At 42.2% G+C, this 72,089-nt stretch overlaps 1 long non-coding RNA gene and 1 pseudogene across 1 annotated transcript; one reads left to right on the top strand and one right to left on the bottom strand.

Annotated features, from left to right (window-relative positions):
- Positions 1 to 19,591: 19,591 nt before the first annotated feature.
- LOC148893892 (uncharacterized) lies at positions 19,592 to 32,840 on the bottom strand (annotated as a pseudogene).
- A 32,486-nt stretch (positions 32,841 to 65,326) lies between these two features.
- On the top strand, positions 65,327 to 67,789 carry LOC148893893 (uncharacterized). The gene is made up of 3 exons (XR_016116103.1): positions 65,327 to 65,638; positions 66,909 to 66,996; positions 67,506 to 67,789. It is a non-coding gene; the product is annotated as an uncharacterized LOC148893893 (long non-coding RNA).
- Positions 67,790 to 72,089: the final 4,300 nt, after the last annotated feature.

Consider the following 72,089-nt stretch of genomic DNA (forward strand, 5'->3'; position numbering starts at 1 on the left):
CCCAGCACTTTTCATCTAGAGACAGGTAAGTTTCCCGTTTAAAGTTTATGCTTTATCAAAAGCGTACCATTTAGGACATTTCATGGAAAACACATTCATGCATATCTCGATCCGCTTTATTCTCACAAGGGTCACGCACAAAGCTGTATGCGCACAAATGCTATTCATTTGAAATTAAAATAAGCGCTGAGGCGTATCTTCAATGAATGGCCTATTTTCAAAATAATTTCATACATAGGGCGCACAGCATAATCAGGTACATAGAATAGAAGCTACAATAGTGGTTGCATTATAAATCCACTATATGGCATTATGCTAAAGGCAATACAACACAATACTATAAACTACCGACTTACTTGATTTATGAAGCTATAACTGATGATTATATGATTTATATTACTTGATTACAAACGCACTTTACAGAATAATTAAAATTCTACAACCAATAATTCAGAAAAGTGATCGATATACAGTGAGACCTCAACTTACAAACACCTTATCTTACAAACTTTTCGTCTTAAAAACGTCAAATTTATGAAAATTAAATAATAAGCACTATTTTCATAATACACACCCACCACGGCTGGCGGAGTGATCTTCGGCGGAAGCACACGACCAAACAGCGCTCCAGCCGGCGCTACCTTCCAGACCCCCTCTCATTGAATGCACACGTCGATAACTTGGAGCTTTTTGCTGATTATTTTACTATGATGGGACCGAAAAAAAAAACCCACCACAGACTCGTGTTCAGCCCAAGAAGACACAAAATAAAATCACCGTCGCGAAGAAGAAGGAGATAATTGAAAAACACGAACGAGGCGTGCGTTTGTGTGATTTAGTGACCGAGCACGGCTATGCTAAGTCAACCATTGCTCCCATTCTACGTAACAGAGAAGCCATCAAAGGTGCGTCTGTTGCAAAAGGTGTCAAAGTGACGGTCTCGGGCAATCAAAGAAGTTGAAAAACTTCTGTTAATTTGGATTCACGAAAAGCAGCTATCCGGCGACAACGTGAGTAAAGCTATTTTATGCAAGAAAGCACGGCTAATTCACACCGATATCGCCATGCGCCAACCTGAAAGTTCGGCGCTTATTGAGGATTTTAAAGCCAGCGGATGGTTCGAGAACATCTGAGGGCGAGGAGGAGAAGGCAATGTTGGCAAAGTGGAATGATGTGCAGGCTTTTACCGAACAGTTCCATCCAGAAAAGACTTGCTATGACAATCATCAACATGATGAATGATAATGTGATGCCTCAGCTTCGTAAGACCTTACAAGTCAGAAAGCAACAGGTGTCAATTAAAAAGTTTTTAATCAGCAAAAATGATGAGGAGAGTCTCCAAAGAAAAAAGAACAGAAGCCACACCAGAGGTTAAGTTACCAAAAGTCCTTATGGAAGGTGACTCTACTTCCATAAGCCATCAACGACCATCAAAAAGGTAAATAAAACTTTATTTTACAGCACAGTTTATTTCTTTAATTACAGTCCTCATGTAATGTGCCTCTCTTCGTGACTTTATGATACAATGCAGTGTATTTCTTTCATTACAATACAATAGCACATTTATCATACATAGAATAAGGCATGTTGCGCGTAGTTTTAAAGCTTATTTAGTTAAAAACTATATTTTATGGAAACCCGTGAACGGATTATTCCCATTTTAATGGTTTCCTATGGGAATTTTTTTTAAGATACACACTTTTCGCCTTACACACTCTGTCTGGGAACAAATTAAGTTCCCAAGTTGAAGTCTCACTGTATATGGATTATTAAGCGCACTGTTTTTCGGTACTCCTGATAGTGCGCAAAATATGGAATTTCAAAAAGTAAATCAAATTGAAAAATGCAATTAGTGTTGTATTATTATTTTTTATTTTTTGCAATGTGTTCTTAGGTTAACTTTCACCTTCAAATTTAATACACACTCTTTGTATTCCCATTCTATGTATTTCAGGTGTTGCTGAGTTTAATTGCATAGCCAGCAAAAATCTTGTCTGGGACTTCGATGAAGCTGTTCACCAGCACACCCCATGTTTCATTGATCTGTTCAATGCCCAAAATAATTATGGCAAAAAACCTACACACTCGATGCAACTCATCAAGTGGTCAGGACTCTATTGCGTTTTTTTTCTGGGTAATGCACCTCAGGCCTGTTTCACACACCTTGCATATTACTCAAATCTCATGACCAAAAAAAAACTATCTTCGAATATCTGTAGAATACAATGTATCTTCTCAAAATGCTACAAAATTCTCTGTGATTTCAGTCACTCAATGTGATAGCTCTTCCGACAGTTGTTCTTTAAAACTGACCGGTTCTCCTGCCTGAGGACTCTACTGAAGTTTACAGTTCCTTGACAAAACGTCAACCAATGGAGCATATGTCTTTAAAATGAGCTAAAATGTTAGAATGTTCATCCAATTCCCTCTTTTCCTCCAAATGGAGACCAAATTAATGAAGCAGTCCTTTTCACAGCGAAAGAAGCACTTGACTCAGTCACAGTTGGGATGCGGAATGTGATTAAAGATGCTCAAAACACATTCAAATTCATTCAGGCAATCGTGCTTAAACTGTGAAATAAGCACCCGCTTCTCTAAAACTGATCCATCTGTGGAACAAGCCAATGACCTAGGCCCCTTTAAATTGCTTATAAGACATGCAAGTTTTGTGGGGAAAACAAACAAGACAAACAAAAATTAACAATGTAAATAAAAACAAGGTTACTGTTCCAGATAAATGTGAAATATTCACGTGTGACTGACAATATCTGTAAAATAATGAGTGATTTTATGATGAGTGGCTGGTGCCATTTGTGAGAAAGCTATTTACTTTATTTTAGTGTTATCATTGTTGTGCATGAAACAACAAGAATACATTTATTATTAGTTATATTCATGATATTTGTTTCTAGTAATGTATGCTGTCAGGTTTCTGACACATGTACAGTATACTGTATCTGGTTTGATTGCCATGAACATGTCTGATGTTGCTCACCCAAGAAAATAATTCACAAAGACTTTGTGTGAATCCACAGCTGCACGGAAATTTTGAGGAAAGGTTTGTGGGTTTGATGTTGAATTTCGTATTGAAAAGGAGTTAGTGACAGGTCTCAAAGCTCAAGGTGAACCTGGTCGGTCTTTTCTCCACACAGCTTCAGGACCAGTATATATGTCATGATCTGGTTGGCGACCAACGGGGGGCGCTGTCGGCCCCGCCTACACCTGCACAGGTGCTGGTCGTCCCGATCAGATTGGCGACCAGCGGGTAGCGACGTCAGCCCTGCCTGCAGCCTCGCAGGTGTTGGTCGTTTAATCATTGACACTTAAAAGGACACCCGGCACGATCATCCGGTGCCGGTTCATTGTTTGTTTGCTGCTTGTTTGCTGCATGCATTGTGTATGTGTTTGTTTAACCTTGGCGGACTTTTACTTTTGGTCTTCTTTTGCTACTTTGTATTTTTTCCATTCAGATGATTTTGATGTTTTACATTTTGTTCCTGCTGACCTTTATTTTAATACAATTTGTCAAACAACCTCCTACTCACTCCTGCCTGCTTCTTGGGATCCACACCCGCCATCACCACCTCACAAACCGTGACAATATCACAGGCTAAACAATAAGGGCTTATCACAGTCACTGAATGATGGCTGATTTACATGATTTTAGCATAAATACAATTTTGTGGCTTATGTACAAGCATAAGCAGACAACCCTTGAGATTGTTATTCTACTAGTGGGAGCTCAGATTGTTTAAATCCTGTTTTTTTTTGCGTGTGTGTTTGTACGTCCTTGTGTGGATATCCCTTGGACGAAATACGATTGTTCCTTTCTGCCTCAAGACAACTTGAGCATGCAAGCACTGCTATGTCATAAATCAAGAAGAAAGGCACAAAGACAGAATGAAATATTGAGTGTAAGAGAATGGAAGCTCACTGAAGAAAGGCGATAAGAAAAAGAAGAGCAATGACAGAATGGCATAAATACGTGGAAAAAAATGTTGCTTACACGTGTTAATTTACACTGTGTAACAATGCTGTCTGCAAAACAGGGCAGCACATAACTTTTAAGTTTCCATGCGTAAACAGGCTAGTCAAAGGAAAATACAATTTGAAGAAAATCAAATTTCTTAAACTTAAACTCTTATGACTTAAACTCAATTATAATCGCATATAAATATGTACATTTCTTCACTGCGAGACTAATAAAGGCAAATCCAATCCAATTCAATATAACCATGCAGTAGTCGCAGTAATTTTACATTCTATATTTTCAGTGACATTTCCCAACTGCAGATAATAGTGGGAATCAAGGAACTACTGCATCTATTTATCGATCGATCATTGGTTCGGTCAGTCTTTTGGTCGGTCGGTTGGTCTGTCTGTCTGTCATTTAACAGAGGGATCACAGAAGGGTGCTGGAGCATATCCCAGCCATCTACGGGCAGTAGGCCGGGGACACCTTGAACTGATTTGCCAGCCAATAACAGGGCACATACAGATGAGATGAAATTAAAAACATCTGCACTCACACCTCAGCACAATTTGCCTGTCGTGCATGTTTTTGGAATGTGGAGGAAACCAAAGAAAGCCCATACAAACATACAAACGAACACACAAACTCCACGCAGGGTGGCCGGTGCTTCCATTGAACTCCGATAATAGAATATTAATATCAACAGCAAAGCCAAACACATTTTCAATAAAATGGAAATGACAGCTTTAGTGACACTTTAAATCTGCCGTTGTATTATTTCCAAAGCTTCGGGGACGGTGGCAACTGTATGGCACAGACTGCCAGATTGTGGAAATAATCCAAACAATTTTAGTCCTATGTAGCAGTAAGTGTCTGACAAGCATGAAATAAAGCTGTCCTCACAAAACAACAAAAATGCACTGTAAATGGTGTATTTGTATATATATTTTTTAACTTTACCATTCTGATTCAAACACATACAAAATGGATGGAAGACGATAATCAGCACATCCTTTCCTGGACAGCTTTGTATTTGTGAGTTTGAGGAGAGGAGACAGAATTATTTCATACATAGAGGCAGACACAAGTTCTTTGGAATTCTTGACTGGACATAAATAGAGTTCATTTATTTCATTTATCTGCTCTCTGTGATCGCGTCAGGAAGAATCAGTAGTGGGAAAATACCAATACCACCGAATCCTTTGACAAGAGTGCATATACTGCTTGTCCCAAGTTTTAGATAACAAGTTATTTGAGGTCACGGTTAAAAAAAATATGTGAGATACATGAAAACACATCTTACAATAAAATAAAAAAGAGTCATTGTGCATTTCTTCAATTTGATTGGCCAGTTTTTTGTTGAAACATGTCATGACATGCTTTCTTCATGGTACCCGAGGATAAAGAATTAATAATAATAATAATAATAATAATAATAATAATAATAATAATAATACATTATATTTTAAGCACCTTTCAAAGCTCGCAAGGACACTTTACAGTCACAGACAGGCATAAGTACTATAATAAATAAAATACAATCACAAATAGAATGCAATAAATAAAATGCAATTATAAATAGAAACAAGAGAGAGAGAAAAGTCAAAGTCAAAGTCAGCTTTATTGTCAAATATGCTAATATGCATGACATACAGCACAGATGAAATTACTGTCCTCTCGAACCCAGCATGCAAGGTACTTATAATTACTTAACAAACATAAACATGAAAACGCCAATTTGCCGGGAGAGGGGAGCCGCTGCGTGTTCACGCGCCGCCATCTTGGGGAAAAAAAAAATTGAAAAAATAACAAATATGACAACACAAAGACACAGAGTCATTCATTCTTCAGGACTTGCTGTACCCTCTTTGCGATGACATGAAGCAGTTCTAGTTGAAAGAGGAGAGGATCAAAGCATCCATGTCAGCAGTGGATTAGGGACGTCATGGTGGAATTTGTACGTCTACTACAAGCTAAATGTTGAAAGCTGTAGCATCCATTGACGAAAAGACATTGTCTCACATCTCCTGTCCCACATAAATCCGCTTCAATTCCAAGCCGCGGCAGTTCCACATACGTATCGGTGCTCTGCGCTGACGCTGCTTTCTTCTTATCGCGGGCTCCTCAAGCCATGCATCCATCCAACCGCAGACTGTCCAACAGCACTGACCTTTCCACTGAACAAAGCGGGGCTGTGAAGATGCTGCCCATTACAGGCGCAAAAAAGCACAATGGCCCCAGAGCTGTCCATCGATGGTAGTCAAATGGCTCCGACATTCCTCCCATTCAAAAACAGTACTGGCATATTCATGCTGCCGAAAGGCGCAACCGCTCAGCACAGTCTCCTCCTTGATGATTGTCGTGGCCAAAAATGCTGAAAAACAATCTGTATCCATTCCACGTGACGCACAACAACATAAAGTGACAAAAGAAAACACAATAACAAGACAAAAACAACAAAAAAGCAAGGCTCGTTAGAGCACTTGCTGATGGCAACCGACTCAGGCGCCATCTTGGAAAAAAAAAAAAAAAGAGAGAGAGAGCTACACAGAAAATACAATTTTAAATAGGTGGGTTTTGAGGTGGGACTTGAAGGTGAGAAGAGAATCGATGTTACGAATGTTGGGAAGAAGTGAGTTCACCCATCGTGCTGAGAGAGGCAGGGGGGGGGGGGGGGGGAACCACAGAGGCGGAGGGAGGAAGTGTCACGGTTTGCGAGGTGGTGATGGCGGGTTCGGATCCCAAAAAGCAGGCAGGAGGGAGCAGGAGGTTGTTTGACAAATTGTATTAAAATAAAGTCAGCAGGAACAAAATGTAAAACATCAAAATGATCTGAATGGAAAAAATACAAAGTAGCAAAAGAAGACCAAAAGTAAAAGTCCGCCAAGGTTAAACAAACACGTACACAATGCATGCTGCAACCAAGCAGCAAACAAACAATGAATCGGCACCGGATGATCGTGCCAGATGTCCTTTTAAGTGTTATTGATTATAACGACCAGCACCTGCGAGGCTGCCGGCAGGGCTGACGTCGCTACCCACTGGTCGCCAATCTGATCGGGACGACCAGCACCTGTGCAGGTGTAGGCGGGGCCGACAGCGCCCCCCGTTGGTCGCCAACCAGATCATGACAGTACCCCCCCTTCAAGGGGCTGCTTCCAGAAGTCCCAACAGTCTCCCAAAAGGTCCACTCGCCAGGGAACGGTCGGTGGAGAGCGCAACCGCTGCCTCTCCAGCATACGACGGGCGGCGGCCTGATGGGAACGGGACTCGGCCTGGGGTGGACGAACTCGCGGCACGGATCGTCGTGGGCGTGAGTGCGATCCCTCTCGCACGTTCACGCGACGGCGCATGGCTCTGCGTGGACGTCGAACTGCCAGGCGCAGAATGGCACCCCGTACGGCCGTATGGGACCAGGTCTCGGCCGGACGCCGACGTGGGCGTGAACTGCACATTTATCATACATAGAATAAGGCATGTTGCGCGTAGTTTTAAAGCTTATTTAGTTAAAAACTATATTTTATGGAAACCCGTGAACGGATTATTCCCATTTTAATGGTTTCCTATGGGAATTTTTTTTAAGATACACACTTTTCGCCTTACACACTCTGTCTGGGAACAAATTAAGTTCCCAAGTTGAAGTCTCACTGTATATGGATTATTAAGCGCACTGTTTTTCGGTACTCCTGATAGTGCGCAAAATATGGAATTTCAAAAAGTAAATCAAATTGAAAAATGCAATTAGTGTTGTATTATTATTTTTTATTTTTTGCAATGTGTTCTTAGGTTAACTTTCACCTTCAAATTTAATACACACTCTTTGTATTCCCATTCTATGTATTTCAGGTGTTGCTGAGTTTAATTGCATAGCCAGCAAAAATCTTGTCTGGGACTTCGATGAAGCTGTTCACCAGCACACCCCATGTTTCATTGATCTGTTCAAGGCCCAAAATAATTATGGCAAAAAACCTACACACTCGATGCAACTCATCAAGTGGTCAGGACTCTATTGCGTTTTTTTTCTGGGTAATGCACCTCAGGCCTGTTTCACACACCTTGCATATTACTCAAATCTCATGACCAAAAAAAAACTACCTTCGAATATCTGTAGAATACAATGTATCTTCTCAAAATGCTACAAAATTCTCTGTGATTTCAGTCACTCAATGTGATAGCTCTTCCGACAGTTGTTCTTTAAAACTGACCGGTTCTCCTGCCTGAGGACTCTACTGAAGTTTACAGTTCCTTGACAAAACGTCAACCAATGGAGCATATGTCTTTAAAATGAGCTAAAATGTTAGAATGTTCATCCAATTCCCTCTTTTCCTCCAAATGGAGACCAAATTAATGAAGCAGTCCTTTTCACAGCGAAAGAAGCACTTGACTCAGTCACAGTTGGGATGCGGAATGTGATTAAAGATGCTCAAAACACATTCAAATTCATTCAGGCAATCGTGCTTAAACTGTGAAATAAGCACCCGCTTCTCTAAAACTGATCCATCTGTGGAACAAGCCAATGACCTAGGCCCCTTTAAATTGCTTATAAGACATGCAAGTTTTGTGGGGAAAACAAACAAGACAAACAAAAATTAACAATGTAAATAAAAACAAGGTTACTGTTCCAGATAAATGTGAAATATTCACGTGTGACTGACAATATCTGTAAAATAATGAGTGATTTTATGATGAGTGGCTGGTGCCATTTGTGAGAAAGCTATTTACTTTATTTTAGTGTTATCATTGTTGTGCATGAAACAACAAGAATACATTTATTATTAGTTATATTCATGATATTTGTTTCTAGTAATGTATGCTGTCAGGTTTCTGACACATGTACAGTATACTGTATCTGGTTTGATTGCCATGAACATGTCTGATGTTGCTCACCCAAGAAAATAATTCACAAAGACTTTGTGTGAATCCACAGCTGCACGGAAATTTTGAGGAAAGGTTTGTGGGTTTGATGTTGAATTTCGTATTGAAAAGGAGTTAGTGACAGGTCTCAAAGCTCAAGGTGAACCTGGTCGGTCTTTTCTCCACACAGCTTCAGGACCAGTATATATGTCATGATCTGGTTGGCGACCAACGGGGGGCGCTGTCGGCCCCGCCTACACCTGCACAGGTGCTGGTCGTCCCGATCCGATTGGCGACCAGCGGGTAGCGACGTCAGCCCTGCCTGCAGCCTCGCAGGTGTTGGTCGTTTAATCATTGACACTTAAAAGGACACCCGGCACGATCATCCGGTGCCGGTTCATTGTTTGTTTGCTGCTTGTTTGCTGCATGCATTGTGTATGTGTTTGTTTAACCTTGGCGGACTTTTACTTTTGGTCTTCTTTTGCTACTTTGTATTTTTTCCATTCAGATGATTTTGATGTTTTACATTTTGTTCCTGCTGACCTTTATTTTAATACAATTTGTCAAACAACCTCCTACTCACTCCTGCCTGCTTCTTGGGATCCACACCCGCCATCACCACCTCACAAACTGTGACAGAATGAACCGGCCAACCATCGGATCCCGCAGGTACATCAGACCCGTCTCATTTCCACCCTGTGCCTGGCAATGCTACGTCCACGTTAGCGCAAGCCTCGTCGAGTTTGAATTGCGTCACTCGACGAGCCGCAACGTCCACGTAAACGTCCGGCCGAGACCTCCTTCCAGGTGGCCGTCCAGGGTGACACTAGGTGACTGGCATTGCACGCCCACGTCCAGCCACGCTGTCGTCGTGCATGACGAATTGATTCTCATCCACGACGAGCCGTGCAACGTCCGCGTCAACGTCAGTCCGAGACCCCACTCACCGCTGGATCCCGGAGCGGCTCTGGACTGGTCTCGTTCCCCCGGAGCCGAGCAGTTCACGCCCACGTCGGCGTCCGGCCGAGACCTGGTCCCATACGGCCGTACGGGGTGCCATTTTGCGCCTGGCAGTTCGACGTCCACGCAGAGCCATGCGCCGTCGCGTGAACATGCGAGAGGGATCGCACTCACGCCCACGACGATCCATGCCGCGTCTTCGTCCACCCCAGGCCGAGTCCCGTTCCCATCAGGCCGCCGCCCGTCGTATGCTGGAGAGGCAGCGGTTGCCCTCTCCACCGACCGTTCCCTGGCGAGTGGACCTTTTGGGAGACTGTTGGGACTTCTGGAAGCAGCCCCTTGAAGGGGGGGTACTGTCATGATCTGGTTGGCGACCAACGGGGGGCGCTGTCGGCCCCGCCTACACCTGCACAGGTGCTGGTCGTCCCGATCAGATTGGCGACCAGCGGGTAGCGACGTCAGCCCTGCCTGCAGCCTCACAGGTGTTGGTCGTTTAATCATTGACACTTAAAAGGACACCCGGAACGATCATCCGGTGCCGGTTCATTGTTTGTTTGCTGCTTGTTTGCTGCATGCATTGTGTATGTGTTTGTTTAACCTTGGCGGACTTTTACTTTTGGTCTTCTTTTGCTACTTTGTATTTTTTCCATTCAGATGATTTTGATGTTTTACATTTTGTTCCTGCTGACCTTTATTTTAATACAATTTGTCAAACAACCTCCTACTCACTCCTGCCTGCTTCTTGGGATCCACACCCGCCATCACCACCTCACAAACCGTGACAATATCACAGGCTAAACAATAAGGGCTTATCACAGTCACTGAATGATGGCTGATTTACATGATTTTAGCATAAATACAATTTTGTGGCTTATGTACAAGCATAAGCAGACAACCCTTGAGATTGTTATTCTACTAGTGGGAGCTCAGATTGTTTAAATCCTGTTTTTTTTGCGTGTGTGTTTGTACGTCCTTGTGTGGATATCCCTTGGACGAAATACGATTGTTCCTTTCTGCCTCAAGACAACTTGAGCATGCAAGCACTGCTATGTCATAAATCAAGAAGAAAGGCACAAAGACAGAATGAAATATTGAGTGTGAGAGAATGGAAGCTCACTGAAGAAAGGCGATAAGAAAAAGAAGAGCAATGACAGAATGGCATAAATACGTGGAAAAAAATGTTGCTTACACGTGTTAATTTACACTGTGTAACAATGCTGTCTGCAAAACAGGGCAGCACATAACTTTTAAGTTTCCATGCGTAAACAGGCTAGTCAAAGGAAAATACAATTTGAAGAAAATCAAATTTCTTAAACTTAAACTCTTATGACTTAAACTCAATTATAATCGCATATAAATATGTACATTTCTTCACTGCGAGACAAATAAAGGCAAATCCAATCCAATTCAATATAACCATGCAGTAGTCGCAGTAATTTTACATTCTATATTTTCAGTGACATTTCCCAACTGCAGATAATAGTGGGAATCAAGGAACTACTGCATCTATTTATCGATCGATCATTGGTTCGGTCAGTCTTTTGGTCGGTCGGTTGGTCTGTCTGTCTGTCATTTAACAGAGGGATCACAGAAGGGTGCTGGAGCATATCCCAGCCATCTACGGGCAGTAGGCCGGGGACACCTTGAACTGATTTGCCAGCCAATAACAGGGCACATACAGATGAGATGAAATTAAAAACATCTGCACTCACACCTCAGCACAATTTGCCTGTCGTGCATGTTTTTGGAATGTGGAGGAAACCAAAGAAAGCCCATACAAACATACAAACGAACACACAAACTCCACGCAGGGTGGCCGGTGCTTCCATTGAACTCCGATAATAGAATATTAATATCAACAGCAAAGCCAAACACATTTTCAATAAAATGGAAATGACAGCTTTAGTGACACTTTAAATCTGCCGTTGTATTATTTCCAAAGCTTCGGGGACGGTGGCAACTGTATGGCACAGACTGCCAGATTGTGGAAATAATCCAAACAATTTTAGTCCTATGTAGCAGTAAGTGTCTGACAAGCATGAAATAAAGCTGTCCTCACAAAACAACAAAAATGCACTGTAAATGGTGTATTTGTATATATATTTTTTAACTTTACCATTCTGATTCAAACACATACAAAATGGATGGAAGACGATAATCAGCACATCCTTTCCTGGACAGCTTTGTATTTGTGAGTTTGAGGAGAGGAGACAGAATTATTTCATACATAGAGGCAGACACAAGTTCTTTGGAATTCTTGACTGGACATAAATAGAGTTCATTTATTTCATTTATCTGCTCTCTGTGATCGCGTCAGGAAGAATCAGTAGTGGGAAAATACCAATACCACCGAATCCTTTGACAAGAGTGCATATACTGCTTGTCCCAAGTTTTAGATAACAAGTTATTTGAGGTCACGGTTAAAAAAAATATGTGAGATACATGAAAACACATCTTACAATAAAATAAAAAAGAGTCATTGTGCATTTCTTCAATTTGATTGGCCAGTTTTTTGTTGAAACATGTCATGACATGCTTTCTTCATGGTACCCGAGGATAAAGAATTAATAATAATAATAATAATAATAATAATAATAATAATAATAATAATACATTATATTTTAAGCACCTTTCAAAGCTCGCAAGGACACTTTACAGTCACAGACAGGCATAAGTACTATAATAAATAAAATACAATCACAAATAGAATGCAATAAATAAAATGCAATTATAAATAGAAACAAGAGAGAGAGAAAAGTCAAAGTCAAAGTCAGCTTTATTGTCAAATATGCTAATATGCATGACATACAGCACAGATGAAATTACTGTCCTCTCGAACCCAGCATGCAAGGTACTTATAATTACTTAACAAACATAAACATGAAAACGCCAATTTGCCGGGAGAGGGGAGCCGCTGCGTGTTCACGCGCCGCCATCTTGGGGAAAAAAAAAATTGAAAAAATAACAAATATGACAACACAAAGACACAGAGTCATTCATTCTTCAGGACTTGCTGTACCCTCTTTGCGATGACATGAAGCAGTTCTAGTTGAAAGAGGAGAGGATCAAAGCATCCATGTCAGCAGTGGATTAGGGACGTCATGGTGGAATTTGTACGTCTACTACAAGCTAAATGTTGAAAGCTGTAGCATCCATTGACGAAAAGACATTGTCTCACATCTCCTGTCCCACATAAATCCGCTTCAATTCCAAGCCGCGGCAGTTCCACATACGTATCGGTGCTCTGCGCTGACGCTGCTTTCTTCTTATCGCGGGCTCCTCAAGCCATGCATCCATCCAACCGCAGACTGTCCAACAGCACTGACCTTTCCACTGAACAAAGCGGGGCTGTGAAGATGCTGCCCATTACAGGCGCAAAAAAGCACAATGGCCCCAGAGCTGTCCATCGATGGTAGTCAAATGGCTCCGACATTCCTCCCATTCAAAAACAGTACTGGCATATTCATGCTGCCGAAAGGCGCAACCGCTCAGCACAGTCTCCTCCTTGATGATTGTCGTGGCCAAAAATGCTGAAAAACAATCTGTATCCATTCCACGTGACGCACAACAACATAAAGTGACAAAAGAAAACACAATAACAAGACAAAAACAACAAAAAAGCAAGGCTCGTTAGAGCACTTGCTGATGGCAACCGACTCAGGCGCCATCTTGGAAAAAAAAAAAAAAAGAGAGAGAGAGCTACACAGAAAATACAATTTTAAATAGGTGGGTTTTGAGGTGGGACTTGAAGGTGAGAAGAGAATCGATGTTACGAATGTTGGGAAGAAGTGAGTTCACCCATCGTGCTGAGAGAGGCAGGGGGGGGGGGGGGGGAACCACAGAGGCGGAGGGAGGAAGTGTCACGGTTTGCGAGGTGGTGATGGCGGGTTCGGATCCCAAAAAGCAGGCAGGAGGGAGCAGGAGGTTGTTTGACAAATTGTATTAAAATAAAGTCAGCAGGAACAAAATGTAAAACATCAAAATGATCTGAATGGAAAAAATACAAAGTAGCAAAAGAAGACCAAAAGTAAAAGTCCGCCAAGGTTAAACAAACACGTACACAATGCATGCTGCAACCAAGCAGCAAACAAACAATGAATCGGCACCGGATGATCGTGCCAGATGTCCTTTTAAGTGTTATTGATTATAACGACCAGCACCTGCGAGGCTGCCGGCAGGGCTGACGTCGCTACCCACTGGTCGCCAATCTGATCGGGACGACCAGCACCTGTGCAGGTGTAGGCGGGGCCGACAGCGCCCCCCGTTGGTCGCCAACCAGATCATGACAGTACCCCCCCTTCAAGGGGCTGCTTCCAGAAGTCCCAACAGTCTCCCAAAAGGTCCACTCGCCAGGGAACGGTCGGTGGAGAGCGCAACCGCTGCCTCTCCAGCATACGACGGGCGGCGGCCTGATGGGAACGGGACTCGGCCTGGGGTGGACGAACTCGCGGCACGGATCGTCGTGGGCGTGAGTGCGATCCCTCTCGCACGTTCACGCGACGGCGCATGGCTCTGCGTGGACGTCGAACTGCCAGGCGCAGAATGGCACCCCGTACGGCCGTATGGGACCAGGTCTCGGCCGGACGCCGACGTGGGCGTGAACTGCCCGGCTCCGGGGGAACGAGACCAGTCCAGAGCCGCTCCGGGATCCAGCGGTGAGAGGGGTCTCGGACTGACGTTGACGCGGACGTTGCACGGCTCGTCGTGGATGAGACTCAATTCGTCATGCACGACGACAGCGTGGCTGGACGTGGGCGTGCAATGCCAGTCACCCAGTTTCACCCTGGACGGCCACCTGGAAGGAGGTCTCGGCCGGACGTTTACGTGGACGTTGCGGCTCGTCGAGTGACGCAATTCAAACTCGACGAGGCTTGCGCTAACGTGGACGTAGCATTGCCAGGCACAGGGTGGAAATGAGACGGGTCCGATGTACCTGCGGGATCCGATGGTAGGCCGATTCATTCTGTCACGTTTTGCGAGGTGGTGATGGCGGGTTCGGATCCCAAAAAGCAGGCAGGAGGGAGCAGGAGGTTGTTTGACAAATTGTATTAAAATAAAGTCAGCAGGAACAAAATGTAAAACATCAAAATGATCTGAATGGAAAAAATACAAAGTAGCAACAGAAAACCAAGTGTAAAAGTCCGCCAAGGTTAAACAAACACGTACACAATGCATGCTGCAACCAAGCAGCAAACAAACAATGAATCGGCACCGGATGATCGTGCCCGTTGTCCTTTTAAGTGTCATTGATTATAACGACCAGCACCTGCGAGGCTGCCGGCAGGGCTGACGTCGCTACCCGCTGGTCGCCAATCTGATCGGGACGACCAGCATCTGTGCAGGTGCAGGCGGGGCCGACAGCGCCCCCCGTTGGTCGCCAACCAGATCATGACAGTACCCCCCCCTTCAAGGGGCTGCTTCCAGAAGTCCCAACAGTCTCCCAAAAGGTCCACTCGCCAGGGAACGGTCGGTGGAGAGGGCAACCGCGGCCTCTCCAGCATACGACGGGCGGCGGCCTGATGGGAACGGGACTCGGCCTGGGGTGGACGAAGACGCGGCACGGATCGTCGTGGGCGTGAGTGCGATCCCTCTCGCACGTTCACGCGACGGCGCATGGCTCTGCGTGGACGTCGAACTGCCAGGCGCAGAATGGCACCCCGTACGGCCGTATGGGACCAGGTCTCGGCCGGACGCCGACGTGGGCGTGAACTGCCCGGCTCCGGGGGAACGAGACCAGTCCAGAGCCGCTCCGGGATCCAGCGGTGAGTGGGGTCTCGGACTGACGTTGACGCGGACGTTGCACGGCTCGTCGTGGATGAGACTCCATTCGTCATGCACGACGACAGCGTGGCTGGACGTGGGCGTGCAATGCCAGTCACCCAGTGTCACCCTGGACGGCCACCTGGAAGGAGGTCTCGGCCGGACGTTTACGTGGACGTTGCGGCTCGTCAAGTGACGCAATTCAAACTCGACGAGTCTCGCGCTAACGTGGACGTAGCATTGCCAGGCACAGGGTGGAAATGAGACGGGTCCGATGTACCTGCGGGATCCGATGGTTGGCCGATTCATTCTGTCACGGTTTGCGAGGTGGTGATGGCGGGTTCGGATCCCAAAAAGCAGGCAGGAGGGAGCAGGAGGTTGTTTGACAAATTGTATTAAAATAAAGTCAGCAGGAACAAAATGTAAAACATCAAAATGATCTGAATGGAAAAAATACAAAGTAGCAAAAGAAGACCAAAAGTAAAAGTCCGCCAAGGTTAAACAAACACGTACACAATGCATGCTGCAACCAAGCAGCAAACAAACAATGAATCGGCACCGGATGATCGTGCCAGATGTCCTTTTAAGTGTTATTGATTATAACGACCAGCACCTGCGAGGCTGCCGGCAGGGCTGACGTCGCTACCCACTGGTCGCCAATCTGATCGGGACGACCAGCACCTGTGCAGGTGTAGGCGGGGCCGACAGCGCCCCCCGTTGGTCGCCAACCAGATCATGACAGGAAGAGGATCTGAGGGAACGAGAGGGAATAGAAATTTGAAGAAGGTCAGATAGGTATGGGGGGCAAGGTTATGTCTAGCTTTAAATGGATATATAAGATATTATTATTATAAGAATTTTAACTTTAAATTTTAATTTTGACCGGGAGCCAGTGGAGCTCTTCGAGGACGGGGGTGATGTCAAATCAATGACAATAACCATTTCTTTGACCAATTTCAATATGGCTTCCGAACAAAACACACCGAAATTGAAAGAAAAATCACAAATGACATCCTCATCTCCTCTGACTCTAGCCTACTCTGCATCCAGAGTAATTCCCGCCGTCTTCGACACTATCAACCAATCCATCCTACTCACTCGCTTGCAATCTCTCAACATCACAGACAGAGTCCTCACCGATGTTAACTCATTTCTCACAGCCAGGAAACAAACAATCCATCTGCATCGTCATGTGCTCTTCCTCCACTGTCCCATGGTGTCAGGGGTCGGTCCTTTTCTCTTCGTCCTCTTCATTCTCCCCCCTCGGCTAACTCACACAGGCATGGGGTGAACACGTGAACTTCACAAAGGGGTCTGGAGCCCGAATTGAACCTATGACCTCTGCATTGTGAAGTCGACGTGGTCACTGAGCCACCCCGGATATATTTCAGTAAGGCAAAAATTATGATGTCACAATTCCTTTGGAAAAGGCCAAAATTTTGATGTCAGACTATTCAGCTTGCATTCTCTTGTCTTTTAAGGCAATAAGTAATTTACATTTGTCTTGCTGCTCTTACTCTTGCAGGTGCCTTTGCCTCTATCTGCGCATGTTGAATCCTTGTTCTGTCCAGATTCTTTCCTGATACAGGACAGGAGCAATGAGCGTGTCTCCACATCGTTCCATCGTAAACCACATGGAACAAACATAATTCATTGAACAACAATCTAAACCATGAGCGATTAATAAATTAATAAATACTGATTAATAATGAATAAATATAAATAAATAAAGATTAATAAAGGTGTGCTTCACAACCAACCTGTGCCATTCACAAATTTATTCGGAAATTGAAAATATGACGTAGAGAGCCATTCTGGATTTTTTTCGGGTTTAGTTTTTTTTCTTGTTGGGTGCCGATAAAGCGTTGGCCATGGCCTCTGGCAATGTGTTTTCCCTTCCACAAGGAGGCAGCATTTCCCCCTTTTCAATGTTAGCGCTTTGTTCCAGGTTGAGCTGTTGTTAAAGCACTGTATTTTCCAATATTGTTGTATTGCATTGTATTTTGGACAGCCACCCTCACTTCAAGCTCATATAACTACAACTTTTCTGATGAAAGAAGAGAGTTTAAGGGTTTTTACGCTTTATTGAATGTTCATGTAGTCCTAAAACTCAATATTCTGTGGGTCCTGGAATTCGAGTGACAATGACAAAAACCCTGGAACGAGAGTGGACACATTTTTGCACGTCTGGCAGTGAATGAGTTAAGTTACACTGTACATTAGAGCCATGCATAGACGCATGTACGCACACAATTATTGATAGATAAACAACACTTGCCACCATCCCATCCAGCACCATGCATTTAATATACCCCATGAAGGCATTTAATATACCCCATGAAGGAATGAGGTCTGTTGAAGGGTCTGTCAAACAGTCCTTTTTAATTAAAACTTATTGCATGTTCCACAGCAGTGAAGTCAACTTGCATCAAACAGGCGGCATTTAAAACAGGCAGCATTCAAAATAGGCGTGTGGGTATTAATTCTCTATCATCATATCTTACACCCTTGAAGATCAACTTCCGGTGGGTAAAAGTTCATATGCATCTACTTTGACAGATGCAGGGACGTTTTTTCACCTTGGCTAGATGATTTAAAATGGACTTCAATCTCAAATCAACACCAACTATTTTCACCTTTATTATGTGCATGTTTGAGTTGAGAAGTTTTTGACAGAAATAAACCTTTGTTGTATCAGATTTATGGGAAAAAAACAAACAAACAAACAAAAAAGACAAATACCCCAAAAATGTTTTGTGGTTATGTATGAATTTTTATGAGTAAACTGTTCTAAATGGCTCTTTTGGTGTTCAGTGTGGCCAATGCCAGGAATAAACCCTTCCACTATGCACAATATATGTTAATTATAACCTCATAATTCTCTGAAGTCAGTCATTAATTATACGACTACTACACTGGATGTGTTCTGAGTTTGTTTCAGAATCTGAATCAGAATCATCTTTATTGCCAAGTATGTAGAACACAAAAGGAATTTGTCTCCGGTGGAACACACTGCACTAGTATCACCATAAAAAAATTGCAAAGAGGCACTATGCAGTTATGTTTGGGTTATTATTTACAGCGTTAATGGCTTGGGGGAAGAAGCTGTTTAAATGTCTGCTAGATTTGGTGCGCATGGATCAGTAGCGCCTGCATGAGGGGAATAGCTGGAAAAGGTGGTGGGCAGGGTGCGGAGTGTCCAGGAGGATTTTCCTTGCCCTTGTTTTGATTCTTGCAGTGTGCAAGTCCTTGAGAGTGGGTAGAGCAGTGACAATGATTTTTTCCCGCCGTTCTAACTGTTCATTCAAGTCGGATTTTGTCTATTTTTGTAGCGGCCCTGAACCAAACCGGGATGTAAGAAGACAGAATCGATTCGATGACATCCATGTAGAAATGTCAAAGCACCTCCTGTGGCAGGCCATGTTTCTTCAGTAGCCTCCGGAAGCATATCCTCTGTTGGGCCTTTCTCAGGATGGAGTTGGTGTTGACCTCCCACTTCATGTCCTGAGGGACTGTGATTCCCAGGAACTTAGGGGTTATGACGGCTGCACCAGAGCTCCAGCTGCTCCACTTGTTGTCGGTACGCAGACGTCGTCGTCTTTGATAAGACCGACTTTATGAATTTGACAGCTGTTGAGGTGCAGTCGTTTGTGTAGAGAGAAAAGAGCAGCAGAGAAAGGACGCATCCTTGTGTGGATCCAGTGCTAGTGGTACGTGTTGAGTATGATATTTTTCTTAGTCTCGCTTGTGTCCATCCCGTCTGGAAGCCGAGGATCCACTGGCAGATCGTATGTGACACACCTGTCTGGAGAAGTTTAGGGGCGAGGAGTTCCGGGATTATCGTGTTGAACGCAGAGCTTCCACAAACACAAAAGTCCACAAACAGGATCCTTGCGAAGGTCCGGTGATGTTTCTGAGCATGAAGCGTTCAAAGGATGTAATAACCACAGAGGTCAGAGCAACAGGTCTATTGTCGTTCAATCCCAATGTTGTCGGTTTCTTTGGAACTGGGATGACGGTACACTGTTTCAAGCAGTCTGGGACTTAAAACTGCTCCAGGGAGCAGTGTGAAGCGCTGTGGAGCACTGGAGCCAGCTGGTCAGCGCAGACTTTCAGGTCGGAGGGGGAAATTCTGTCAGGTCCTGCAGCGTTCGTTGTCTTCTGCTGCTTGAAGAGTTGTCTCATGTCCAGTTCGTGAATCTGCAGGGCAGAGGGCAGAGATACTGTAGTTTCTGGTAATGGTGGGGAGACGTGCAAAATGGGGGTGTCTTTTTCAAATCGACAAATCGCTCGGCTCCAAAACTCTGGAACTCACTTCCACCCAACATCTGTAACATTGACTCCCTTCCTACTTCCAAATCTGACCTCAAAACCCACCTGTCTAAACTTGCTTTCAATGTCTAGTTTTATCTGCTGTTTTATTATTTGTTGTTTTATTCATCATTTTATTGTTTTATGTATTGTTTTTATTGTAAAGTGTCCTTGGGTGCTCAGACAGGCGCTTGTAAATTAAATGTATTAACTATTATTCTACAAAAGAATGTTTAGCTCATCAGCCAGACCCTTGTTGTTCACTGCTTGGGGGGATGGTAAACAATAATTTGTTATTGCTTTCAGCCCATTCCACACCGATGCAGTCGTTAGCAGAGAGCTGTTTGTTAAGCCTCTCCGCATAACTTTTCTTTGCGATGTTCCTTTGTCAGTCGGTTTAGTGCGTGTTTGGAAAGTGCTAGATCACTGTTTATAAATGCAGTCTCTTTCTCTTTCCTAAACTGCCTGAGTTTGGGAGTGAACCATGGCTTGTTGTTGTTGAAGGAGCGGAAGGACTTCATTGTATTTGCAATTGCAGTCAGTGTATCCTGTGTAGGTGTTGATTAAAAAGTCGGATTCAAGGGCAAATTAAGTGGCTGAAAGTATTCATGTCGATACGTCCGCCGCCGTTGGTAAGCGGCCCTTGAGGGTTGCGTAAAGACAAGAGGAACTGAAAGACAAACTGCCTCTAAATTCCCAAATACTGGAAATGAATCCCAAAAAATCCATAAAGGCAATAATCAACAAATCAGAAACCTTGCAAAATCAAGTCTAAACTGAACAAAGCATCTAATTTAACAGTCACAGTTGATGCAAGATGGACAATATATGTAACATATGTCACACTGGACACAACAATATTGAAGTAAAAAAATGCTTGCGATTTTTTTTGCAACCTTTGAAAACCCAAACTCTTTACGCTCGTAAACCATCATAAACCATTGTCGGTCAGTGACATACCGTGTTAATGTGAAAAAAAAGTGATATTTTGAATCAAACTTTATATTTGAATTCTAAATTTGCTGACTTTCCATATTGGCATTATGCTCAAAACCTTTCAAGAATGAGTCACAGGAGTGATATAGAATGCATTCAGTCAAAGAGTCAAACAGCCTGTAAAAGTAACAAGGACTAAATGGGGACCTGTGCTTGTTCCAAGCCACTTAGATTATGTTGGCACTGGAAGTGATCACAGGTAGTTGAACCCTTCAGAGGAGGGAAGTAGCACAGGGGGAGTTGTTGGCACGCAAGCTGATAAGTTTTGATTCTATTTATGGGAGAGGAGCAAAAAAAACACGTTTGACTGTTTCTCTACACTCCAGAGTGAGGCGAGAACCCCACTTTGTGCTCTTAAAAGTGAAGCGCCACTACAGGGGACGCAGCGGTGGGTGACTCAGAAAGATTCAATCTAGGTCACAGCCTGACAATTACTTCCCAATGGTAGAGAGGAAGCACACCACTTAACTAGAAATTGATAGTTCAATAGCATAGTGACATTACAAGGATCCTTCGTCATTTTAAAATCCATGTCATTGCTGCTTTTACTGTTATTACTTCACTTGTAACAGTGGTGCACTCACAACTTCTCAAGCTGCTGTGAAACCTCCCTGATTGTTTTTGTATGAAGGATGACATTTGGAAAATTTGAAATAAGAAGAATTAAACCAGTGCCTGAAAAAAGGGACATCTTCAAAGTGGGAGGTTTTTAGATGACACTGCAGGGGGCCTTTTTTAAAGGACAGATATTCTGATTGTCATCAAACTAAGAGTTTATATTTGGAATCTCATGGAGACCAGCACTCTTCACACTTTGCCAGTTTTCACGTTATTTTGTGTTTTATTGTATTATAATGGGTGTAGATGAACATGTATTTGGAAAATAAAAATCACTGTAATCATAGCCCAATGATGGAAGGTGGTACCTCTACTTTCAAAACTATTACTAAACTAAAGACATTTTAGGAGTTAGTAGTAGTTTACTAGTAAAGTAGAGGTGTTATAAACAAATTCAACTGTTTGCACATTTATTTTATTTCACTTCTGAAAATCATTCATTTATTCAGTAATTCTCTGGGCATTCTGGTTTCCTCCCACATTCCAAAAACATGCATTGCAGGCTGATTGAACACTCCAAATTGACCCTTGGTATGAGTGTCAGAGCAAATGGTTGTTCATTTCTGTGTGCCCTGCAATTGGTTGTCAACCAATTCAGGGTGTCCCCAGGGTGACGCCTCCAGCCCGAAGACAGCTGGGAGATGTTTCAGCACCCCCATAACCCTAGTGAGGAATAAGTGGTTCGGAAGATAAATGAATTATATATGTATGTATATACAGTGATACCTGTAATAAATGAATAAATACATAAAAAATAAATACACAATACACATATATACACACATATACACACACACACATGCACACACACACACATGCACACACACACACACACACACACGTACGTCCATCCATCTATCCATCCATCATCCATCCATCCATCCATCCATCCATCCATCCATCCATCCATCCATCCATCCATCCATCCATCCATCCATCCATCCATACATACATACATACCTACATACACACATACATACATACATACATACATACATACATACATACATACATACATACATACATACCTACATACACACATACATACATACATACATACATACATACATACATACATACATACATACATACATACATACATATAGTGAGACCTCAACTTATAAACTTAATTGGTTCCCAGACAGAGTGTGTAAGGCGAAAAGTGTGTATCTCAAAAAATAAATTCCCATGGGAAGCCATTAAAATGGGAATAATCAGTTCCCGGGTTTCCATAAAAGATACTTTTCAACTAAATAAGCCTTAAAACTACACACAACCTACCTTATCCTATGTATAATAAATGTGCTATTGTATTGTAATGAAAGAAATACACTGCATTGTATCATAAAGTCACTTTATTTACATTTGTGATGGTCATTTATGGCTTGATGGAATGGCGTTGGAGGCCGAAGGTCAAAGGGAATTGCTGTTTGGAAGGAGAGGCGCATTACATGAGGACTGTAATATAATATAGTAATAATAATAAAGATAATAAAGAAATAAACTGTGCTGTAAAATGAAGTTTTATTTACCTTTTTGATGGTCGTAGATGGCTCATGGAAGGCGAGTCACCTTCGATAAGGACTGTTGGTAACTTAACCTCTGGTGCTGTTCGGTCGTGTGCTTCCGCCGAAGATCACTCCGCCAGCCGTGGTGGGTGTGTATTATGAAAATAGTGCTTATTATAAGGTTTAATTTTCATAAATTTGACATTTTTCAACATCAACATCAAACCTATCGGACAAACATTCAGCTGCTGGAATGAGGAGCTAACCGGAGTTAGTGATGGATAACCGCTATCATTCATACATAAGTTCGTAACTCTTCATCTTGAAAGTTTAAACAGTGTTTTGCACATACAACCATTAAACAATCAGCATTGATGTTGACATCTTGTAGCTTATTTATTTGTTATTCATGTCCTTATACGTCACATATCACCGAAGTTGCTATGCTATATTGCTTATTCACGGAGCTTCATATATGCTTCATATGATGTGTCCTTCACCAGTTTCCTCGCTTTGCTTACACGCCTCGAATTGATATGCAAAGACTTCTTTAATCGATCGCAAACACTTATGCTTTCCAGTTTACAACAGATCCTTTTATTACAGACAGTAGCTTTGTTAGGTGTTCAATTACCTTCGGAACTGACGAAACATGCAAGGTAATTGAAGACCTAAAAAGCTACTGTCTGTAAGAAAAGAATCTGTTGTAAAGTAGAAAACAAGTAGACCGGATGAACTTAAAAATACCTATGCGTTCCTCTTCAGAACTATTTGAATCATATTCATAACTGGATGAGTAACAAGAAATGATCTTTTTCTTAATCTGAACTCTCTGAAGCCATTGTTTTGATTCTGGAGCAAGGCAGTTTGTGAAGGAGTATCCTGACAAGACGTCACGCACTCGGGGTGGGACTTTCTGAATCTCTCCAGTTTTGAGCTCATTAGTGGCAGTTTTGGGCAACTTTAAGTCATTTTTATTGTTGTTTTGCGTTTGACTAAAATATCAGCCTGCTTGTTTTGTGTATTTTAGATGCTATAAAACGTTTTTCTGGTGTCAGTTTGGAAACAAAAAAATGGTGTCTGTTGTCCTTTAATTGTGGTATTAAATGAACTATGCATCATAAATATGCCACGCATGGGACAAAGTTTATCAGGAATATGACTCACTCAGCTTCAGAAATACAGCAATGTTCCTTTCAATCTATTACACACCAAAATAATCAGTCTTTTTTCCGCCCATTACACACATGAACACACCATTACGCAGCCAGGCCTCATCTAGCAGTTCAAAGCATTTTCAGTTTTATTGACAGTCAGATTGATTAGCAAAAGAGCTGCTCAGCTCACATCCATCATACTGCGAGCTCAACCGAGACACAAAGAAGAGAGAGAGCGAGAGAGAAAGATAGAACGAGAGTGATACAAATGAGTTACAGAGCTAGAAAATGACACCAGCAAGGCCAGCTTCATCAATCATCGTAAAAATAAGGTGTGACAGAGAGAGAGAGAGAGCGAGAGAGAGAGAGAGCGAGAGAGAGAGAGATAGAGAGAGAGAGAGAGAGAGAGAGAGAGAGAGAGAGAGAGAGAGAGAGAGAGAGAGAGAGAGAGAGAGAGAGAGAGAGAGAGAGAGAGAGAGAAAAACATGTGTTTCAGAATGGAAATGTAGATAATGGGAGAACATATTACTGGACTACATTCATCAAGGCAGCACTGGCACGGTCATGCAAGGGATTTCCCCAACGTCATCAAATTATTTTTTGTTTTGTTTCAGCTTGAGTAAACTCATGGATGAGGACATCTGATTTTAATGAAACTTTAAGATGCTGAACTGATTATGAATAGTGAAAAGTATTGACCAGAGGATAATTGCATTACACAAATATGGTCATAAACATACTGACCCATTGCACCTACGACATCCGATCACGTCCCGATGGACAGCAGAATGAAACAACTGTTGAATAAAAATGTATTGGGGGAGGAAACATGTATCCTGTTAAAGCCGACAAAGTGCTTTCTGAGGAGGCGTCTGGGATTGTTTTTTTCTTTTTCAAATCCGGCCAAGAAACACTTTAATACAAACAAAAAATCCTATAAAGGAAAATCTAAGGAGGGAAAACTCTAGCTGCCATTGGAAGATTCCAAAACGATCTGGAATCAGCCGCTCCAGCTGCATCACTAAAGAGGGGGTCTCTTAAGCATCTTACTGGAGTCCTGGAAGTAGTTTACACCCAAGATGATGGTTTTAAAACTTCCACAGCCCCTTACTGAGTTATACAGCCCTCATAACTGTGCGCTACCTGCCTCTGATCTCATGATGAAATATGATGTATTCATGAACATGTAAATCACTCGAGAGCAGATAAATGAATGTCAATTTAAGAAGAGAGCAAAAAAATAGCAAAGTGAACATTACACGATTGTCACAACTCAACTCTATTTATAGTGCACTTCAAAAGAACAATCGCTCGATCCAAAGTGGGGTACATGGAGTATATATCATATATAAAACAATAGACATTCATTGATTCATCTTCTGTACCTCTTTATCCTCACAAGGGTGCGGGACAACAATAAACAATAAGTTTCTCCTTCACTATTGTCAATTCAACCGAATCCCCCTCCTTTCAGGTTAAGGGCCTGGGTGTCATCCTCGATATCTTTTGACTCCCATATAAATAACATAACCCAATCCGATGCAAGGTCAATAGTTTCTGGCCAATCTCTCACCCCTTACACCACTGCTATCCTTCTCCACAGTCTCGTCACCTCCCGTATTGAGTATTGCAATTCACTTCTCCTTGGTGTCCCTCCCAAAGTTCTCCACAAACTACAACTAGTCCAGAATTGACAGCTCGGATCATCACAAGAAGCCCCTCCTTTCATCGCTTCACCCCCATCCTCCAACAACTCCACTGACTCCCGGTCAAACTTAGAATTGACTACAAAATAATTTTTTATACATTTACAGCTATCCATAACCTTGCCCCACATACCTATCTGACCTTCTCAAATTTCTGTCCCCTCTCATTCACTCAGATCCTTGTCCTCCCTCAACCTTTATGTGCCCCCTTCCCATCTCAGCACTTATCCGTAATATTGTCTACTCACCTTAAAATCCCATCTCAAAACCCACTTATTTAAAATCACATTCTCTGTATAGTATTATTTCTTGCTCTTATTTATAATTTTATCTGTGGTTATATTTATGCCCCTGTTTTGTGATTGTAAAGTGTCCTTGAGAGCGTTGAAAGGCGCTTATAAATAAAATGGATTATTGTTATTACATACTTTCTGTTTTCAATTTTTCTCTGTCTGTCATTTTGTTTTGTCTGGCTGCAAGGGGAATCTCATCTGTTTAAATCAAAAGGGTGGGTGTCACACCGAGGCTCGTGGAGAAACGGAGACCATATTATTGTCAAGTAGATTTGGGGGTTGAGCAAGAGAGAGAGAGAGAGAAACATGTGTTTCAGAATGGAAATGTAGATAATGGGAGAACATATTACTGGACTACATTCATCAAGGCAGCACTGGCACGGTCATGCAAGGGATTTCCCCAACGTCATCAAATTATTTTTTGTTTTGTTTCAGCTTGAGTAAACTCATGGATGAGGACATCTGATTTTAATGAAACTTTAAGATGCTGAACTGATTATGAATAGTGAAAAGTATTGACCAGAGGATAATTGCATTACACAAATATGGTCATAAACATACTGACCCATTGCACCTACGACATCCGATCACGTCCCGATGGACAGCAGAATGAAACAACTGTTGAATAAAAATGTATTGGGGGAGGAAACATGTATCCTGTTAAAGCCGACAAAGTGCTTTCTGAGGAGGCGTCTGGGATTGTTTTTTTCTTTTTCAAATCCGGCCAAGAAACACTTTAATACAAACAAAAAATCCTATAAAGGAAAATCTAAGGAGGGAAAACTCTAGCTGCCATTGGAAGATTCCAAAACGATCTGGAATCAGCCGCTCCAGCTGCATCACTAAAGAGGGGGTCTCTTAAGCATCTTACTGGAGTCCTGGAAGTAGTTTACACCCAAGATGATGGTTTTAAAACTTCCACAGCCCCTTACTGAGTTATACAGCCCTCATAACTGTGCGCTACCTGCCTCTGATCTCATGATGAAATATGATGTATTCATGAACATGTAAATCACTCGAGAGCAGATAAATGAATGTCAATTTAAGAAGAGAGCAAAAAAATAGCAAAGTGAATATTACACGATTGTCACAACTCAACTCTATTTATAGTGCACTTCAAAAGAACAATCGCTCGATCCAAAGTGGGGTACATGGAGTATATATCATATATAAAACAATAGACATTCATTGATTCATCTTCTGTACCTCTTTATCCTCACAAGGGTGTGGGACAACAATAAACAATAAGTTTCTCCTTCACTATTGTCAATTCAACCGAATCCCCCTCCTTTCAGGTTAAGGGCCTGGGTGTCATCCTCGATATCTTTTGACTCCCATATAAATAACATAACCCAATCCGATGCAAGGTCAATAGTTTCTGGCCAATCTCTCACCCCTTACACCACTGCTATCCTTCTCCACAGTCTCGTCACCTCCCGTATTGAGTATTGCAATTCACTTCTCCTTGGTGTCCCTCCCAAAGTTCTCCACAAACTACAACTAGTCCAGAATTGACAGCTCGGATCATCACAAGAAGCCCCTCCTTTCATCGCTTCACCCCCATCCTCCAACAACTCCACTGACTCCCGGTCAAACTTAGAATTGACTACAAAATAATTTTTTATACATTTACAGCTATCCATAACCTTGCCCCACATACCTACCTGACCTTCTCAAATTTCTGTCCCCTCTCATTCACTCAGATCCTTGTCCTCCCTCAACCTTTATGTGCCCCCTTCCCATCTCAGCACTTATCCGTAATATTGTCTACTCACCTTAAAATCCCATCTCAAAACCCACTTATTTAAAATCACATTCTCTGTATAGTATTATTTCTTGCTCTTATTTATAATTTTATCTGTGGTTATATTTATGCCCCTGTTTTGTGATTGGAAAGTGTCCTTGAGAGCGTTGAAAGGCGCTTATAAATAAAATGGATTATTGTTATTACATACTTTCTGTTTTCAATTTTTCTCTGTCTGTCATTTTGTTTTGTCTGGCTGCAAGGGGAATCTCATCTGTTTAAATCAAAAGGGTGGGTGTCACACCGAGGCTCGTGGAGAAACGGAGACCATATTATTGTCAAGTAGATTTGGGGGTTGAGCAAGTACTGTACCACATTTTCGCCACAATGAGGTGGTTCGGAATATAAGGAACACTTTCAATTAATGGCCCATTTTAAAACATTTTTCGTGTAGAAGGCGTACCACATTATAAGGCCCATAGAATAGAAGCCACAATAATGGTGGTTGCACTAGATTGAGCTACGCTAGAGGGAAAACAATACAATAAAACACAGTATAGCTTTATTTTTATTCGGTCACCGGTGTCAAACACAAGGCTCAGGGGTCAGATCTGTCCCGCTACGTGATTTTTGATGTGGCCCGCAAAAGCAAACTGTATGGTTCAACATGTATGATTCTTGCTAATATGTCCACCAAAATGTGAAATTGTCATGTTCAGTAAATAACAATATTTACACACACTTGAACAATATTTGAAGAAATATTAGTGTTGTCGGATTTCCAAAATTTACAGAACATTTGAAATACATTGCAAAGAAATCAGAATATCCATCCATAAATTAGGCAAAATGATGGCTCTTGATAGACAGTAATTAACTGCTTTTAGGTCGATATTATTGTGCGGAAATTACGGTACTCAAATACGATGAGATTATGATGTTTTTCTGAAGATTGGCACCAAGCAAGTCAAGTCTCTTGTGGTTGTACTTGGAATTCAAAATGACTTCTGACTATCTTCAAGTCACACTATCACAAAAAGCAGTTTATCATAAATGGATAAGAGTCAGCATGCAAAATATGTCTGCAAAATTAAAGATGGCCGGGGAGGGCTCAGGGACAAAAGTAATTGATGCATAAATATCTAATAACAGTGGCTCTTAAAATAACTATGAAGAACAGTTTGGGCATTGCGTAATGTATTATGTGCAGTATTTCCAGCTGTATCTTTTTCTCAGACAGTCTTCTGCTCACCCTGGGGATGTACTTTCTGGAGGCATCAATATCTGCAGGAGCCTCGCGAAACAATTCAACCGTACCAGGGGATCTTTATTGCACATTCCATGGCATCAGGTGCTCCTTTTAGATCAACAGTCTTGTTGAGTCGCCATTGGCCTCGCATGAGGGAGTTGATAATTAACCGTCTTTTTGTCCTCTGCCCGACGTCCAGCATGGGGCCTCATTATGTTGGTGGAAAAAAGAAACGGATCGCAAAGAATATGCAGCCAGTATGTATAAAAAAAAAATCCTCGTCTCACCCACCATAATAATAATAATAATACATTACATTTTAAGTGCCTTTCAAAACCATGGGTGGTGTCTGTCCCCCATCTTAGCTCGGGTCCTCTACCAGAGGCCAGGAAGCTTGAGGGTTCTGCGCAGTATCCGTGCTGTTCCCAACACTGCGCTTTTCTGGACCGAGATATCTTATGTTGTTTCCGGGATTTGTTGCAACCACTCGTCTAGTTTGGGGGTCACTGCCCTGAGTGCTCCGACCACCAAAGGCACGACTGTCACCTTTACCTTCCAGGCTCTCTCCAGCTCCTCTCTGAGCCCTTGGTATTTCTCGATTTTCTCATGTTCCTTCTTTTTGATGTTTCCATCACTCGGGACCGCTACATCAACGACAACGGCTTTCCTTTCCCCTTTATCTATGAGCACGATATCTGGTTGGTTGGCCATTACCATCTTGTCAGTCTGTATCTGGAAGTCCCACAGGATCTTTGCTCGGGTATTCTCCACCACCTTGGGAGGTGTTTCCCATTTTGACCTTGGGGTTTCCAGTCCATACTCCGCACAGATGTTTCGGTAGACTATGCCAGCCACCTGGTTATGGCGCTCCATGTAGTCTTTCCCTGCCAGCATCTTACACCCTGCAGTTATGTGTTGGATTGTCTCAGGTGCCTCTTTGCACAACCTACACCTTGGGTCTTGTCTGGTGTGGTATATCCTTGCCTCGATGGCTCTGGTGTTCAGGGCCTGCTCTTGGGCAGCCAGGATGAGTGCCTCTGTGCTGTCCTTTAGGCCAGCCCACTCTAGCCACTGATAGGACTTCTTGAGATCAGCCACTTCTGCTATGGTTCGGTGCTACATCCCGTGTAGGGGTTTTTCCTCCCATGATTGTCCCTCATCCAGCACCTCATCCTCTGTTCCCCATTGTCTGAGACATTCTCTGAGTACATCATCCGTTGGAGCCTTCTCTTTTTAATGTATTCATGGAGCTTGGATGTTTCATCCTGGACAGTGGCTCTCACACTCACTAGTCCCCGGCCTCCTTCCTTACGGCTTGTGTACAGTCTCACAGTGTGTGCAGTATATATATATATATATATATATATATATATAGTGATATCATGAGAGGCTGGCTCTCAGCGGGACAGGACAAGACGTGCAATGGACGACAGGTTTGGATACAAACAAAGGTTTTTAATCAAAGGTTTCAGGGGGGATTCACAAGCAACAAAGGTTTCAATAGTGTCTCTTCCAATACTTAAATCAAAATAAAGTCTCTAAATAAAGTAAAACTGAAGACGGAGTTCTTTTCCAAGAGTCTCTAGGCCTCTTGACGTCCTCCTCATGTAGCCTAGCCACCTTAGCAAGGTCCAAATCCAGTGTCCTGTCGTGTGGTCCCAACTGGCCATTAGTTCCACGCAGCAATCAACTTCTTCACAGAGCACAGCAATCGAGCTTGTCTTTTCCCAAGCTCCACACTCAGAGGCTCTCTGCCTTAAGAGCCTTGCTTGCCAATCCCGCCCTGATCAGCTGCAGGTGTGTGGTTTTAATTGCTGCCTTCCACCAGATGGGGCCAAGACTCTCTCTGGGTGGAGCCATCTTAGGGGGATGTATTTGCCCTCCAGGACACAGCCTCTCGTGACATCACAATACCGTATTTTCACGACCATAAGGCGCATATAAACGTCTCAGATTTTTATCAAAATGTGCGGACGTGTTAGAGACCACCATGAGGAGGACGTGTAGAGAAAACGAGGGGGGGTGTGCGGGCGTGGTTTGTGTATGAACGAAAGGTATGTGCTTTATGTAGAACAACCCTGAAAATAGCAAAGAGACATGGTTATGAAGCTCAGTTTATTTAAACTGAAGGCTATCAACTACGCCGAGGAACATGGGAATGGAGCCGCCGTGACATAATACGCGGACATAAGGCAAGGTGGCCGGAGTTGGAGGAAAGCTTCAAGCAATCGATCGGCGAGCTAAGAGCGAGCGGAAGGGGCGTTTCGACTGTCACCGTCCCGCTCAGAGCAGTAACGCTAGCGGAGGAAATGAAAAACATGAACTTGAACATTTCCAAGGAGGTCCGTCTTGGTGCTGGCGTTTTATGAAACTGCGATTTTTCCATGCGGACCGGGACTACTGTAGCGACGGCCGGCGAATTATTCTGAAAAGCTGGCGAAAAGGCTGCCATGCTAACAGAGAGAAACTCCCGGCGATTGTGAATTTTATAAAAGAAAGACTTAGCCTAAAGAGACATTTCCAGCAGGCGTCATTCTTAAGGCAAACAAAAAGGGCTGGATGTTACGCCACAGTTTGCCAATGGATTGTGGATGCTTGGGCTAACGTGTCTGCTAGCACGGTGGTTTGAGCTTTCGGAAAAGTCGGTACCGGTAATGTGCTCCTTTTACCATGCCAACGCATATTGAGTGATGATTACAAAATGTTATTCCTTTGTAATTAATAAATAAAGCACTACCAAACTCAGTTTTGCTCCCGATCTGTTTTTTTAAATACGCATACTTGTATGCCTGTGTGTTGTTGTGAGGCGGACGTACGTATAGCAGTAGAGGATATGTACCGGTATATCAAACTTGCGTCCTTTCATCCGGTGCGCCCAATGTGTGGGTTAAATACAGAAATGGCACACATAAATGAGACTGCGCCTTTTTACACGGTGCGCCGTTTGGTCGTGAAAATACGGTATATATATATATGGGCCTCTGTCAATTGACTCAGATTGGTCCGAGTCACCTTGATTTTCATTTCCAACCATCTTTTCCATAGTATCGTATCATGGCTCCCATGGTTGCTCTTATGACCGAAGATCTCCAGGATCACTAATGCTGAAGTGTATACCATCTCAGTGATATCCATGATCATTATAGTCCTAATCAACCTGAGTGCTGCATTCATTGTTTCCATGAAACTTTCAAGTCATACTTCAACTAGCCATTGTAATCGGTTTTTAATTTGCCCAGCAAGCATTCAGGTCAATTGCTCAGCATTTTATTCATCGGGGTGGCCTCTCAATCACACCATTTGCATTATTTGGAGCTTGCCTACCTATCTCTGGTATAGCCTCCTCCTCTGATCTAGCATCCTTGGGCCCTTCACCATGTAATCTATGTTGCACCTCATCAATCTCATGTTGTGATAGCAATTGATGTTTGTGGATGTGTGATCATTGAGCTACTAGCCGTTTCGTGGTCAACCGTGACTGTGGGTTTTGAAGTTCCCATTCAGCCCACATTCTCTGCATGTAACCTCTCTGATGAGGATTGCTTGAGGAATACCTTTCCAACAGAGCCATGTTATATCTTGCTCAGCTCCGCTTTCTTACAGTGGCCCGTTTTTCATCAAGATTCTCTGGTTCCCCAGAAGCTGCCGGAGACCCTGTTTGGCGGCCATCGACTGAGCCGGGATGTCATCCTTTTTATTTTCTCTCATCATTGTCTGATGTAGGCATTCACGTGAAGGGTGTTGCCCAAGGACCCACACTGGATGGTAATGATGATAAAATGAGGAATCATGACGCAATGAGGCTTTCCATGCTTTTTGGCGAATGCAACACGAGGCCTCATCATGTGGAAAATAAATGTCATGCCAGAGAAGGTGATTAAAATGCTACCATGGATTAGATGCGTTGGAAATGTATGGAAGCGGATTTGGGCCAACAAAGAAAATAAAATAAAGATGGCAGCATTCTCATTTGAAAGTGAGAATCCTCACTATAAAGTCAGAATTTTGAGATTAAACTCAGAATTCTGAGAATAAAATTAGAATTCTGAATAAAACCGAGAATAGTGCCAATTTCATTAGATTTTTCTTTGCTAGCCCTCGTCCTCTTGTGTAAAATGGCAGAGTTATGATGTTAATGGATGTGCATGTCTGACTTGAAAGAATACTTGCTTTACTTTAGACATTGACGCAAACAATGAACAAGACACACATTTCATTCATTTTAGTTGAGGGAAAGGTGTTCTGTTGGTACCTAAGTTCTTTAGCTAAAAGTTTACACTTCACCTTTTAAAATATCAGCAAGTAGAAGACATTAAAACAAAGGATACGCCATGTTGTCACAGTAGTTTACATTATATATTTGCACTAGTTATTGTAATTTGTACCTTTTTAGGAGATATCTGCTCAAAATGATCCCAGACAGGGGATATTCTCATCTTTTTCATTGTGAAGGGTGCGTCCAATGCAGAACAAATCCAATTGAAGATGCGAGTTGTGTGTGTCAGTGTCAGCCGTCAGCTCATTGTCGTCTCGGTGCACAATTTTATTTCAAATGACCTGCAAATCTATGAGTTGGCGATGATGTCGGAAGCCCGTGTCATGAGGCTTCAGAAGTGGCAACTGCACGTTCCGAGTCATCGGACGTGGCCAAAAAGCGTAACACACTCCTCAGACCCGTTTCGAAAATTGTTTCACAGTCTGGCACATCACTACTATGTCATCAATGGACCACTCCTGTATGACTGAGAGCTTACACAGATGTAATAATAATAATAATAATAATAATAATAATAATAATAATAATAATAATAATAATAATATGCTTACTAAGTAAGGGGAAGACTGACAAATACAAGCCATGTGCCCTCCTCAATCATATAAAGTATGTCTGACTCTCTGTCAAAGCCATGTCATTGGACATTTGGTAGACAGCTCAATATTACCACGAGTCTTACTGCTACAACCCCTGCTATCACCTTTAAATAAATCTGTTTGATGTTCGAGAAGAATGTCATGATAAGTCGTGTGGTGGAAGCAGTAGCCTGGAGACGGCAAAACAGGGAGAAGACACAAGATTATGCAAGTCAAAAAAGGCATTACAGGAACACATTTTGCTTCAAGTGGACAAACATTTCTGTAACTCACTGTATGTTCAATCAGTGGTCCCGCGCTATCATACTTTTTCATGCAACACCGGCCATCCCGACATTGAAGGAATTATATGCATATTCATTTTTAGCCACTGTTACGCTCCTTAAGTGATTAGCAATAATAACCCAGCTCATTTAACACAGCAAGGTCATCATGAGTTAAATACTTGGCATACATTTACGAATATAATTAGGCTACGGACTATAAAGACTATAAGCAATGCAAGGTAATAAAACTGTGATACCAACAGAGTTTTTGGAGCGTCATAGAGTAATACCAACAACATTCTTTAGGTCTATGTGAAAAGAGTTCACTTTTTTATTACTAATGTTGATACAAAACAATGAGTTTTGGACCTGGGCCATCGGTGGTTATTGATGATGTAATGGCCTCTGAACACGATAATGTCACAGTAGATGCCCTCCCCAAAATAAATAAATAAACAAACAAACAAACAAATAAATAAATACATAAATAAACAAACAATTGTTAAATCCGACTGCAGATTGTCTGCTAGTGTGCTAAAACTGCAACAAATTGAGCTGCGAATTGGGGGTTTTCAGACATTACCGCCCCGAGTTAGTGACGTCAGACCAAGACGTTTTGCCTTGATCAGGAATCAAAACAATGGCTTCAGATTCAGAGAAGATGCTTTCTTGTTATATTACTGAACTTTTTTCAGAGATTCAGTGAAGATGCTTTCTCGTTACTCATCCAGTTAAGAATATGATTGAAATAGTTCTGAAGAGGAAAGCATAAATGTTTGCAATCGATTAAAGAAGTCCTTCCGTCTCATTTTGAGGCATCTGGACTCCAATGTAGCGCCTAGAAAATGCACAAGATGGCGCCCAAGCTCTGTTGGAAATGGGCTGATTTGTCAGCTGGGAATTTGTGTCAGCGAATATCAAATAGTTGTCTTGGTGCAACACACAACGATTCACCATTGTGTTATTTATGTGTTTTCCTTCTAATTTCGCCATCAACACGGATCAATACGAAGTTTTCTGACCAAACAAAGTACCGCAAAATGCATTGAGTGTCGCTTTCTCGGTCAGGGGCGTTCCAAATGTGACGTCACGTGGGGATCGTCATCAACTCGAAAACAAGACTTCCTGAATATTCAGCGCGAGTCTTAAAACGTAAAATTTAGCTATATGTGGTGGAATCTGTAAAATACGCTCAGTAGAAGACATTTGAAGTGATTTTACAAATTATGGACACAACTTGTTCGGAGGCGTCGGTTGTCCTTTAAGGTTATTACAAAAATAAATAAAAACTATTACCTTTACCTCCCAGTGCATTGCCTTAAGAACACCAAATGTTCGGGTTAGGGATCTATCTATCTATCTATCTATCTATCTATCTATCTATCTATCTATCTATCTATCTATCTATCTATCTATCTATCTATCTATCTATCTATCTATCTATCTATCTATCTATCTATCTATCTATCTATCTATCTATCTATCTATCTATGTAATGTAATGATAATAATAATAATAATAATAATAATAATAATAATAATTATTATTATTATTATTATATTATTAATAATAATAATTACAATTATTATTAATAATAATAAATAATAATAATTAGTATTATACCAAACCACAACCATGGTTGACATTTAGAGATGTTTCACACCTGTAAATGTTTCTTAGGTTTGTGGAATTTCCTATCATAGGGAAATTTTACACAAGGCTTTGTTGGCATATGCGATTGCGTTGGAAAAATTGCCACTTTACTCAGGCGTTCAGTAATTTTTTTAATGCAGACCAAACATATGCTTCAAGGAAAACACTGAACTTCCCCTGAACCAGCATGGTGTTACAACATCAAAGTAATAAATCTTCAGTGAAATATGAGTATTTAACTGATTAAAGCTTTCGCAAGCGGAGAAGGGTTTATCCTGAGGACATCTGGGTAATGAGGAACATTTCCTTCACTTCGCAACCTCCACTTCCGATGGTTATGCCAAGTTTTCAATCAGAACTTGCTGGTGATCTCATCATTTCAATCAGGTCGGTTGCGATAGGGAGATTAGGACAACATGCGGGACAGCGGCCCTACGGACCCTGTGTTTGACGATTCTGCTCTAAATTTTCACACTCACATGCAGGTGATTGTTAGTGTGAATGATTGTTTCTTTGAGTGTGCACAGACGGGCGGGCGGACAGGCGGGTGGGCAGACGGATGGACGGACGGATGGACGGATGGACAGAGACAGATGGATAGATAGATTATTGCAGAGTAGTAGGTTCGATCGCTTCATTTTTCGACCATGCTATGAAAGGTTGAGGGACTTTTTAATTTTATTATTTCTTTTTTACAATTTGGTGGAGCTTGGCTCTGTGTTGGCCTGGAATATAATGTACAGACCAGCTAAATATTCAATATGCTGCTGTACCAATTCAACGAACGTAATGAAGATTACACGCACAAAGGCGAATGTAGGCTTTCTTGAATAGATTTGATCCGTGATGACAACATAGCTTCAAGTAGCTTTTCAAATGTCCCTCTGTGTCATTGGAACATGGTGCAGTGTAGCATGAAAGTGCATTTGAATGTATGTGGGCATTCTGTTTTGCTGTTGGCTGGCATGTGTTCATTGCCTAACACATTGCCTAACACATTTTGGTGAAATGGTTTAAAACTACTTAACTCTGTCAGGAATCTGTGAGGCTGCACAGAAACCAATAAAAGCCAAACTACAGCACATTTACGTCACATTCAAGAACACAAAGGCGCGTTGACCAGATAAAATGAATATTCTGCTCCTTCGAAAATTTTCTTCGTTGATGCTCACCTTTATATGGGCAAAACAATGAAAAGACGAGTCAATGGACAGTTTTGTGAGCAGATTGAAGATATTTGCGATGACGTGGCTTTGGAAACAATAGATCATTTTTTTTATTTGTGATCAATTGTTTGATGAATATGCATTAAACACATTAAATCGAAGATTGCTAAAGGTATAAAGACTTGAAGCAATTGCAATAAAAATTGTGGTTTGGAATCCACAAACTGCAAAAATTTAGAAAGTAGCAATGAATGTGTGTCTGTGCATACTTAAGGAAGAGGCAAAACTGTAAATCAGTAAATCAGTTCAGTGGACCCATTCTTTTAGGAGTCCTTAGAGGGTGTGCTAGAGAGTAATCTAATCCTGCTGGGGACTCCCTTGTTCTGCTGGGTAATTTCAATGCTCATGTGGGGAATCACAGTGACACCTGGAGGGGCGTGATTGGTAGGAACGCCCCCGCCCCCACCAATCAAAACCCGAGTGGTGTTTTGTTATTGGATCTCTGTGCTCGACACAGATCTCCTCACACCGTGTTCAACTCCAGAGTGGACGAGAGTGCAACCCCTCTTGGAGGGCCAGAACCCAGCTTGTGAGTCGAGGCAAGTACGACGATATCGTGTCGGCACTTTTCCACCTCAGTCACAAGCTCCTTGCACCCTGCAAGAGAGGTGACATTCCATGTCCCAAGAGCTGACAAGGACAACTGACATCGAACGTGTTAATTTAATCAGATGTTTTATAACAGGGAAAGTTGGATATTGCCTACCTCTACTCGAAATTACTTAGCGAATGCACTAATTTGTTATGTACACATAATGTGATAAAACGATTAAATAAAAAGTGGTTTCACTGTCAAAACAGCCTTTTAAAATTTGGCAAAAAAAATAGTTTGACACCCCTGATTTTTTACCTTCTCCCCCCAAACGATTAAATCTTCAATGTTCTATCTTACATTTTCATGTGCTTTTTTCTGATGTTTGCTAATCAGCCCCAAGAGGGAACAGGTTTCTGTAAACATTATTTCAAGGTGAATGTCATACAGAAATGCACTTAAGAAATTTATCATCCATAGCTTTGAAAATTACCGTAATGCGCTTCGTTTCTGACTGAGAAGCCGACACTTGCAATGCCAAGAAGATCAAGAAAAACGTAGCATCGAGAGTTTCCATGTTTGTTGTTCAGTTATGTTGTGATTTTGTTTGGATAGCATTTGGTTTTGTATTCAGTTCCCTGGGTTCTGTCAAACTTTGTTGGATCATTGTCTGTCTGTGTGCTCCAATCATAGGTTGTTAGTTTGATACCTTGTGGTTTTCAGGACTTTTATTTTTGTTTTGTGACAGTTTGTTAAATTACAGTAAATCATTGTTGGTATTCTCCCACAGATTATAATTTATCGTCGCAGAATCAAGTGTAATCCCAATTTGACTGGAACAAGAATAAGATTATGTGACAGGCGTTCCCATGATGTATTCAGAAATTGTCAATTTTTTTTCATGCTGTTTTTCCTGCTTGTCTTTGAGCAAAACGAAGAGAAGGAAATTGAACCACGAGACAGTGTTACTACATGGTTGTGAAATAAAATATCCTGTATTTTTTGGCCACTTTCATTTAAGGTTGCAGGTAACTGAATCCTATCCCAGTTGAATTTTTGTATGAGTCAGTGTGCTTCTTAAATTTAAAAAACTCAAATTCCAGAACACTCCAATATTTTTCAAACTTCCACTCTCACTGTGGAAGTTTGGATTGGAAGGGCTTGTGTTTATTGAGTTGCCTTTTTGGTATGAAACCAAAATTTAAAGTTTAGACAATTTTTTTAGCTGTTTTTCCTTGTCATTTTCCATTCTTCCATTGCTACCAGAACTAATCGCTGATGTAAATTTCTCGCACTTTCTAGGGAAGTGAAAAAGCAGCAAACGAACTAGACCAGAGTTCTTTGATGAGTTTAAACAGCACACATACTGTGGCTCAGTTTATTTAGTTTTTATATCGGTAATGTCAGATTTTCCTTGATGATAGTATAAAAGTCTGGAAGATATTATTTAACACATTTCCTTATCAATTGCTACCCTCAAATGTATTACAGTATATCCTCTGCAACTGCTTTTTCATTTCGAGTCTTTTATGATCAGTTGTATTAACCTTTTTTATGGCGATTGCTGTCAGTTTTCTGAGCTAGGCTTTCCATGGGAGAAAAAAGAAGCTTATGTCAAGGCGCTTCAGTTTCAGACAGTCAGCATAAAAGTTATAAATTATCTGTAACTTTATTAAAAAATGTACTTCACATAGGACTTTTAGTCATTTTAAATTTCATATTTTCTTTATCCCAGCTTATTTGCTATTTGGCTGCCTGCTTAACCTCAAAGTGCAGAGGTGTTGAGTTTGACCCAGCCTTCCTCTGTGGATCTTGCATGTTCCCCCCATGACTGCATGGGTTTTCTCCGGGTGCTCCAGATTCCTCCTACATTCCAAAAACATGCAGGCCAGGCTGTTTGAACACTTCAAATAATCCCTAGATATGAGTGTGTGTTGTCTTTGTGTGTCCTGTGATTGACCGCGTCATTCTATGAGCATGCACAATAGGTTACTCGACGTTTTGCATAGGTATTCAAATTAGTGTGAAGGTTTGCTGTTTGATCGCTGCAAAAGGACCAGCCTCTAGCCAAGGGTTTAGCACACCCAACCCACCCAAATCAATGGGGAGAGGATGCAGTGTGATCTGCATCGTCATGAGGAAAAAAAAAATGTAGAGTTTAAAAAAAATAAATGATTGAACAGTTCTGTGTTAACACAATTTGGTGGCCACTTGAGTAAATGTCATTCTCTTTGAGAAGCAATAAGCAGAAAACGGTATCAGGGATCGAGCCGCGGCGGCCAAATTAATGGATGAATGTTTTTCAGCCGCACAAACCTGCAGCACTGCTTTGGGTGCAAAGAGATGAGAGAAGGAGAACAGATAAGCTCTTCTTGGGCTTCCCGCTGGCACCGCTTCACCATGTTCAGATTAACGGCTGCACCGTGACCTTTAATACATTCTTTGTTGCACCCGCTCTGGTTCAATACCACTCATTTTATCAGCACAGAGCAGTCAGATGGTGTCAGTCCCAAAAAAGTTAACTTTTTTAAAACAAGGATATTCCCTGTTAAGAATTTAAACCAATTAGATTTGAAGCAAATACAGTAAAGTCTCGTTATATCGATATCGGTTATATCGATAGTACCGCTTATTACGATACTATTTCTATGAACGCAAGGAGAAAATTACATGCGCGCAGGGTCGGATATATCGATAGTCCCGGTTATATTGATATTTTTTCGGACTCCCGAGAATATCGATATAACGAGACTTTACTGTACATGAAGGACATTTTAGTGTTTGCTCACTTCACTCAACCGCATGGTTGACACTTTAGTGACTTTTCAGTTTTGGTCAGACTGTCTTTTTCCCAAAATGGTCACTCATGGGTGAACATAATTCATGACATAATGACAGGACAATGCAGCTCAAACCTCACCCATTAAGACTTTCACCTGTTTGGTCCCTTGTGCTAGGGACACATTCAAAAGTGATGATGAAGTCAAGTGACTGGTTAAGACATCTGTCCAAACATTTTTAAGATGTGGCAAGATGGATCTTGGCAGCCCAATAATGGACTACTTAGCATGCCAGTCTCACACTGCATAAGTAATGGGTTCGATACCAGCTCAAGCCGTTTTTTGCATGTTCTCCCTGTGCCTGTGTGAGGTTTTCTCCGGATATTTCTGCTTTCTCCCACATTCCAAAAACATGGATGTCACTCCAAATTGTCACGGTGTGAACGTGAGCATCGATGGTTGTTGGTGTCTGTTTGCCCTGCAATTGCCTGACAACTGCTTCAGGGTGGCCCCTGTCTACTGCACAAATAGTGTGAGGATATGCTCCAGCATCACCCCGCCGGCCTTGTGAGGAGAAGAGGATCAGAAAAGGGAAGGATGGATGGATGGGATTCAGAGGATATTTGCAGCGACCCCCAACCTTTTTCTCCCCATGGACTGGTTCAATGTCTGACCATATTTTCAGGGACATGCCTTTAAGGTGTGACAGATAAATGCAACAAAATAATGCATGAAAACTGGAGTATTTTCTAAACTGAATAAAACACACGAATCACGATACAAGTGTCACATCCTCCTTAGCGCCAGGAGCGCGACCCTCCCCTCCCTGCTCTCCGGACTCACTTACCTGTTGCTCATTTCCTTGATTGTGCCTTCTGGCTATAAAAGCCACCCATTCCCGCTCGGTCCACACCGGTGTATTCACTATTGTTACCCTGTCACCCAACAGTACACAGGTTGGTTCCGCTCGTCTATTCGGTTGCTTCACCTTCTGTTTTACCCTGCGTGTCTCAGTAAAAATACCTTTCTTTAACTTATTGTCTCCATCGTGTATTTCGGATGCAACCCCTTCCCTTTCTTTTGTCGCCCATCGAGTTCTGTCGCCACTCCTCGAGCCGACGTGACAACAAGGAACGGTTTATCTGGCCGCAACGTGCTTTTTAGATTCATTGTGGTAACGTTTAAACGTACCTTCAACGTAAGATAGACAACAAATACAAAGTGCATGAAAAATACAATTGGCCATCGCAGCACATGATGCAGCTCCTGTGTTTCATTTTAGGAACAACCTATCACATGATCTAGAAGCGCTCCTTGACCTGCGTCAAGACTAACATATTGTAGAGGTAAAATCCAGTCATCTTTCAAAATAAAACCTTTCAGATTCGAAAATGAATATAACTGAAGTAATGAAAGTTATGTATTCTTTATCTGCGGCCCAGTACCAAAATAACCCGCCAACCAGTACCAGTCCAATGCTCGAAGGGGGATTGCTGCTTTAGACCATTGACGACAATTTCACTGGTTCACTGGACCCAATTTCTTGTCAAATATCCTAATTTTTTTTACCTTATTGTTTGGGACAATGTTTTATTGCATGGTTATCTCAGTATTGTACCTAAATTGCAGAGAAAGGTATACTCTGAAGCGGCTTATGTGTGAAATGATTAACACATTATATAATTTAACATGTGATGTTAACATTAACCGAGCTCTCGGCCGATGTCCAAATTTTCCATATTGGTGGTATTTTGAACAACTGATGATGACTCTCATGTAAGCGTAGAAGAGGAAGCAACGCATTTTTTACCTCCGTAGTTTGGGGCATTCTTTCAAATGACACAGAAGTTGAAGATTTTATTGCAATGTGTTATTTTGAGTGACGGTTTGCATAATCTTTATGCTGTTATGTGAATATATCCATCCATCCATCTTTCTCACACGATTCTCGCGGGGTGCTGGAGCAAATCTCAACCATCTTTGAGCTGTAGGCAGGACACACACAGACGACCAACCATCCATGCGCTTACGCACACCGAGCGACAATTTTTGAATGTTCAATCAGAATCAGAAGTGGGGCCAAAGGGATTAGGTGCAATGAGAACTGGCGGCAACCAAAGGCGGATACCCTGGTGGTCTGATCCTCAGCTGCATAAGCTAGCTCTTGGGACGTGGAATGTCACATCTCTAGCAGAGGTGAAAACGTTCCGACGAGATATAGTTGGACTTGACTCAACATACAGCCTAGGTTCTGATAGCATCCCTCTCGAGAGGGATTGGACTCTCTTCCACTCTGGAGTTTCCCACAGTGAGAGGCGTAGAGCAAGTGTGGACATACATACTCATTGCTACCCGGCTTGCCGCCTGTATGTTGGGATTCACTCTGTTAGACGAGAAGTCCTTCCGCCATTGGGTCGGGGGGACGGTTGCTGACTGTTGTTTGTGTATATGCACCAAACAGCAGTTCAGTGGACCCATCTTTTTTGGAGTCCTGAGAGGGTGTGCTGGCGAGTACACCTGCTGGGGACTCCCTTGTTCTGCTGGGTGATTTCAGTGCTCATGTGGGCAATGACAGTGAGACCTGGAGGGGCATGATTGGAAGGAACCGGCCCCCATCAGAACCCAAGTGGTGCTTTGTTATTGGACTTTTGTGTCTCGACACGCATATTCTCTAATGAACACATTATTCAAAAATAAGGGTGTCCATATGTGCACTTGACACCAGGACACCCTTGGTCAAAGTTCGGTGATTGAATTTGTAGTTGTATCATTGGATTTACGGCCGCATGTCTTGGACACTTGGGTGAAGAGAGGGGCAGAATCAACCGATCACGATAAGTAGGCTCAGATGGTGGGGGAAGATACCAGACTGACCCGGCAGACCCAAAAGTGTTGTGAGGGTTTGTTGGGAACGTTATCGCGGAATGCCCTGTCAGAAGGAGATTCAACTCCAACCTCCGGCAGAACTTTTCTCATCCCGTTGGAGGTGGAGGATATCGTGTCCGAATGGACCATGTTCAGTACCTCTCTGGTTGAGGCGGCCAATCGGAGTTGTGATCATAAGGTGGTTGGTGCCTGTCATGGTGGCAACCCCGTACTCGCTAGTGGACACCTGCAGTAAGGGATGCCCTCACGCTAAAGAAGGAGACCTATCAGGCCTATATGGCCTGTGTTACTGTGGGTTTTCTCATCTTCAGCTCGTCAGAGATGTCTGGTGTGGCGGCTGCTAGCCTGCTCTTAGCTCACCATGCTAGCAGCTGATCTCGACTGTAAAAATGGGATCCCGTGTGTGAGTGGTTTCCCCGTTTACTGTAGTGGCGAAAAAAAATAAAACAAATAACGGCAATGAGCAGAAGTGAAGATGCCCATGTCCGCCATGTAGGTTTTGGGAACAACAATACACAAAACACGATCTGAAAAATAAATAAACAAAATGGTCGAACAGAGAATGATTTAAAAAGGGTTATAGGAGCTGCTCGAGAGGCAGCCGCACAGGGGCGCCATGACGTTAGTGTTCAATGCATGCTAACTGATGCAGCTTTATATCAGTTTTATCGATTCGTCTAAATAAGACTGATGCCCCTCTTGCTGTGTAACGCTGACAGTCGTGAACAGCTGTTTGACTGTAATGGAATACACGGAGTTAAATTTGGCATTTAGCAGACGTCCCTTTGAGATCGCAGACACACTGCAGTGGTGGACAGGATGGAATGACAGCTGGTACCACCCGCCTTAATATGTCATCTTTTAAACACTTACATTTAACCCCAATCAAAGGTGGTGTTCTGACAGCCAAGGAGTGGTTAAATTCCCCCATCCTCCAATTAGTGTTCCCATAACAGTGATGCGGACCCATCTGGCCTCAGTTTTAGTAATTGCTAGACTGACCTAAATTGACAAGGTGTTTCCACACAATACATGAGGGTGACGGTAAGTGCTTAAAATGTTCCTCCCCAAAAAAAGACAGAAAGATACATTTCTATCATTTTCAACATTTATCCGGTGTTTGGTCGCGGTGCCAACAGCTTGAGCAGGGAAGCCAAGACTCTGAGCCCCCCCCGCCCCCCCCGTTTCGTCACTTTATGTTTGTTCCCTGCATGTCTCAGTAAAGCCTCTTTTGAACCCATTCCTGTCTCCATTGAGTTTTTTGGATTCAGCTCTCCTTTTTGTCTGACGAGATCTGTTGCCAAACCTCGTTCGGACGTGACAGACAGAAAGATACACTGTCCACTTCAAAGCCGACGCTGAACCAATTCACATGTCAATCTTTCGAGCTACCTCCCGCCCTCACTAGTGAATAAGACCCCAAGATACTGAAACTCCTCCCGTAGGGTCAAGATCTCTTCCCTAACCCGGAGTAGCACTCCACACTCTTCTGATTGAGGACCTTTGTTTCAGATTTCAATGAGTTCATCTTTATCCTAACATCTTCACACTTGGCTGCGAAATGCTCCAGTGAGAGCTGAAGAACCCTGCTTGAAAGAGCCAACAGTACCTCATCATCTGGAGAAAAACAGTATGCAATGCTGATACTAACAAGATGGGCCCCCTCAATGCTTCGGGTGAGACTAGAAATTCTTTCCATAATAGTTGTGAACAGAATCAGCAACAATTGGCGGAGTACAATCCTCCCTAGAAACAAGTCCAATTTACTGTCATATGAGCCAAACTCTGACAATGGTGGAATAGGGAACAAACAGCCGATGGGGCTTGGTAACCCATGCCTCTTAAGCACCCCCATAGAAGTCCTCGAGGGACACAGTAAAACACAAAGGACATGCACACTGGTTGGACAATGTACGCGAGTGTCCTTAAGTGTTCTGAAAAGCACTTGTAAATAAAATGTAGAATGAGGGCACAGTGCTCCGCCTTACTCCAAGGAACGACTTGCCGACTGACTCTCCTCTCCAGCAGTGACATGCGGTGAGGTTCATGGGTGGTGAGGCACTGACGTCATCACAGTCAGATTTACAAACATATGAACTCAACAGAGTAGCTTATTCACCATTTGATTGGCAACAGTTAACGTGTTTTGTTTAAAATGTCATGTCAGCACTCTTTATATATACAAACTGTAGCATAGAAAAATGAAATGAAGAATGAAAAAAACACTACCATATAACCTTTACTTATAAATGAAGTCCATGCGCCGCTCCTTCTGAAGAAAGGCATGGATAACTTCTTTGTAGAAGCATTCCTTATCTTCCTTCAGTTTTAAAAGTCTGTCTCAATGGAGATCACTGCCAGTGAAGAAAGTCATCCTTGATCAGTCCTGTTGCGACTGTATGTTTCAGTCTTTTCAGTGCTGAGAATGAGCGCTCCACTGATTCTGTAGTAGCTGGAACAGTGAGTACGAGCTGGAGCAACTTTGTCGGCTCAGGAATAGGTTCAGTGAGATCCTTCAGGGCCAAAAAGCTGAGAAGCTGTCCAGGAGATTTACATCCATCCCTCACCGTTTGTGAGCTATACAGTCCGGCGTTGGTCTTCCTTTAATTATTATCTCCTCCTTCGATTGAAAGTCCAGTTTATAAAATAAAAATTATTTCAATTTAGATATATAATCCTCCATTTTTAAAATAAGGCCAAGCAACACGAAAAAAGGACTGAATGGTTACACTTGATAACCGTTTACTGTAGCTTGCTCTCACTAATACTATTACTATCGCAAGAAGAATCTCTAATCACCAGCGCCCCCTGTCATGAGGCCGGAGAACTGTGTGTCTCACCACACCTATGCACACAGTTTTGATAAAAATAAAATGAAATAAACACTGTTGTACAGTGTTTATAATGTACAGTGACTGTACATTATATACACCAGCTAAAGTGTAGACATTTAGTTCATATACTAAAGGTTTTTGAACACTTTAATAGTGATATGGAGAGGGACACCACTGCGGTCTCATTGCAGAGCATTCCAGCACAGTTAGCATAGTCATTGCTCAATCCTCGGTGAGGCTCAGCCGGCTGCTGCCTCACCGCTCGTCTCTACTTAGTATTTGAACGGTAAATGTGAAAAATCTGCGATTTTGAAAAAAAAATCCAAAAATGGTGACGTTAAATGGAAAAGAACTTTAAAGTACAAATCACTAAATTAATATAACGGTTTAATTTATTTTTTCATTTGATATATCCATGATGACAGGACAGGCACGGCCACCTGCCTCCCCTGACTGCACGTCACTGCTCTCCAGCACCGCTGAATAGACCTTGAGAGATAGACAACATACACTACATAAAGGTTTATTCATATCTAAGGCTTCAATTTTATTTTTCTACTTACAGAACAATGTAATGAAGCAAAACATATTTGTTTTTCTAGCTACCCTCAATACAATCTAATTTGGGTCACTGATGACATAGCAGTCATTTGTCAGGTATGAAAACTGTGAACCTGGGAAAATTGGAGTTAACCAGTGGGGGTGAGACTTTGGAGAAGGACATGAAAGTGAAGCCATTTTGATGAGAAAGTTATATAAACTCTAAGCCACCAACCGTGAAAAGGAAAAAAAAAAAAAAAAAATCACAGTGAAGTGCTCGTCTTTCCAGATTTGCACAATCTTATGGCAACATACACCGTTTATTCTCTATTCACATCCTCCTCAACCTGACGACAGCTTTTGACACAATTTCTCACCCCACTCACATCACTCATCACTCACACCCCACTTCGCTGGTTTCTCTCCTATCTCACTGGCCGCTCACAGTTCATCCAAATCAACTCCTTCACTTGTCCTCTCCTGTGTCTTCTGGTGTGCCCCAATGCTCTGTCCTGGGACCCTTTTTCTTTATTTTGTACCTTCTTCCCCTTGGCAATATTTTCCGTAATTTTGGGATACACTTTCACTGCTTCGCGGATGATACCAAACTCTACCTCTACAGCACACCCGAAGCCTCTCTTCCACCTTCATACCTCTGCCTCTCAGAAATTAAATCCTGGTTTACCCATAACCTCAACCTCAACAGGGAAAAAAACCTCAACTTCTCCTTGTCGGTACCAAGTCCACCTTACACAAAGCCAAACGTTTCTCCCTCTCTGTTGAGAATTCAACCGTGTCCCCCTCCTTTCGGGTCAAGAGCCTCTGTATCATCCTTGATAGTGAGCTACCTTTCCACTCCCGTATAAACAACATAACTCGGTCCGCATGTTTCGTAATATCAATCGTCTCCGTCCCTCTCTCACCCCTCACACCACTGCTAACCCATCTGTTTAAAATTGCATTTACTGTTTTATCAGGTCTTTTATTATTAATCATTTTATTTATGGTTTTATTGTTCTGGTGTTTATTGTTCATTTAATTGTAAACTGTCCTTGGGTGCTTTGAAAGGTGCTTGTAAATTACATGTATTATTATTATTATTATTATTATTATTATTATTATTATTATTATTATTATTATCCGTGCCCACAGTCTTGTCACCCCACATATCGACTATTGCAACTCACTTCTTTTTGGTGTCCATCTAAAATGTCTCCATACTAACACCAACTCGTCCTAAATTCCTCAACCCGGATTATCACAAAAATCCCCTCCTTTCAATCCATCACCGCCATCCTCCAGCAGTTGAACTGGCCCCCTGTAAAACTAAGAATACAATTCAAAATACTTGTATTTACATTTAAAGCCATCCAAATGTCTGACCTTCAAATTTTGGTTCCGTCCCACTCCCCCAGAACCTCATCCTCCCTCCACCACTGTGTGCCCTCTGCCCGTTGTAACACGAGTGCAGAGCTTTCCGCCGCTCTGCTCCCAAACCTGGAACTCACTTCCATACAACATCCGAAAGGTTTACTCTATTCCCACCTTCGATCACCCCTCAACACCAATCTGTTTAAAATTGCTTTCACACTTTAGTTTCATCAGCTCTTTTATTATTTATCATTTTATTGTGGTTTTATTGTTCTGGTGTTTTTAGGTGTTTTGAAAGGCACGTGTCAAGTAAAATTATTATTATTATTATTATTATTATTATTATTATTATTATTATTATTATTACAATGTAGCCACAAGGGGGCACAAGCCAGTGTCTTATTGTGCCGGTCCTTAGCCCGGATAAATACAGAGGGTTGTGTCAGGAAGGACATCCGACGTAAAAAAATGTTGGCAAAACAAATATGCGAATCAAACCTCTGAAGGCCATACCAGATCGGTTGAGGCCCGGGTTAACAACGGCCGCCATTGGTACTGTTGACCTTCAGGGTGCCAGTGGAAAATGGACTACTGTTGGTCGAAGAAGGAGAGGAGGGAGGTGTGCCCGGAGGAAAAGAGAGAAATGGAACGCCAAGAGTATAGAACTAAGAGTAGGAACTTTGAATGTAGGAACAATGACAGGTAAAGGTAGAGAGCTGGTTGACATGATGCAGAGAAGGAAGGTAAACATACTGTATGTCCAGGAGACCAGGTGGAAAGGGAGCAAGGCTAGAAGCTTAGGTCAGGGTTTAAGTTGTTCTACCATGGTGAAGACAGAAAGAGAAATTGAGTTGGGGTCATCTTAAAAGAGGAGTTTGTTAGGAATGTCTTAGAAGTAAAAAGAGTATCAGATAGAATGATGAGTCTGAAGCTAGAAATTGAAGGTGTGATGTTCAATGTTGTTTGTGGGTATGCCCCACAAGTAGGATGTGAGCTGGCGGAGAAGGAGAAATGTTGGTTGGACTTTGATGAAGTCATACAGAACATCCTGAGCCGTGAGAGGGTTGTAATTGGTGGAGACTTCAATGGACATGTTGGCGCAGGAAACAAAGATGATGAGGAGGTGATGGGCAGGTTTGGACTCCAGATGAGGAACGCTGAAGGACAGATGGTGGTTGACTTTGCTAAGAGAATGGAAATGGCTATTGTAAATACTTTCTTTCAGAAGAGACAGGAACATAGGGTGACATATAGGAGTGGAGGCAGAAGTACACAGGTAGACTACATTTTGTGTCAACGGCGCCATCTAAAGGAAATCAGTGACTGCAAAGTAGTGGTTGGTGAGAGTGTAGCCAGACAGCATTGGTTGGTGGTGTGTAGGATGATGCTAGTAGTGAGGAAGATGAAGAAACCAAAGTCTGAAGTGAGGACAAAATGGTGGAAGTTGAAAAAGGAAGAGTGTTGCATAAAATTTAGGAAGGAGGTAAGACAAGCACTGGGTGGGCAAGAGGTCCTTCCAGATGACTGGCAAACTACAGCGAACATAATCAGAGACACAGGTCGGAAATTACTTGGTGTATCAAGTGGGAGAAAAGTAGATAAGGAGACTTGGTGGTGGAATGGGGAGGTGCAGGAGTGTATACAGAGAAAGAGGTTAACAAAGAAGAAGACGGACGAGAGTAGACAGCAGTACAAGGAGATGCAGCGCACGGTTAAAGTAAAGGTGGCAAAGGCCAAACAAGAGGCCTATGATGACTTGTATGCTCGGCTGGACAGCAAGGAAGGTGAGAGCGATCTTTACAGGCTGGCGAGACAGAGAGACAAAGATGGTAAGGACCTGCAGCAGGTTCGGGTGATTAAGGATAGAGATGGCAATGTATTAACAGGTGCCAGTAGTGTAATGGCAAGATGGAAGGAGTACTTTGAAGAATTGATGAATGAGGAAAATGAGAAGGAACAAAGAGTAGAAGACGTGACTTTGTGGACCAAGACGTAGCAAACATTAGCAAGGATGAAGTGAGGAGGGTGCTGAAGAGGATGAAGGGGCAAAAGGCACTCGGGCCTGATGATTTACCAGTCGAGGTATGGAAGTGTCTTTGAGAGGTGGTGGTGGTCTTCTTGACTGGGTTATTCAACACGATCTTAGATGGTGAACAGATGCCTGAAGAATGGAGACAAAGTGTACTCGTGACCATTTTTAAGAACAAAGGAGATGTGCAGAGTTGTACGAACTACAGAGGAATAAAGTTGATGAGCCATACCATGAAACTCTGGGAAAGAGTAGTTGAAGCTAGACTAAGAGCGGAAGTGAACATTTGTTTTGTAGTCTTGTTTTTCAGAGAAAATATAGTATGCCATCTGATAATTCACTGGTCCAAAGTACAGTCTGCTGGCTGCATGTTCCTCATGCAGGCAGCACTGTTTTGATTTCCCGTTAGTGTCTGCAAGGCATGTATGGATTAAAAAAAAGGCAGGGGACATCCAGCCAAAAGTTGTATTTAAAAGCCATACAGGTGGAAATGGGCCAGGTATCTTTCTAAAGCCCACTTCAAAATAAAATAGGGTTGTCTCAAACCAAAGTGCCTGGACAACCCAAGACATACATACAGTATACAGTAGCTAACAAAATGTTCTCTTATGTTAATGTACTTTCAGATCAGTTTGACTCCACTGACCAGACAGTCAAGAAAGATACAGTTGGAGTGCCCTCACCAATGGGAGAGGGTTATAATGTTTCACTTTGAGAGTGGCTTAAATATTACTGGCAGATAACAAATCGGTGTGTGCCACTAAGCATACTTTACAAGTAATTGAGAGACATCTGAAGCGAGTGCTTCCGGACACGTGTTCAAACACATCGTGTGATTTGGTGGTCAGGGCGGATTAAATTAATTTACAACCAGTATTCTGGAGAAACACAATACATAAAATGAAGATAAGAAAGAGGAGACTAATGGAGTTAAAGATAAGAGAAGAGGAGTGGGATGCAATATGGAAAACTCCATTTGCAGAAATGTTACCCACATTGCGGGCGACCGACAAAATCTTTCCTGCTGGGTGCCTGAAATGACAACTTAGACATTACAGGACACAAGCAACAGCGATCACTGATGATTGTGTTCATCTTTTCTATGCAAAGAATATACACATCTCAACGTTGAACTGCAGAAACTTTCAGACAGGGTGGGAGGGTAAAGGAAAATGTGCCGGTTTGATCTTCACTGTAACTGAACTGCAACTGTGACATTTATGAAAAAAAATGTACAACATCATTATGAAACCAAACATCGGCTCTATGTGTCATACACTCATGCTGATTGAGGGCAGAAAGTAGTCTCTGTACTGCAGGGTCAACAATAGTATTTTTGTTTCTTGCTCAGTAAGTCCAGGAAAAGGCTACCATTGGCAGGTATGAGGTCGCCCAACTCATCGCAAGACTTTGTACACCTTTTTCAGATGGAAACTAGGAAAACAATGGCTCATTAGAGTCACCAAAACAGTACACCTAAAAAAACTGCAGGACTTCAAAAACATCAACATATCCAGGAATACAGGTGGATTGAAGACTCATCAGCTAAAGTTTGTTCTTTCGATCTTTACTCCATTGATAAGGCAGCTCTGTATAAAGTCAATGAAAAATGATAGATTTATGAATTGCGAAATGGTGCCATAGGTTTGCTCATTCCAACTTGCCGGTTGTCCATAAAGCATCTTGCGCTGATGAAGCAGCTGATGTCGTATTGCTGGCATTGTCCTTTTCTCATAAGAAGGGATTAGAGGGGATTAGTTTTGGACAATCGGCACAGTGAATCAGTCAACCTGTCTCTCATGGCCAATCAGCGATGAGTCTGATCTCCCACAAACACTGACCTGTCCTGTGAAGTTGATGTCATTGTAATATTTTTGTGCATGGTTTTTGAATTTTTTACTTCATTTGTAGGTTCTTAGTTTGTTGTTTTGTTGAGATAGTTGTTTCTGGTTTGCATTCGTTGTTGTGTTAGTTAGATTATTCAGTGCTGTTGCGTGATACTGTTGTTTGTTTTTGTTTTTTTTTTTTAATTTGCTATTGTGTTTTCATAATATGCACATCAGGGCCACAGAATCAATCATTCACAACCAGGTTGCAATTACAGTCGGTGGGATTCCTATAGGCGGAGCAAGGTCCAATTATTGCTCTGCTTGCTTCCATCAAGGCTGCCTGGTTTTGTTTCTTCACTTATTTCGTTTCTAACATTGTCTGGTGTTTTCCAGTTGTAATTGCTGTTTTATTTAGCCGCCTTCAATTTTACAAACTTTGTAGTACTTCAGAGGCATCCTTTGTTTTGTGTTTCTTTTCTAGTGTAGAATCGATTCAATGTGTAGATTGTATGAGTTTGGGATCCCCTTTTGGCCGTGGGTCAGTTCACTTCGTAATTGAGTTTCGTTTCCTATGGAGCATTTGCTTTTCTTGTACGTGAACTTTTGTTTTTAAATAAATTCTCTTTATTAACTCAACTTTTTATCGATTCTGCTGTGGGATCTATTGTTCAATTTGATTGCCTCCCTGAGACAGACATCGAGAGAGAGAGAGAGAGAGAGAGAGAGAGAGAGAGAGAGAGAGAGAGAGAGAGAGAGAGAGAGAGAGAGAGAGAGAGAGAGAGAGAGGGCGAGAGGAAGAGAGATAGAGAGTAAAGTACCCAGAGAGCTTCCTTTCATTGATTATTGTGAATGTTGATGGTAGATACTTGCACTATGTACAGTTTTTTTTATGAAACGGTTTTGCACATTTACAGTATACAGTTGACATTTGTATTTTACTATGCTTAGAGTATCTTGTTTTCTATCCTTTCACCCCCCGCGCCCTACCCCATCCCCTTTCAAATTGCTGCTGTGGACTGCAAATTTCCCCATTGTGGGACGAATAAAGGTTTTCTGAATCTGATTCTGATTCCATGGAGTATATGGACCGTACATATTGTTCAGTGACGTGCAGTCAGGGAAAGCAGGTGCGGCCGTGCCTCACCTGTCATCATGGAAATATCAAATGAAAAAATAAATTAAACATTTATATTTATTTAGTGATTTGTACTTTAAAGTTCTTTTCCATTTAACGTCACCATGTTTGGATTTTTTTTTCAAAATCGCTGATTTTTCACATTTACCGTTCAAATACTAAGTAGAGACGAGCGGTGAGGCAGCAGCCGGCTGAGCCTCACCATGGATTGTGCAATGACCATGAGAACTGTGCTGACTTGCTCTGCAGTGAGACCGCATTGCTGTCCCTCTGCATATCGCTATTAAAGTGTTCAAACACTTTTAGTATATGAACTAAATGTCTACAGTTTAGCTGGTGTATATAATGTAGAGTCACATTACAGTGTTACATTATAAACACTGGACTACAGTGTTTATTTTATTTTATTTTTTTATCAAAACTATGTGCATAGGTGAGGCACACAGTTCTCCTGCCTCATGACAGGGGGCGCTGGTGATTACAGAGATTCTTCTTGCGCCTCCTCGGCTGCAGAATAACAGAATAAGTGAGAGCAAGCTACAGTAAACAGTTAGCAAGTTAAGTGCAACAATCCAATCATTTTTTCGTGTCGGTCGGCCTTATTTTCAGAATGGAGCATTACATATAGAAAGAAAGATAAGGAAGACAAGAAAGATAAGGAAGGCTTCTACAAAGAAGGTATAGAGGCCTTTCTTCAGAAGGTGTGGCGCATGGACTTAATTTATAAGTAAAGGTAACACGATAATAAGGTTTTTTAAAATTCTTTTGTTCAATGCTACAGTTTGTATAAAGAACGCTGACATGACATTTTAAACAAAACACGTTAACTGTTGCCAATCAAATGGTGAATAAGGTACTCTGTAGAGTTCATATGTTTGTAAATCTGACTGTGATGACGTCATTGCCTCACCAACCATGAACCTTACCGCACGTCACTGATATTGTTGTATCCAAAAAAAAGCTGGTTTCAAGGTCAAATTCATGAAACTAAATGACTGAAAGAAAGAGAGAGAGAGAGAGAGAGAGAGAGAGAGAGAGAGAGAGAGAGAGAGAGAGAGAGAGAGAGAGAGTGAGAGGAGAGGGAGAGAGAAAACACCTGGAGGCAAATCATCAGCTTCCATAGACATAAGCAAAATATTTTTGTTTAACTTTTTTTCTGTCATTACCTCAGGATAATTTAACTGTGTTTTAAGAGGCAGACTTAAAGTTATGCTCAAACTCAATGACACTTCTTCATTCGCCCAATATTTCGACTGCATATGTGTATATTTGGCCTTGAATAAAAGAAAATACTCATAAGTTTGCCATTAGTCTATGTTTGCGCCGCAGGGCATCATCTCTGCTGGCTGCATTTCTGAGGTTGTCTGTGTGAAGTTGCATTTGATATTGTGTTTTGAGGATTTGTCAACTGTGACCGATTCCTTCAGCCTGAAACCACCTGAAAACCTCTGGGCTACAAAGAAACATATTTCATATATATTTGTATGTATCCGTCCAGAGAGACAGAGAGAGAGAGAATGTTTGTTGGCTTGCTTGTTTTATATTCATGGGTTAATCAATCTTTAACTTAGCATGGAGGATTTGTTTATCTGCATTTCTAAATAGTTTTAAATTATTAACCTTTTTCTGTTATATGCCACAGTGTTGGGCTTCCAAGAAGTGAAAACCCTATACTTTGAGAGATTTCTCCAAAAGTCGCAATTAGATGCAGGGCAACTCATTTCCGAGGGTTCCAAAAAAGTATTACGGGTAACTGAGTGTTATTTGGCATTTTATCCCATCAATCACTCCATTTTTCAGACTGCATTATCTTCGTTAGGGTCTCGGGGGTGCTGGGGCCTATCGCAGTCGTCTTTGGGCACTCGGCGGGGGATACCCTGAATTGGTTGCCAGGCAATCACAGGGCATACAGAGACAAACAACCATTCATACTTTCGACTATTTAGAGTGTTCAATCAGTCTGGCATGCATGTTGAGATGAAACCGGAGGACCCGGAGAAAACCCATGTGGGCCCGGGTAGAACAAGCAAACTCCATACAAGGAGGCCATGGTGGGACTCGAACTCACGACCTCTGCACTATTAAGACAGCATGCTGACCACTGGGCTACTGGGCCAATTGAACCACCATCTCCACCGAACAAAATGGGTCTGTGAAAAAAGTTGCAAGTTTGCGGTACAAAAAACACAAGCGCCTTGGAGCTGTCAAGCAGCAACAATCAAATAGAGCTAACACGGTAGATAAGATTAAATTAGACTAAATAACCTTTATTCGTCTCACAATGGAGATATTCACAATTCGCAGCAGTAAAGTTATGAAAGGAAGAGGAAAGGAAAATGAGTAGATGAAAAAATATAGGAGCTGCTGTAAAGGCAGCCACTTTCAGAGCACCATCATAAAGTCAAAATAAATACAACACAAACGACACAGACAGTATGTCATGCATATTAGCATATTTGACAATAAAGCTGACTTTGACTTTTAACCTTGAATTTACTGGTTCATCTTGATGTTTGTACAGGGGCAAGTTGTGTTTACAGTGTATGGGAATTTGGCAGACTGTGATATGCTTTGTTTGGCGCTCCAGCAGACCAATGTCCTTTTTCGAAAACAAGATGAAGTCTTGTTTTCGAGTTGATGACGATGCCAGAGTGACGTCGACGAGGGAATGCCCTTGACCAAGAAAGCGACACACAGTGCATTTTGTGTGGTTTGTTTCGTCTCAAAACGCCGTGTTGATCGCGAAATTAGAAGGAAAACAACATACATAACGCGATAAACGCGTCACTGAAGGAACACCCCTGACCGAAAAAATGACACATTGTAGCAGTCCTTCCATCACGTCAATGCATTTTGCTGTGCTTGTTTGGTCTGAAAACTTCGTGTTGCACCAAAAAGAGGCAGAAGAGTGCGACAAAGGAATTAATCAGCCCGTGGAAACGGGCTGATTCATTCCTTACACGGAGCTTTGTCGCCATTTTCTGCCTCTTTTTTAGTGCTACATTTCCCCCCCACCCCCATTGCCTCAAAATGGCACGGAATAAATTATTTAATCGATTGCAAACATGTATGCTTTCCTCTTCAGAACTATTTGAATCATATCCATAACTGGATGTGTAACAAGAAAGCATATTCTCCGAATCTGAAACCATTGTTTTGATTCTCCAGCAAGGCAAGACGTCTTGGGGTGATGCCACGGACAAGGGGGCGGGACTTTCTGAAACTGTCCACTTCCGGGTTCAATTTGAAGTAGTTTTTGGACACTTTAAGTCATTTTTATTGGTGTTTTGCATTTGACTAAAAATAGCAGCCTGCGTGTTTTGGGTATTTTAGAAATAAAACATTTTTTGTCAGTTAGGAAAGAAAAAAGTGATGTCGGTTGTCCTTTAATATTTTCTTCAGCATCAGTGTCATGTCACGAAGTACTCCATGAAAAGACCACACCTCTACCATGAAAACTAAACAAATATATTCCACAACATTTCACTCAAACATTCCAAAAATAAACTAAATGTACTATGAGCACCTTACAACTAATCCATCCATTTTCCTATCAGCATATCTTGAAAAGGTTCGCACATGCTGATGCCAGCTGTCTGTTGGCAGTAGGCAAGGGACACCCTGAACTGGTTGCCAGCTCAATCGCAGGGCACACAGAAATGAATAACTGTATTGAAAAAAACGTAAATGTATTGAAAAGCTACCCACCGAATTTCTTTTTTTTTTGTTTGACATGAAACAAATACTCATGTGCAACAGGCTTGTACCACAATTCAACGTTTCACATAGACAGCACACATATACTGGAGGGCACAAGCAGTTCTAACTTTTGAACATTTGTTTTTGACGGCGATGTAAATAAGTGGTGTTTGTGGGCAGCTTTGGAGTAAATAGAAAATATATTTGGATGACATATCAAGTGTTTTGCCCATTCATTTCTTTCTTTTGCAAGAGAGTAAACAAGTCCAAAACACTTTTTAACATGCATTCTGCTGTGTCTAAGTGCCCTCTTTTCCTGGTTGTTATTTTTTCTCTGTCTCTCACAAACACAGTCAAGGTATTTTCTCTCCACTCAAACTGATGAGGCTAAACCTTTTTGGGTTATATTTTCAGCACAGGCGCATTGTGAGTAAACATGCATTAGCATTTGTTACAAATGGAGATTAATTGCATTGGCAAAGTGGAGTTGGGCCATTTTCTCAAGCATTTACTACATACATGTGTGCCATATGAGAGCTTGGACCCAGAGTGAGTGAGTGAGTGTGTGTGTGTGTGTGTGTGTGTGTGTGTGTGTGTGTGTGTGTGTGTGTGTGTGTGTGTGTGTGTGTGTGTGTGTGTGTGTGTGTGTGTGTGTGTGTGTGTGTGTTTGCGTGCACGTGTGTGTGTGTGTGTGTGTATGTGTGTGTGTGTGCCTGTGTTTGTGTGTGTGTTTTATTGTATATGTGTTTACACAGGTGTCCTAATGGGGTTTGTTCAAGTCAAAAGAGAATGAGGGACAAACAAAATCAATCGTAACAGCCAAACAAAAAGTCCAATACCAGCAGGAGGCTTCCATTATGATTCACCCTCGAATTCCTGTGCTGCCTGTTATTTTGTGAAGTTTTCATCAAAACCCGCTGATAGGCTCTTGCCATTTTAGCACGGGCCACAAAGCTCATTCATAATGGATCGAAAACAAATACTCATTAGTTCATTTCTCACCCGTGGTCCCATTTCAAGTTCAAGCTTATTAACTGTTCTGACGAACTCATTCTAATCTAAGCAAAGCAAAGAATGGTTCAAATCTCATTTTTCAAACGAGATTAAAAATGATACAATGCTCTGTAAAAGTTTATTCACCATCAGAGTGTTGTTTCAACTTGTTACACAGAAACAGAAAGTATGTTTACACAATGACCTAAAAACTTCGTGAGAAAATACACACATATTGTGTACCGGTATATTGTACACACAAGTCCATCCAAACAAAGGGCATTGTATAAACTCCTTCTGTTTAGTCAGGCACATGAAACACATTTAATTAGGGGGAAACAGCAAGTGTGGTCAGAAAGAGCACTGTTGGGCGTGAGGGTGTGGCGGAGATCTAAACCCCTCGGCCTCTGCCCTTGACCGTCCTTCCAAGCTTTTCCAGGCCACTCTGTGAATGAGTGAATTGAATTGAATTTGACTATTATTTTGACTCCCATAGGAGACATTGTCTCGCAATGTGGTAAATGTGCATGGTTATGCATTGCCATTTTCTCTGGAGAGCATGGGTTCACCTAACTCAATGAGTGAGAACCTGGGGTATTTCACATCCACCGTGTTGAATTCCTCGGCGTGGACCAATGGTTTTAAGTGCTCTCATGATAATGTATGAACTTTGACGAATTATGAGAGCTCACGAGATGGAACGTGATGAGAATTGAAAGCTAACTTGTTCTGTTCTCCTTCCTAGCCACTGAAGGAAAATGCAGATGACATGGGCCATGTCAAATGGTATTTTGTGAGCTAATTTAAAAAAAGGATGTAGTATGGACAACGACAAAGAACTGAAATTGAGGGTCCTTTGGACCCGGAATCAAAAATAAGAACTAAACAATGCCCTACCCCTGACATCGACATATGTTTTCCTATACATATTGTGCTGTAATGCATGGAACTCTGTAGCAGGGAGTTTGAGATGCTATCGTTTCAAGAGCTAACTTTGATGGTAACGGAAAGAGATTTGGCAGCCACACTTGAGAGCTGCGGAGAAGGTTTCTTGATATAACTCTGAAACAGGAAAGTTTCAGTTCAACAGAAATACTGTATGTCCCATGGCTGCTTCAAAATAGATTATAATTGAAAGGAACATGTTCAAATATTTCTTCAACCTTCTCCTTTACAGTGACAAACACACAATAAATATCCACCAAGTTTCATCCAAATGTTTCTTGAAATACTGGTGTCAGTGAACCCTCTGCCTCAACATACATTACATACATACACATTATTTATATTCTATCTTCTTTTCCTTTTGGGTTTTCCCTCTAAGGGGTCGCCATAGCATCTTCAGAGGTTTGATCCGCATGTTTGTTTTGGCCAAGCTTTTACATCGGATGCCCTTCCTGTATTTATCCGGGCTTGGGACCGGCACAAGAATACACTGACTTTTATCCCCTGTGGCTACAGAAAATGCAACTCTATGAACTTAACAAAGATGAAGATGCTCAGTAAAACGCTTCCAAACAAAAAAATGGTCATATATTCTATGTACAGTGACTTTTCGCTTTACGAACGTTAAATTCGCGAGAATATAATCTTGGCATACGAACTATTTTTTGGGAAACTCACGGAGCGCCACGATGAGTGATGTGTCGTTTGCGAACGAGCCAGTTCTTGTAGCTCCTAACAAGGTGTTGGAAATGGCAGCCGGCTTTTTTCCCACTATTCCCCACCGACAGTCTTCGGTTAAAGCCGCACGTGATTGGTCAAGATCCATGATAGAGGAGGGAGGGGACACACGCAGCAGGACACACTCAGCAGTCAGAGGTGGGGAGCAGTTACAGAAACAGAAACACACATACACACACACACACACACACACGAAAGTGAGACGACAGAGCTTGAAACAAAAAAACTAAAGTGAAAAAAACAAAAAAAGTGAAATGGTGAGAAAATGGATAGAAAACAGTGAAATTTGAACTCGTTTCAACTTTACTGAATAGTTCAAAGGCAGAGTGTAGACTGCAAGGTTAAAATATCCCATCAATCAGGCTCCACAAATAACCCGCACATGCTGAGCCTTGAACTGCCAGGCAGGAGACCGAGAGGAAGACCGAAGAAGAGGTTTATGGATGTTGTCAAAGAAGACACGAAGGTAGCTTGTGTGAGAGAAGAGGATGCACAAAACTGGGTTAGACAGAGGACACTCATTCGTCGTGGCGACCCCTAAAGGGAAAACACGAAAGGAAAAGAAGATAAAATCGCTGTTATTGTTGTATAGCAGGCAGTAACGCTCTGGATATAATATGCTCTCTCAAAATGTTCTATTTTTAACAACTGTTGTGTGTCACTGAATATTTCATAAGAAATTTCGAAAGTGGCCATTCAGCCTCATGATGACATGTGTACTGCACACACATCACGGAATGGTGTGATATCTCGTGTGGGTCTTCAGTTTTTCTTTCATGCAGCAATTGCTCCATTGAGCACATATGTGGTAATTGTGCATTAAAATCTAACTCAACATGACAGGAAATTCTACAGAGGAAGAAAACAATTAAATATTTAGCATCAGATATTTTTTAACCAGCTTTTGTATATCAGCATAGTGTGTGTGTCATCAGATGGAAACCATCAGTTTCACAATCCTATTGGGAGAAAAAAAATCAATAAATAACAATGCCCCAAATTGCAACTATTCCTGTCGGCTTTTTATTTCTTTTTCTTCTTCGTCCGCTGTCAGACCAAAAACTAAGTCGATGGGCAACCGGGGAGACCTTCCATAGAGGAGGAAGAACGGTGAATAGCCAGTGGACTCATGTCTTGTACAGTTGTACGCATGAACTACATGAGGCAAATAGTCTTTCCACTCAGCTTTCCTTTCTTCTTGGAGAGTGCGTAGCATCTGTAACAATGCTAAGGATCAGAACACGCCGACAAAAGCAAACAATAAAAGGAAATGCTCAGTGAATCACTCTCAGGGGTTCGGCAGAGCCTCTGCCATGGAGGTTAAGACTACCAGACTCAACAATTACTGGTAGTTATGTGTCAAGGGAATTCGCTAAACAAACATATTTTAAAACATCGTTTTATTTTCTCAGACCTCCGTTTTTATGCATATGGTCAATGGCGTCAGGTCAACTTGCTTGCTGCCCATATCACTTGAAATGAAGGAACTCCGTTAGACGATCTCAGAGCCTGTCATTCACCCGACCTTGGTCAGACAGAGACAGACAACCAATCACGCTCACACGCATACCTAGAGCCAATTTAGAGTGTCTAATCAACCCACCGTGTGGAAATGTGGGAGAAAACCAGACTACCCGCATAAACCCCATGCAGGCCCGAGAGAACATGCAAATTCCACACAGCGAGTCCAGAATAAAACTCTTTACCTCTGCACTTTAAGGTCAAATCGCTAACCACTGGTGCATCAGGCCCTGATTTTCCTTTAACAATACCTCTTGTCTTGGAAGTTGACTTTATATGTATTTATCTTCCAAACCGCTTATTGTTACCTCGGGTCGCTGTAGTTTCTGGAGCCTATTTTAGCTGTCTTCGGGCAGTAGGCGGGTGACACCTGGACCCGGTTGCCAGCCCATCACACACAGAAATGAACAACTATTCACACTTACACTCACACTTAGAGTCAATATGAGGTCTTTAATCAGGCTGCCTTGTATGTTTTTGGAATGTGGGAGGAAACGGGAGGATGTGGAGAAAAAAAACACAATACTGGAGAGAATATGCAAATTCCACAGAGGACAAAGGTACCTCTCCACTGTGAAGTCACCGCGCGAACCACCCAGCTCATGTCACCATTTCAACTCAATTATCAGCATGTTTGCACTTGGCATAAGCCAACGTGAGCCATGTTTACAGTATGTCATTATACACATGAGAATATTTTTTATCTCATTTTATATTATAATATCACCACGTCACTATTCATTCCACTGCAAAACAATCTTATGCCCATGTTCCACATGCCTGTTAAACTTAAACAAAACTGATCAGACAGATGCAGATAGCACTCTCCTATTCTTATCCCTCTTTCTTCATTCATCACGTCATTTTATATTTTACTACCCACTCTTGCTTTCGTGCATTAAATTTGAATCATCCGCCAGTTCTGCCATAAACCCTTCGTCTAAGTGAAAGTGATCGGGCAGGTCCACATTGCGTGTGGGAACTACTGCGGTGTTCACTGAAAATAGACCGGTTATATATGCTTTGAGGTTCAGGCACAAGAAACACCCCATTGGAAATAAAATTGGAGAAAAGACAAAAGAAGGAATGAGTCAACTTTTTGTTATTATATTATTTTTATTATAAATTACATACACAATAGCATTACTTGGATTTGTGTATATGAACTGTGTACTATTTATTGATTAAATTTATTGATATGAGGACTTCAGGTAACATCCATCACCACAGCTACCCCTCACACTATCCAACTGCCTGTTGTCAACCGTTGAGACCTTCAAGTTCCTGGGAATCACAGTCTCCCAGGACATGAAGTGGGACGTCAACACCAACTCTATCCTAAAAAAGGCCCAACAGAGAATGTACTTCCTGAGGCTGCTAAAGAAGCATGGCCTGCCACAGGAGGTGCTCCAACATTTCTACACGGCTGTCATCGAATCCATCCTGTGTTCTTCCATCACTGTTTGTTTCGGGGCCGCCACAAAAATGGACAAAATCCGACTTCAACGGACAGTTAGGGCGGCGGAAAAATTATTGGCACCGCCCTACCCACTCTCGAGGACTTGCACACTGCAAGACTCCAAACTAGGGTGCGGAAAATCATACTGGACCCTCCGCACCCTGCCCACCACCTTTACCAGCTACTCCCCTCAGGCAGGCGCGACCGATCCATGCGCACCAAATCCAGCAGACATTTAAACAGCTTCTTCCCCCAAGCCATTAACTCTTTGAACAGTAGCCCAAATGGAATTGTATAGTGCCTCTTTACATTTTTTTTGCTGATGATACTAGTGCAGCGTGTTCGACCGGAAAAAAATTCCTTGTGTGTTCTACATACTTGGCAATAAAGATGATTCTGATGAGCCAATTTGTTGACCGAACAAACGTTCAGAATCCCAGAAACAATTCGCAGGGTGGAGGTTTTTGAAAATTGCAGATTATTTTTCTGACTAAACACTGAACCAGCCGTATACAAAACCAAAGGACAAGCATTTGCAAGGATTTGTCCCTAGAACAGGACACACATATTTTGCCTCACAACAATCTCCATGTGTGTGGAGAAAGCTGAATAATGTTCAATCCTTTGACAATATAAATCAGAGGAGCGCCATGAATGACAAACAAGGAAGTGGTGGTCATTTCTTTATTTATTTTACTGCCAATGCTGCCAAATCCGGTATGTTTAGAGATTTAGAGTAGCACTGTGAACGACGAGGAAAGACGACACGAGACAACCGTGTTAATCAGCTTCACACAAGGGCATTTATGACAACTCATCAAAACATCAATTCAGCAATTTAAATATCAGAATACATTCATGTGTAGATCTATACATTCTACTTTCCTCAGGTCCTCTACGTGTTCATGAAATGATTTTGAAAAGCAGAGCACGTCATCCAGATAAGGAGAGCAGCATTCGTCCCTCGGGCCATCAAGAACGTCCTCCATATATCTTTGAAAGGCTGCTGGCGCATTAGTTAGGCCAAATGGGAGGCGGAGCCACTGTACCTTGGTCAAGTATTGAGAACCAAGAGTAGCCCCCCAGGTTATCTAGCAGATCTTGAATGTATGTATGTATGTATGTATGTATGTATGTATGTATGTATGTATGTATGTATGTATGTATGTATGTATGTATGTGGGTGTGTATGTGTGCCACTTGCGTGTGTCTGTGTGTGTGTGTGTGAGAGAGAGAGAAAGCTTTTTGTAGAATTACTCCTGCTCCTTTTCACTTCGGACTTTAAACCACCTGTGTTTTTGTCCACAGTCTACCACAACAACCTCACACTGAAGTATCGGCCTCGATACTTTCTTTAGACCCTTTTAGGGAACATATTGTGCCATTTTCTACACAGCGGTAGTTTTGTGTGTGTGTGTGTGTGTGTGTGAAATCTAACCACCATAAATTTTGAACTCCCTCCGTGGAAACAGAGCAGCTACATCTGTGTACTTCACCACCTGCTCCCCCATACCGGAGGATAAACCGGCATGTTCAGGAGGAGCACCACCTGAACTGTTGGCGATGATCCTGCCCGGTGTGTGGATGTCTCTCGGTGGAAGATATGGAACCTCAACTTCTCCTCTCAGGTCAGCTCCTTCCCCAGTAGGTTCCTCCGGGGCATCTAGGAGCTCGCTGATCATGTCATCGAGGTGAAGGAGTTGAGACATGCCTTCATCTTCTATGTGTCTTAATTTGTCACCTCTGACATAGTCAATAATCACATCAAACAGTTCTGGTTCACTAAGGGCCGCAAGGTCCTCAGTATCACTCTCATCCACTGCGCCGGCAACAGTTAGTAGCTGATTGACTGATTGACATTCAAAGCTAATAGTCTCTTTTGGATCTTGAAAATCAATACCCGTCGTGGAGTTGTGGGAGCCATCGTTAGCCCCTGAAGCCTCTACTCTCTGTGTGTGCGTGCGTGCATGTGGGCGTGGGTGTGTGTGTGCGTAAATGTCTGTTGTGCTTGTACGTGCGCGTGTGATCGGGCGCGACCTTGCCTCAAAGACATCTTGTTCCCAACGCACAGTGGCGAGTCGTAATGGTGTTTTTTGTGTCCCTGTCTACTTTTTGCCTATCTTGCTTCTCTCATTCTTCTTCAGTGTCTGTGTTAGTAGGACAAGGACACACAGAGACAAGGTGGAGGTTATTAACGTCCTCACAGCACCTAAAGACCAGTGACGTGCGGTGAGGTTCATGGCTGGTGAGGCACTGACGTCATCATAGTCAGATTTACAAACATATGAACTCTACAGAGTAGCTTATTCACCATTTGATTGGCAACAGTTAACGTGTTTTGTTTAAAATGTCATGTCAGCATTGTTTATATATACAAACTGTAGCATCGAAAAAAATAATAAAAAAAAGTTATTTTCGTGTTACCTTTACTTGTAAATGAAGTCCATGCGCCGCTCCTTCTGAAGAAAGGCATCAATAACATCTTTGTAGAAGCCTTCCTTATCTTTCTTCAGTTTTAAAAGTCTCTCTGTCTCAATGGAGATCACTGCCAGTGAAGAAAGTCGTCCTTGACCAGTCCTGTTCCGACTGTATGTTTTCAGTGCTGAGAATGACAATCTCGTCTACTTCTCCAGCAACAAATGGGGCTGCACCGATCTCCTTTTTAATGTCATTTCTAATGACATCACCAACTGCTTCAATTAAATCGTTCTGTATTCTGTTTCACAGGCTAGAAAATATAGTGAATGTCCCAAAATGACTCGCTAGCCTGTCATCTTTCTCAGCGAAAGCATCTAATAGTTCAACATAGTTGCCACGATTAGCAGAGCCTTTACTTTCATCATTTCCACGAAATGCCAGCTGTTGTTTGGCAAGGAAGCAGGTGGCATTGATGAGATCTTTTCAAATCTCCCGGTTCTCCTTTACTTTAACATTGTGGATGCTGATGTTGAGTCTTCGCTGTTCATCCAAAGCCAACCTGGACATCCCGAATGTTTTTAGCGCGATTTGACTTTGAATGTGCGCGGTCGACCGCCCATGTTTGATGAGGCTCCGTTGTAAATTTTTTAGGTCGCAATATCCCATTTGAGTCCAGATATTGTCACAAGTTGAGAACAGAAGGCAGGAGAAGCAGAAAAGGCGGTTTCTTCCTGGACATCCACACAGCCAGCCTTTTCGTGTGTACCAGTCCGTCTGAAAAGAGTGAGTATTATGTCCCGTTGTCTGAAGCAAACCTTTTAGCTCCGGTGTTGGTCTTCCTTTAATTATTATCTCCTGCTTCGATTGAAAGTCCAGTTTAGAAAATTCTTTCAATTTATATATGTAATCCTCCATTCTGAAAATGAGGCCAAGCAACACGAAAAAATGACTGGAGGGTTGCACTTTACTTGCTAACTGTTTACTGTAGCTTTCTGTCGCTAATTATATTATTCTGCAGCCGTGGAGTCGCAAGTATCTGTGGAATCACAAGCGCCCCCTGTCATGAGGCGGGAGAACTGTGTGCCTCACCTACGCACAGTTTTGACAAAAATAAAATAAAATAAACAAGGATTTTGTTGTTTTATAAGAATCGCCTCTTTTACCCCCCTTTCAAACCATCTATGTTCTTTCGCTAAGATTTTAACCTCATTGTCGTCAAATGAGTGGTTGCTAGCTTTTAGGTGCAAATGTACTGCCGATTGAGGCATTACATTAAACCTTCATTAAACCGGTCTGGTGGGGTGAGGTTCAATTTGGATCGTTCATACAATAGCCTGCTTAGGCAAAACAGGTTAGGCAACTTTCGCAATGCTGATGAGGGTCGTTATGCTGATGAGGTGATACCGGGGGGAGTGGGGGTAATAGGCCAGTCGTTAGTCAGGAATGTAGGAACAATCAGTGGGGCCACAGGGAGGGGTCCCTTGCCCCCCCCCAACCTGAGAGTAGGGACCTATCATAGCTGTGTCCGGCGCCACCATGACTGGACATTAGGGATATATAAATGGGGCCGATACGACCAGTCAGCCTTTAGTTCGCTGACGAAGCCTCTTGGATAGGAGGCGAAACGTCCGAAACCTTCACTTTTGTACAGATGACGGCTGAAGAAACCTTCTCATCGATGGACCACTCCTGTACGACTGAGAGCTTACACAGACGTACTGTAGTACAGTGTTTATAATGTACACTGACTGTACATTATATACACCAGCGAAACTGTAGAAATTTAGTTCATATACTAAACGTGTTTGAACGCTTTAATAGCGATATGCAGAGGGACAGCAATGTGGTCTCACTGCAGAGCAAGCCAGCAGTTAGCATAGTGATTGCGCAATCCATGGTGAGGCTTAGGCTGCTGCCTCACCGCTCGTCTCTACTTAGTATTTGAACGGTAAATGTGACAAAAAGTTAAATGGACAAGAACTTTAAATTACAAATCACAAGATACATATAACAGTTTAATTTATTTTTTCATTTGATGTTTCCATGACGACAGGTGAGGCACTGCCTCACCTGCCTCCCCTGACTGCACGTCACTGCTAAAGACAGAAAAATAAAGGGACGCACAAATGTGTCGACTGAAGGTGAGTAAAATGACTCTGTAGACATCAGCAAGTACAACTAAATTGAAGCTTCAAGAAGTGTCAAACCTTAATGTAAAAAATGCTATTATGTTAATAGGAAACATTCAATCTTGCTTTCATGTACATCTACATCAGTGTTTTTCAACCTTTTTCAAGCCAAGGCACATTTCTGCCGTTGAAATTATCTCGGGGCACACCCCCAGCTGAAAATGTGGGGGAAAAAGTATTAACTGTTATTGTATGCTTTTTTCACATTTTTTTATTATATTATTAATTATTAACAATATACCAGCCACGGTATACACAAAACACAATGTGCAACACAATATGACAGGTCATAACATATTGTGAATAACAATTAAATAAAAAAAAATATATATAACAATATGTTATACTGGTAATATAAGGTTTTTTTAAACGTTGAAGAATGATGCCATATTATAACATAGGATTTAACTAAACACAAAGAAAAAAGTATTTTATAATCTTTCATATTTTTATTTATTCAGTGTGAAACCTGGGCCTGTTTGGACGAACAGAGAGCTGATATCCTGGCCGGGATGGATGACATACACACGAAGCTCTTCCTCCACAGCTCTCGGTCTTTCTCTGTCTTTTGTTTTTACTGCAGTCAGGCTTGAAAAGCTCACCTCACACAGATATGTTGTGGAAAATGGGGGCAATGTCAAAATACCTTTGTTAGCCGGCATGGAGAACTCCTTGGCAGCTGCCAACCAAAAACTGTCCAAAGGTAGATCAGCAAAGGTTAGCTTAAGGCCACGATCTTGTCTGATTTCAGTTAGTTACTCCTGCATTTGGAGTGGGACCCCATTGAGTGCACAGGAGACCATACATCGCTTGCCAATTAGTTGTGCTACATGTTTTTTTTGATGTTGACTGACACTGCGTCGTCAGACTTATGGATGTTACTGGTTCCACCAAGTTGATTTGTACTGGAGGCTTATCATTGGCATTGATCACTGGAAGCCTCACTCCAGTGACCTTTCCCCGTTTCCCAGTGCCTTTCTTCGCAGACAGCCCACAGCTCTATGTCCTTCCTGACCACAAATGAAACAGTGAGGGCAGCTCTTAATGTTCTTCCGCACACAGGCCTGACACCTGCCCCTAGTCTCATTCGTTGGGTGTCTGGGTCGCGTCGAGGATCGAGTCAGGGACAGACCTGGATCTACCTGAGGCGCCGATTCTGTAGGTTTAACAACTTGGGCAAAGTGTTTGGTCAGTGCGGTCACTTGTGCAGTCAGCTCGAGAATGGCAGCACGGTTAGCCTGTAATTCAGAGTCAACTTTGGTCTGGTTAATCTGGTCAGTTTGATTGTGTTTGAGCAGCATGGACATTCACAGATCGATTTTTAGTCACAGTACTGAGGCGTTTCACCCTCTCAGCCTCTTCACTTGTGGACTTGGTAAGTTGTTCTAACAGGACATCATCACGAACCTGTAAATCGGTAAGGAATGGTTTGAGATCACATCTGACATGATAATTCTTCTCATTTAGCCCTTGATAGAGTGTGTGCAGAAATGTACCTTGGACAAGTTTTTGATCGTAACCAAAATCTGCACCTGGTTGTTGTGACTCAAACATAATTCTTTGCTCCAAACCCATCAGTCTATATAAAAATTGCTGTGGGGACTCACTGTCTCGCTGCTGAGCGGTACTGAGTTCGTTGAAGAGCTCAGAGCTGCTCTTATCTCTGATATGTGATCGTAAAATTGTTTTTAACTGTGACATTGTAAGATCCTCTGTATCACTTAGCATGTCTCGGAATGTTCCAGGTTTAGTTATCTTCGACACAGTGCGGATAACCTCAGACTCGCTAAACCCTTCTTGTAGTCCCTCATCCATTTGTCTACACAAGCTACGGTATGACAGTTCAGACCCGGTGTCAGAAATCTAACCACCATAAATTTTGAACTCCCTCCGTGGAAACAGAGCAGCTACATCTGTGTACTTCACCACCTGCTCCCCCATACCGGAGGATAAACCGGCATGTTCAGGAGGAGCACCACCTGAACTGTTGGCGATGATCCTGCCCGGTGTGTGGATGTCTCTCGGTGGAAGATATGGAACCTCAACTTCTCCTCTCAGGTCAGCTCCTTCCCCAGTAGGTTCCTCCGGGGCATCTAGGAGCTCGCTGATCATGTCATCGAGGTGAAGGAGTTGAGACATGCCTTCATCTTCTATGTGTCTTAATTTGTCACCTCTGACATAGTCAATAATCACATCAAACAGTTCTGGTTCACTAAGGGCCGCAAGGTCCTCAGTATCACTCTCATCCACTGCGCCGGCAACAGTTAGTAGCTGATTGACTGATTGACATTCAAAGCTAATAGTCTCTTTTGGATCTTGAAAATCAATACCCGTCGTGGAGTTGTGGGAGCCATCGTTAGCCCCTGAAAGCCTCTACTCTCTGGAGAACGGACAGCACTACAGTCTTCCCTGAAGCTTTAGGCACAGGTTCTCTTCATAGCTGTATGTATGTATGTATGTATGTATGTATGTATGTATGTATGTATGTATGTATGTATGTATGTATGTATGTATGTATGTGGGTGTGTATGTGTGTGTGTGTGTCTGTGTGTGTGTGTGTGAGAGAGAGAGAAAGCTTTTTGTAGAATTACTCCTGCTCCTTTTCACTTCGGACTTTAAACCACCTGTGTTTTTGTCCACAGTCTACCACAACAACCTCACACTGAAGTATCGGCCTCGATACTTTCTTTAGACCCTTTTAGGGAACATATTGTGCCATTTTCTACACAGCGGTAGTTTTTGTGTGTGTGTGCGTGTGTGTGTGTGTGTGTGTGCGTGCGTGCATGTGGGCGTGGGTGTGTGTGTGCGTAAATGTCTGTTGTGCTTGTACGTGCGCGTGTGATCGGGCGCGACCTTGCCTCAAAGACATCTTGTTCCCAACGCACAGTGGCGAGTCGTAATGGTGTTTTTTGTGTCCCTGTCTACTTTTTGCCTATCTTGCTTCTCTCATTCTTCTTCAGTGTCTGTGTTAGTAGGACAAGGACACACAGAGACAAGGTGGAGGTTATTAACGTCCTCACAGCACCTAAAGACCAGTGACGTGCGGTGAGGTTCATGGCTGGTGAGGCACTGACGTCATCATAGTCAGATTTACAAACATATGAACTCTACAGAGTAGCTTATTCACCATTTGATTGGCAACAGTTAACGTGTTTTGTTTAAAATGTCATGTCAGCATTGTTTATATATACAAACTGTAGCATCGAAAAAAATAATAAAAAAAAGTTATTTTCGTGTTACCTTTACTTGTAAATGAAGTCCATGCGCCGCTCCTTCTGAAGAAAGGCATCAATAACATCTTTGTAGAAGCCTTCCTTATCTTTCTTCAGTTTTAAAAGTCTCTCTGTCTCAATGGAGATCACTGCCAGTGAAGAAAGTCGTCCTTGACCAGTCCTGTTCCGACTGTATGTTTTCAGTGCTGAGAATGACAATCTCGTCTACTTCTCCAGCAACAAATGGGGCTGCACCGATCTCCTTTTTAATGTCATTTCTAATGACATCACCAACTGCTTCAATTAAATCGTTCTGTATTCTGTTTCACAGGCTAGAAAATATAGTGAATGTCCCAAAATGACTCGCTAGCCTGTCATCTTTCTCAGCGAAAGCATCTAATAGTTCAACATAGTTGCCACGATTAGCAGAGCCTTTACTTTCATCATTTCCACGAAATGCCAGCTGTTGTTTGGCAAGGAAGCAGGTGGCATTGATGAGATCTTTTCAAATCTCCCGGTTCTCCTTTACTTTAACATTGTGGATGCTGATGTTGAGTCTTCGCTGTTCATCCAAAGCCAACCTGGACATCCCGAATGTTTTTAGCGCGATTTGACTTTGAATGTGCGCGGTCGACCGCCCATGTTTGATGAGGCTCCGTTGTAAATTTTTTAGGTCGCAATATCCCATTTGAGTCCAGATATTGTCACAAGTTGAGAACAGAAGGCAGGAGAAGCAGAAAAGGCGGTTTCTTCCTGGACATCCACACAGCCAGCCTTTTCGTGTGTACCAGTCCGTCTGAAAAGAGTGAGTATTATGTCCCGTTGTCTGAAGCAAACCTTTTAGCTCCGGTGTTGGTCTTCCTTTAATTATTATCTCCTGCTTCGATTGAAAGTCCAGTTTAGAAAATTCTTTCAATTTATATATGTAATCCTCCATTCTGAAAATGAGGCCAAGCAACACGAAAAAATGACTGGAGGGTTGCACTTTACTTGCTAACTGTTTACTGTAGCTTTCTGTCGCTAATTATATTATTCTGCAGCCGTGGAGTCGCAAGTATCTGTGGAATCACAAGCGCCCCCTGTCATGAGGCGGGAGAACTGTGTGCCTCACCTACGCACAGTTTTGACAAAAATAAAATAAAATAAACACTGTAGTACAGTGTTTATAATGTACACTGACTGTACATTATATACACCAGCTAAACTGTAGAAATTTAGTTCATATACTAAACGTGTTTGAACGCTTTAATAGCGATATGCAGAGGGACAGCAATGTGGTCTCACTGCAGAGCAAGCCAGCAGTTAGCATAGTGATTGGGCAATCCATGGTGAGGCTTAGGCTGCTTCCTCACCGCTCGTCTCTACTTAGTATTTGAACGGTAAATGTGAAAATTCAGCGATTTTGAAAAAAATCCAAAAACGGTGAAGTTAAATGGACAAGAACTTTAAATTACAAATCACTAAATACATATAACAGTTTAATTTATTTTTTCATTTGATGTTTCCATGACGACAGGTGAGGCACTGCCTCACCTGCCTCCCCTAACTGCACGTCACTGCTAAAGACAGATAAATAAAGGGACGCACAAATGTGTCGACTGAAGGTGAGTAAAATGACTCTGTAGACATCAGCAAGTACAACTAAATTGAAGCTTCAAGAAGTGTCAAACCTTAATGTAAAAAAGCTATGATGTTAATAGGAAACATTCAATCTTGCTTTCATGTACATCTACATCAGTGTTTTTCAACCTTTTTCAAGCCAAGGCACATTTCTGCCGTTGAAATTATCTCGGGGCACACCCCCAGCTGAAAATGTGGGGGAAAAAGTATTAA

This window comes from Hippocampus bargibanti, linkage group LG09, assembly GCF_051943395.1.
Source record: "Hippocampus bargibanti isolate YZ-2025 linkage group LG09, ASM5194339v1, whole genome shotgun sequence".
NCBI lineage: Eukaryota > Metazoa > Chordata > Actinopteri > Syngnathiformes > Syngnathidae > Hippocampus > Hippocampus bargibanti.